The sequence below is a fragment of the Pristiophorus japonicus genome, chromosome 20, assembly GCF_044704955.1.
Source record: "Pristiophorus japonicus isolate sPriJap1 chromosome 20, sPriJap1.hap1, whole genome shotgun sequence".
In the NCBI taxonomy this organism is placed as follows: Eukaryota; Metazoa; Chordata; class Chondrichthyes; family Pristiophoridae; genus Pristiophorus; species Pristiophorus japonicus.
Genome location: NC_091996.1, coordinates 83,137,520 through 83,209,608, shown reverse-complemented (window position 1 = coordinate 83,209,608; position 72,089 = coordinate 83,137,520). Strand labels below are relative to the sequence as shown.

Sequence of the window (72,089 nt, the reverse complement as noted above, 5' to 3'; positions counted from 1 at the left end):
GGGTATGTCTTTGACCCATGGAAAGTGAAAGTGGATAGTTAAATGTACAGCTCGAGCTCCGGCTCACGTTCTATTTCTGTTCCATCCAGTGGGCGGGATAGAATGACCGGGTGGGCCGGATATGGCCCCTGGACCGTCTTCTGGCCACCACTGTGCTAATTCCACCTTTCCCTTCATTGGGAGAGGGAGGTGTGATTCGCCCTCTCACAGGCTGCAGATATGTCATGCCGGATGAAGAGGGATAATGCCCCGAAGTCATAATCATAGAGGGTATTATTTGTGTCTTTGATTCCCGGCTTTGGCAGTGGTAGAAAGATGATTGGATATATTGAAATATGGGATTTCTGGACAGAATGGCTGCAACACTTTTAATTCAACACATTTGAAGCGGACATGGAGTTTGCCAGGACATGCTGCTACAGAGGAGGGGGTTAATGATGGCTGTCTGACAATAAAGGGTCAGTACCTGAACAGACGGAATAGTTACTATGTCAAATCTCCAGTGGGTGACGGGGAATTTTAGATTCTCAGCAGTTCTGTCTGAATGGGGTCAAGGAGAAAAATGTGTGTTCCTTGGACAAGATAAACTTGGAGAGGACGTCAAACGAGATAGGAGAGAAATTGCAGTAGGACGTGGATTTAAAGTTATAACAGGAACGAGTCATCGGCAAATATGCTTTAATGGGGACAGGAGAAGATGGGAGAACTTCAGAGGAAACTAAATTGGCGGCGGCAATGGTACTGAGCAAGCAGTCCTTGAGCTTCTGGTTCTTGTTGTGATCAGGGATGGTCGAGGGGGTAGAGGAGAGAGGTTTGCCGAGAAGGTTGACAGTGCACAATGTACGCTGGTGGCGCGGTTGCAACGCAAACCTAATGCTATGGAAATGGACGATTTTGGCAAAGTCGAATAAGGCCAAAAAGGAATCATGTGTTCCAGTCAGATCTATTGATGTGCGGCTAAACCTGTTTCCCACCAGACATTCCCCAGTAGACTTCAGGGAGTGCAGATTGGGGCCATACCAGGGTGAACGACCCAGATAGGAGAGCGAGCAAGCTTTACTCGGGACAAAGGCGACAGAGATGGAGGTGAGGGAATGGTTGTACTTTCCAATCAAGTTCAATGCAATATGATACAAGGGTAAGGAACGGATCGGTTTGCGTGTTCCAGCAGGGATTCATACAGTCATACGTTGAAAATATGTGGATCAACTTACTTGACATCCCCAGTTGCAGTGAAAAAGTCCGAAAATTCTCCAGCCGTTTGTGTTTGGTTTTGAAAGGCGTAACTCAATTAAACGGGCAAGGCAGCAGGACAGAGTGAGGTCGAAAGAGAGAGACAATTCGTAAGAGAGAATGAAAGATAGACCGGTTGAGAAAGATGGATAGAGACAAGAAAACAAAGAGAAAGATACAGAGAGAAATAAATAGAGCGAGAGACAGAGAGACTGAGATAGAAAAACTAAGGCAGTATGTTAAATCTAGAGACAGAACACGGAAAAAAGACAAAAAGGGGTAGAACAAATTCTCTGAGTTTAAAAGACTATTTTTCCGATGGAAGTCGATAAATAGCAGATATTAAACGTGCAGCCGACAACATTACAGAGAACAGAAGCAAAATACTGGGTATGCTGCAAAGCTGAAATAAAGACAGAAAATGATGCAAACACTCAGCAGGCTTAAGCTTCTGTGGAGAGAAAAATAGAGATAATGTTTCAGAGCGATGACCGTTCATCGGAACATGAGTAAGATAGAGATTTAAAAGGTTAATAGCAAGTGCAGATACAAGTAGAAGGCGGTGGGGAGATGGGATAGCATGAATCTGTGTATTATTAAATAACAAAGTCATGTCCGAATCAGACAGAGAGAGAGATTGTTGCAGAGCAGCTGCAAGGTAAAATGGGGTGGCAATGGGACGATAAAGATTAAATGACACTGTTACCAGGAGAGGGGGCGAATCCAAGCAGGCACCATGGAATCTTTAGTCGAACGTCTTGAAGAAAGACTTGTAATTATATCGCGCCTTTAAAGACCACCGGATGTCCCAAAGTGCTTTACAGCCAATGAAGTACTTTTTGAACTGTAGTACTGCTGTAATGTAGACAACCACTCGCTCACCCAAGTGCATAAAGCACGTGCTAAAGTTTGAAATTAATGTGATCCGGGTGTCAGTAACGGGTCTGCTTCCGCATAGAATCCTGGAATCCGAGAATGATATGGCACACCACGAGGCCACTGGGACCACCGTGCGATTGCCAGAGATACCCAATTTATCCCACTCACACCTGCTCTTTCTATTCTTTAATTTATTCATTCACGGGATGTGTACGTCACCAGAAAGGTCAGCATTTATTGCCCATCCCAAATTGCCCTCGAGAAGGTGTTGGTGAGCCACCTTCCTGAATACAACTGAATGTCTTGTTGGGCCATTTCAGAGGGCAGCTAAGAGTCAACCACATTACCGTGGGTCTGGCGTCAAATATAGGCCAGACCAGGTAAGGACGGCAGATTTCCTTCCAGTAGTAAACCAAGTGGATTTAATGACAATCCGGTAGTTATACGGTGCACCATTATTAATACTAGCTTTAAATTCCAGATTTATTTAATTAACTAAATTTATATTCGCTATGACTCATGACACCGGATCATTAGCCCAGGTTACGGATTACTGGTGCAGTAACATAACGACAATGCCACATGTTTCCCACAGCCCTACGAATGTTTCCTTTACAAGTATATATCTGCTTCCCTTTTGTAAGTTACCATTGAAACTGCTTCTGCCGAGCTTTCAGTTGTAAGGGAAATAAATTCCACACACAAGTCCGAGAACAGTGAGGGAAACATCACAGTTTATTCGTACAGAGCGCTCTGGGAGAAGTGGGGAAACTCCGCAGCTTCGCCACACCTTCTCTCTGAGCGAAGTTTCCAAGTTACAATTATACCTTAGGGGGCGATCCCGCCCCCTTACACCATTGTCCAATTAGCTAACATTTTTGTAACGTCTTACCCTATATGGTAATGCTATGACAATCTATCTTTACATTGTGGTAAGTCAAAGGTTAACTAGCATGCGCACACACAAGTGGGGTTATTTTCCTCGCATCAGCAGAAAAACAAGGAACTATCTTTCTGTTATTAGTACAAGCGATATACATCTGTTTGCCTTTTCAACCACCCATTGTTTTACTTCCCCTATCTCCATGACTCAGGGTCAACGGACGTTGGGGTCGAAATGTGTCTTTTGTTTTAAGCAGGTAATTTGTTGCTTGAACGTTTACATGTTACAGTACCAAAAACAAGAGTATTATAAACTAAGAGATAATTCTTCCACAACAGTCCCTCCTGTTGAGCTTTTCCCATCTCATGCGGATAAGAACAATCCAATCTTACATCCAAACTGCCTCATCGTCTTGTGCCAGGGTCCTTGGGCGAGCCTGGAGCTGGTGGTACTGCTGCAAATGGAGGTGCAGCTTCTGATATGTTGCGGGTGGAAGTCGGGTTGTTGTATCGTTGATGTAAGTCCCAGCAGCTATGGGTATTGTGGTACATACCTTGGACATACATATCTTAATCATCATTACCGCAAGGTACAAGGCCAGGCATATAGCCACAATGAAAATCAGCCCCTGTACAATACTTTGTCCCAACTTGGACATTCATCCCCCCAACCAGCCAACTGCACCATCTGGGGTGGTTAATTTCCTCACTTCTCTCCTTATATGATCGGCTAGGTTGGTTATATTCTCGGAATTATCGGGTATATAAGTGCAACATTCAGCCCCAATCAATGCGCATGTGCCTACGTTCTGCGCCAATACGTAATCTAGGGCCATTCGGTTCTGAATTACGGTGGTACGTATAGCTACCATTTCAGCTGTTATGCTCTCCATCGCCTCGGCAATGTCGTTAGCTATTCGTTCCAGAACCCTCTCGACGTTTCTTAGTTCATCCATGGTGCGCCCTATCCCTTATGGGAACATCACAACTCCAAAGAGTCTTTCTACCGGGGTAATTGCTCATCTTCGTCGACCTGGTGTACTCACCTCTGCCAGGGTACGTACCTGTCTGACAAAGGGGACCACATTTCCCAAATAACAGGACCCTGTCCATCGCCTGGGTAACCAGGGATATGCCCTATGCCCGCACACAAAATACGTGCCGTTATACGCTGCCATTTCATATATTGTGTCGGGGTCCCAAGACTGGGCCCACAAACCTCCACCTGTTTTATTCAGAAGGCGTGAGAGGATAGTGACCCATGCGCCTGTTGTGATATTGAGGTTGTGTGGGCAATCGCTGTACCCTATGACACGTCCCCTTCCACTGATGTCATTTTGGGTTAAACATATGGTCCCTGTTGATCTCCTGATCCCCGAGGTATTGGTCAGAATTAGGTATGGGGGTTCCCTTTTTTGGTCATAGGGTGGTTGGTACCATCCCTGGAATGTTTGACTAATGGGGTACCCAGCACTCTCCCACTCGGTAACGTCCCCGTAGTTGTCCGCACGGTAGCGGTATGATGGTCCTCCTCCCATTCGTGATCCCTCTCTTGACCCGCCTTTCATCCTTCGTTCTTGCATTGGCCACCCTCCTCCCGTGCCATTCTGGCTCAGAAGCCACTTGACAGTCTCAGTTAATGTCAGGGCAAAGGGGCGCAAAGGAATTCCCCCTTTGGAATATATAGGAATATGCGAGCACACCCAGCAACTAGAAAAGTTCCCATTTCGTGCGTAAACATAAGACATATACAGAAAGGCGTTTACATGGAATTCTCGTTTCTGTTTCGCTTCCCACATGCTGCACTTGACGTACACCAAGGCTATTATACAGACTGCGGCACACAGTTTCATCTTACCAATCTATATTAACAAATAGTCAAAGGCAATATGGCTGTATATATTACTTGTAGTGTCTATATTGACCTGTGGGCGAATCAAAGAATAGTAGATACTACAGGCATTAATTTTTAGGCTCGAAAGCCTTAAGCTGGGTCCAGTGTTTCCACTGCCCCCGTCCTCTCATGTCAACGCAGGCACACGTATCTCCGCGAATCATAACCTGTACGGTCCTATCCATTTTGGTGCAGGGATGACCTTTACCATTATGCGGGTCCCTTCCTGGGGCACATCTGGGAGGGCGGTGGATTCTAATTTCTCGTCCTGTCAGAGCTGCTTATACCTGACCTGCGTTCTCGTCTCCGTAAGACTGTTGCTCATTTCCAGGATGTACCTCCTGATCCGATCCCTTAACAGTCCCACATCAGTCCCCCCTATAACGATCCCTTCTGGAAGTTGCATTGCTCTACCCGTCAGTAGATCATAGGGGGACAGCCCAGTCATCCTGTTTGGGATCGCTCTTCACTTCATTTAGAATGAGGGGCAACACGTCAACCCAGGTCCTCCTGGTTTCTTGGATTGCCTTTGCAATCGCCACCTTGAGGGTTCGATTCATCCGTTCTACCATCCTCGAGGCCTGGGGATGGTATGGGATGTGGAATTTCTGTCTTATCCCCATCAGTTTACATACTGCCTTTATCACCCCTCCCGTGAAGTGGGTGCCCTGATCCAAATCCATTTGCACCGGCACCCCCCATTTGGGGATGATCTCCTCGGCCAGTATCCTGGCCACTGTAGTGGCCGTACAATTTCGTGTGGGGAACGCTTCCACCCACCGAGTGAATTGGTCAATTACCACAAAGCAGTATCTTTTCCCCCGTGAGTCCGGGAGTGGCCCGGTGAAATCTATCTGTATATTTTCCCATGGCCCCCTTGGTCTCGGTTGATGGGCCATCCGTATCCTAACCGGCTTGCCAGGGTTATGTTGCACACATGTTATGCAGCGCTGACAGTGTTTGGCTATATCCCACCCCATTCTGGACCACCACCAATCTTCTCGTGAGCCACTCCATCATGGGTCCCCTGCCTGTAGGGGCCACTCCATGGTGTAGTTGCAGTAATGTCTGCTTAATGCAGTTTGGGGCTGTGACTTTTCCATCCTTTCTCCACTGGTGCAGCTTCACTGCCCCCAGGAGGCCTTCTGCCGGGTTTTCTCCGATGTCCCTCATGTTCGGGCCCTGGGACTTTAACCGGCATTATGTCAACGAGGCCCGTGTCCTGCTTTGTTTTGGCCCATACCGGCTCTAGGGCCTCGAATATCACCCCGTCTACCCCCGACTCTTATCCCTAATCCCAGGCAAGTGGTTTAGCACTGCCCATTTTCGCAATGTTTCATAAGGGCGCGGTGTACTTGTTTTTACGTCCATCCGCTCGTGGCCAGATTATTTTGTTAAGCTCGGCGTCTATTAATAGTTTAAATTCCCTTATTAAGTCTGTTCCTCGAATAATTTTTTCATTATTTGTATCAGGCGAGTATTATTACATGGGCTAGTTAAGAAATCCAAATTAATAATGTCCAATATAAAACAGTTGTCAATGGAAAGTGTTAGCTTCTTTACAGGTTTGTAAGAAGGCCTGATGTCATGACGTGACTTCACGTAATCATCCGAATTTCGTTTTTTTTTTAAGTCCTTGAGCTTTCAAAACTTGCTTAGAAATTAGGAATCCGTTAAAACTGCAGAAATCATTAGTAACGTCGTCAGAATAGAAGCCTTCGCATTAGGACAGACAGCATTTTAGATTAAATTTCAATTTTTTCCTTAACTTCTAATTCAAGTACTTGCCAAAGATTTTTTAAATTGATTTAAAATGATACCACACATTTTTAATAGTTATTTTGTTTACTGAACTTCAATTTTCACACAAGCTGTATACATTCCAACATTTCCTGTAAGAATTTTAAAATCAGTAAGATTTTCTAATTCCTAATTTTTCTTTTTGTGCTGAGTTTGCATCGCTTAGACCTCTTCTCGTTATTTTCAAAACGCTCCTGCTTGTTTAGACTGTTCGGGACTTTTCTTGATAAACACGTCTATTCTGGAAATCTTTTCAAACTTCAATGAAACGTTCTCATAATTCAAAATAATTTTCAATGGATTGTGTCTTTTACCTCTGCCAAAAATCTTTTCAATTAAACCAATATCTTTTTTTTTCACAGCCAATATCAACTAGTATTTAGTAAGTTATGTCCTCTTTTTTAAAAATCTCCTTTCTTCAAATTAGGTTTTGGTATTTTACACAGAGGGCTGGTCTCTCGGTAACTTCGTTAATTTAGACAATCGAAGACACTTTTTCTTTCAATTTCGTTCAATTTGTTTTCTTTCAAGGCTGCATCTTTATCCTTTCTTTTCATAACTAGAACGAAGTCAAGCACGCAGGCTTTGAGGGCTGCTTTTGGTCCTCTCAAATGTCCCGGCTTTTCTTTCTGTTTCTGCATCTCCCACCACTCTCTCTGTTCTTTCACACTTTTTTTTTCCCGTTGGGGCCCATCCCTCCTTTCGGTCATGTATAGTCTGGTGAGGGACCCTAGGCGGGGCCCTCTCCGTTTCCTTACCACTCATTGTAGTCTCACGTCACGGTCTCACGATTGTCAGAGGTACGCCTGGTCTTACTCACTTCTACCAGGCGGACTTGCAATCTTTATCATCAGAGGTATCTGATTACACTTGTGATTCTCAGCACTCATCGTAGTCTCACGTCACTGTCTTACTCCTGTCAGCAGTCCATTCAGGACTTGCAGTCTCTATCATCAGAGGTGTTTCAACACACTTGCGATTCGTTAAAAATGGTGCCTCCACGAACCACTACGATCTTTTCCAGCTGCACCCGCAACTTACTACAACCACATTAATTGTTCTACACATGACCCCCAATGTCCCGACCTGTGTCAATCAAAGTCGCAAGGAGATTAGTCCCTACTTCACTCACTGTTCCACTTTGTCCTCTCTATGTTCCCTTCGACCTTAATCCTTGGCCTTTACGTGGGGCAATCGCCCTCTTAATTCCGGCTCAAGTTAGGTGACTGAGATAGTTTGTGACAATCGAAGTGGCGGGGAACACTCGTTTCTTTCACACATCACTCATACCAAGCTAGCTTAGACTCGAATCCGTGGCTCAACTGTGGTTTTTCTCACCGTTCACGGACGTTTTGTTCTTTGGTGAATTGGGGCTCAGGGGTCGCCCTGTTCCGGGGCCCAATTGACTGGATGGTCAAACCTTGACTACTCGTCCCTCTCCACTGGCTAGGGGACCCGAAGCGACCATATTCACCTTGCAAGGAGCGCCAAATTGTAAGGTTAATAAATTCCACACCGAGTACAAGAACAATGAGGGAAACGTCACAATGTATTCGTACAGAGCGCTCTGGGAGAAATGGGGAAACTCCACAGCTTCGCCACACCTTTTCTCCGAGCGAAGTTTCCAAGTTACAATTATACCTTTGGGTGCCCGACCCCTTACACCATTGTCCAATTATCTAACATTTTTGTAACGGATTACCCTATATGGTAATGCTATGACAATCTATGTTTACATTGTGGTAAGTCAAAGATTTACTAGCATATGCACACACAAGTGGGGTTATTTTCCTCGTATCAGCAGAAAAACAAGGAACTATCTTCCTGTTATTAGTACAAGCGTTTAATACATCTGTTTGCCTTTTCAACCACCCATTGTCTTACTTCCCCTATCTCAGTGACTCCGGGTCAACGAACGCTGGGGTCTAAATGTATCTTTTGTTTTAAGCAGGCAATTTGTTGCTTGAACGTTTACATGGTACAGTACCAAAAACAAGAGTATTATAAACTAAGAAAAATTCTTCCACAAAACAGTGAACCCACTCACCAAACAGGCACCGCTAAATAAAATTACACCTCCTGTCATATTGTTCATTTTCAATTTTTCTCTGGAGATTTCTATTGCACAGAGGCAGACAGATAAAAGAGAGAAACAGAAAACAGAGAGACAGTTTGCGACAGAAATGAGAGAAAGCCAGACAGAAAGAGAGCATGCAAGAGAGAGAGATACACAGAGAGACAGTGACAGAGCTTCTATTAATGTAAAAGTAAACTTAAGCTCAGTGGACGGGAAGTTTACACCTTCCTACGATATGATGAGAGCAAGGACATGGGGATATTAAGAAGTTTTGGAAAAATAATCCTTTGAAGTTTTGAGCTTAAAGCAGGTACGTACAGGGATCGCAATCATGACCAACGCCATTCCACGTGGCCACTGCAAGCCACGGTGAAGCTTCAGAGGATAGCGTCCTTCAGAAGGCGAATTCAGGACAACAGATCCATCAATTGATTGAGGGATGTCAACGCATTGATAAACCTCAAATGGACCTTCGGACATACAGTTGAACAGACATGTTGGAGCATGGACATACCGCGCTTATTATGGGCTGCTTGAATAATTGAATGTCGTTCTATCTTTCTTTCTATCTATCTTTTTTCTTTCCTTCACTATTTCTTTCTTTCCTTCATTATTCCTAGTTTTCTCTCCATTTGTCTTCCTTCCTTCCTTTCTTTCTGTCTGTCTTTGCTGCTTTCTTTCTTGCCCCTTACGCTTTCTCTTTCTTTTTTCATTCTTTCTGTTTTGCTCTCTATTTTTCTTTAGCCCTTTTTCTCTCACTTACCTTCCTCCATCTTCCTGCCTTCCTCCGTTCATTACTTCGTTCCTTCCTCTCATTCTATATGTCTTTCTTGCTTCTTTTATTTCACTCCTTCCTTCTTTTTTCCTTCATTCTTTCTTCCCTCTTTCTTTCTTTCTTTCTTTCTTTCTTTCGTTCTTCCAATCTCTCTTCCATTCTATATTTCTTTCTTTCTATCTTTCCTTGTATCAATCTTTGTTCTATCGTTCTCTCTATCTTTCTGTCATTCTTTAATTTATTTCTATCTTTCTCTCTTCCCTTCTTTCTATCTATCTATTGTATTTTCTATCATTCTTTCTTTCCTTCTTTCTTTCTTCCTTTGACTCTACTCTACTTTCTATTTCTTTCTTTCTTCAATCTTTCTTTCATTCATTATTTTTCCTTTCTTCCATTATTTACTTCTTTCTCTCTTCCATCCTACCATCCTTCCTTCCTTTTCTTCGTTCCTTCGTTCAATATTTTCTTTTTTCTTCCTATCGTTCTATCTTTTGTTCTTTCTTCCTATCTTCCATTCTTTCTTTCTTCGTTAATTATTTCCTTTCTTTTCTTACCTTATTTATTGCACACTTTACTTCTTTCATTCTTTCTATCCTTCTTTCTTTCTACCAATCTCTTTCTTTCTTTCTATCGTTCTTTTCCATATTTCTTCCTTTCTGTCTGTCTTTGTTTCTGTCCCGTCTTTCTTTCTTACTCTCTATTTCTTTTTTATTCATTTCCAATTTTCTCTTTTTTCTGTTTCCCGATATTCCATGTTCCACTTATTGCTGTAAAAAATGCTGTAGATATTAGAACATTTTCTTTCTTTCTTCCTTTCATTCTTTCTTCCTTTCTTGTTCCTTGTTTCCTTTCATTCTTTATTTCTTACATCCATTATTTCTTTAATCTTTCATTCTTTCCTTCTTTCTTTCATTCTCTTACTTTCTTACTTTATTTCTACCTTCCTTTCTTTCTTTCATAATTTTGTCGTTCTTTTCTTTCTTTCATAATTTTTTATCCCATTTTTTATTTTTATCTCCCTTTTTCTCTTGATTCATTACTTTAATGTTTTTTTCGAGATTGATTTCCTTTGTTTCTTCTTTGTTTCTTTCCTTCTTTCTTTCACTCTTTTTCTTTCCTTCATTCTTCCTCGCTTTCTCTCCATGTCTTCCTACCTTCCGTTCTTTCTGTCTTTGCTGCTTTCTTTCTTTCTTTATTGTACTTTACTTTTTCCTTTATTTCTCATTCTTTCTGTTTTTATCTCTCTTTTTGATTTTTCCTTTTCCGCTAACTTATCTTCCTCCAACATCCTGCCTTCCTTCGTTCCTTACTTCCTCCCTTCCTCTTTGTCTATATATCTTCCTTTCATCCTTTCTTTCCATCGTTCGTTCTTTCTTTCCTCTCTGTCTTTCCTTCTTTTACTGATTTACAGCTTTCTTCATTTTGTGTGTTTCATGATGTCCCATGTTCCACTTATTGTTGCGAAATAAGCAATGGCATGATTTCCTTTAATCATTGTCTGTCTCTTTCATCCTTACTTCCTTCAATGCGTTGTTTATAACTTTCTTTTTCTTTCTTTTCTTTCTCTGCCTCATTTTTTTCTTCCTTTCCATTATTAGCTCTATATTCTTCTACTCTCGTTAGTCTATTTCATAATGGCCCATGCTGCCCTAATGTGATCTCGAAGTCATTGATGCCAGTTCAATGATTGGTGCGTCCTTAATGTTCATTGTTAGGTACATTTCAGGCAATTGCATTAAAATCCCATTGTTCTTTCATGCTACTTCAGACAACATGTTACATTGCTATTCCCTGAATTTGCTGTAAATGCTGAGTCAGAATGTCAGATCAGCACTTGCGTTATGACCTTTTCGGAATACAGCTGGTTATTTGGTTGTACAAATCAATCCTAATAGATGCATCACAAATGCATTGGTGAACTAATCTGGTTCAGCTTTCTCAATTTCCAACACTCTAAGTTCGTATCACTGTTTCTGAATAGTTACGTTAGAATTTGATGTTTGTGTTGCTGATTAATATTGTTCAGCTTATTTAAAGTTTTTACTTCGAACAATGAATAGGAATTAACAAATTAATCCCGTGCCTAGTTGATACGGTTCCTCCTGTGTCCAGATAGGAATCCGTGCATCTCTGGTCCCGTTCTTCATATTTCTCATTCGGATGCAAACTGATTGAAAGGGGAGTGTTTTGATAGGGAAATCACTCTATCATGGATTGTATCTTCTGAAACCTGCTGAACTCGCATCATCTGAGGAAAAGAGCAAGATTTGTGCTATTTTACTAGCATTCAGCTCATTTGTGATATACCAGGATGATGTATTATATTGTCATTCATATTATTCCAGCAACTGCAGTAAATGACTATTGTTACAAGCGTTACATCTATTGCGATTCCCAATTAAATGAACTTCATTAACTGTAATTCTTTTCCTTTGTAATTTTAGTGACCCTGAATATCCATTTAGCGAGCATGGAGCTTAGCGTGACTGTACCTCGGCTCATCCAACAATTGACCATTGTTATTCCAGGAGCAGAAAATCCGACTGTGTCTCACGACTCATATCCAGTATTTAATATTAATGACCAGGAGCAGAAAAGTGGAAAATATACATTAGAAGCATTGGATGGGAAGGGTGGATTTGTGTCATTGCACAGAAGTGCTCAATACCTTGAACAAATGACATCGTCAATGTATTACCACAGAGAGTTAGGGTTAGGTGTCGCTATCTCATTATTCAATTCCAAGGACATCATCAACTCAGACATTCCTCTTACTCCTATGTCTTTTTTTTCACAGATCCCGACCACAGGACATTAAAATCAAATATAACACTCCAACATCTAACTGCACGCGCACTGCAATTCAAATTTGTAAACTTCCCAACTGTTCCTTCTCCGCTCTAGAAATAGTGGATGCATTGGTGATCATTTTCCATCAGTCTATCGACTCTGGATCAGTTCCCATGGATAGGAGGGTAGCTAATGTAACACCACTTTTTTAAAAAAGGAGGGAGAGAGCAAACGGGTGATGATAGACTGGTTAGCCTGACATCAGTAGTGGGGAAAATGTTGGAATCAATTATTAAGGATGAAGTAGCAGCGCATTTGGAAAGCAGTGACAGGATCGGTCCAAGTCAACATGGATTTATGAAAGGGAAATCATGCTTGACGAATCTTCTGGAATTTTTTGAGGATGTAACTAGCAGAGTGGACAAGGGAGAACCAGCGGATGTGGTATATTTGGACTTACAAAAGACTTTTGACAAGGTCCCACACAAGAGATTGGCGTGCAAAATCAAAGCACGTGGTATTGGGGGTAATGTACTGACGTGGATAGTGAACTGGTCGGCAGACAGGGAGCAGAGAGTCGGGATAAACGGGTCCTTTTCAGAATGGCAGGCAGTGACTAGTGGAGTGCTGCATGGCTCAGTGCTGGGACCCCAGCTCATTACAGTACACATTAATGATTTAGATGAAGGAATTGAGTATAATATCTCCAAGTTTGCAGATGACACTAAACTGGGTGGCGGTGTAAGCCGTGAGGAGGATGCGAAGAGGCTACAGGGTGACTTGGACAGATAAGATGAGTGGGCAAAAGCATGGCAGATGCAGTATAATGTGGATAAATGTGAGGTTATCCACTTTGGGGGCATAAACACGAAGGCAGAATATTATCTGAGTGGCGGCAGATTAGGAAAAGGGGAGGTGCAACGAGACCTGATGTCATGGTTCATCAATCATTGAAAGTTGGCATGCAGGTATAGCAGGTGGAGAAGAAGGCAAATGGTATGTTGGCCTTTATAGCTAGGGGACCCGTGTGTTCAGTTTTGTTCTCCTAATCTGAGGAAGGATGTTCTTGCTATTGAGGGAGTGCAGCGAAGGTTCACCAGACTGATTCCAGGGATGGCTGGACTGACATATAAGGAGAGACTGGATCAACTGGGCCTTTATACACTGGAGTTTAGAAGGGTGAGAGGGGATCTCATAGAAACGTATAAGATTCTAACAGGACTGGACAGGTTCGATGCTGGAAGAATGTTCCCGATGTTGGGAAAGTCCAGAACCAGGGGCCACAGTCTTAGGATAAGGGGTAGGCCATTTAGGACTGAAATGATGAGAACCCTCTTCACTCAGAGAGTTGTTAACCTGTGGAATTCCCTGCCGCAGAGAGTTGTTGGGGCCAGTTCATTGGATATATTTAAGAGGGAGTTAGATAAGGCCCTTACGGCTAAAGGGATCAAGGGGCATGGAGAGAAAGCAGGAAAGGGGTACTGAGGGAATGATCAGCCATAATCTTATTGAATGGTGGTGCAAGCTTGAAGGGCCGAATGGCCTACTCCTGCACCTATTTTTCAATGTTTCTATGTTTCTATAACTCAGTTTCAAGTGAGGATCTCATTTCCTGATTGGTTACTTTTGTAACTATTCTAAACTCCAGTTTCTGCTTTTAACCTTATTTCATTTAGGAACATACGGTGCAGACTGTTGATCCCTTCCAGCCTGTTCCAACATTCAAATAGATAATGGATGATCTATATCGTAAATGCATCTATCTGTCTTGTTTCAATGACTCTTCATACCCTTGTTCATCATAAATCTAGCAGTATGAATTTGAAATGTCAATTTGAGCCGCAGCCTCAAAAGCATTTTGGTGGAGTGAAGTCCAGGTTTCTACTAATCTTCTTGTAGAGAAGTGATTCCTGACATCACACTTGTTTAGTTCTAAGTTCAAGGTTATTCCCATTTCTTCTGGATTCCACCATAAAACATAATAGATTACTGATACATATGCGATCAAATCATTTAATCATCTTAACAACCTCTATAGATCTCCATTAATATGATATGCTCCAGGGAATACAAGCTTAGTCTGTGCAAATAGATCTCGTTAATTCGCTTATTTGACGATTCATTGCTGGTCTACCTGAGTACAACCCCTATCTGCCGGACACTCTATCTCAGGTAAAATAATAAGATTCCATCGCTGGATGCAAATTTTTGGAGCGTTTCAGGTTTTGTGAAGAATGTTAATGTCCCTGTTATATTAACAAATCTGCAATTTCATTGAAATTGCACAAAACTACTGCCTGGTGAATGATATCTGTATTATTTTCTTGCTCGTAGTTAACGCGCTGATGATTGTGATCCTGTCTCGGGAAAAGAGCAGTCTCTACAAATGCGTCACTCGCTACCTGGTGGTTATGGCAACGGTGGATCTACTGGTCGTTATCGTCGATTTGATACTGAGACAGATTCCTATAGTTTATCGGGAACAATTTTTGTTTTTGAAGGACCTCAGAATCTGTAATATCCAGACCATCCTGCTTTGTGTTGCCACAGATTGTTCTGTCTGGTTCAAAGTCACGTTCACCTTTGAGTGATTTGTGGCCATTTGTTTCCTAAAGCTGAAATCAAAATATTGCACCAAGGAAACGCCAGCTGTGGTTCTAGGAACAGTTACTGTGCTGAGCTGTATGTTAGTGGGATAATCGGATTCTGTCTCCACGAGGAATGCATGGTCGCTCCTACCAATACTGTGATGGTCAGATGCAAGAGGTTCATTGGTGAGGTGGGGGTCAAGTCATTTTTCCCCCTCACGTTGGTTCCCTCTCCAGCTGCCGCAGGCCCATTCTGGGAGCCATATTCTCCAGGATTCGGTCAGCTCTGTCCATCCTCGTGCTATTGCGCGATTCTAAGCTAGGTTAGTGTTCTAAATGAGAATTACGAAAGTTGAACTTCCTAATACGTTTTACCAAGTTAATACTTTAAACTAGATAATGTAATTAGATTGGAAATGACCCTGTGATATAACCTACTCCGTTATTTCACTGAAAACGCAACAAACTAATGTCTGTGCCTCCTATCTGTTGTATAATTTCCCTATTTTTCTCCTCATCGAGTTAACGCAGTGACGATTGCGATCCTGCCTTTGGGGAAAGTGCGATCTCTCCACATGTGTCACTTATTAGCTGGTGCCCATGGCAGCGGCGGATCTCCTGGTCATTATCTTCGATCTGATACTGAGGCAGATTCCTGTTGTTTACCGGGAATAATTTTATTTTGTGCGTTACCTTATAGTGTGTAATATCCATGCGATCCTGCTGTTTTGGAAGTGGGTAATGGCAGTTGCTGTATTATCTCCACCTTATGAGAGTCGGGGGATGATCCCTCTGGAGAAATGGACACTCCTTGAAAGGTGACCCATTTTTTTAGTAATTGAGCCTCACGGGGATTCACCTTTAGTCCCGCCTGAGCCAACAATGTCAAAAGTTCGTGCAAAAGGGACAGATGCTCCTCCATGCTGTCAGTTGCCAGCAGTAGGTCATCTCAATACTGCAGCAAGCAGGTCAGACGGGAAAAGTATTTTAAAATTGCAGCAATTATTTTGTGGAATATCGTGGGGGCATTGTGGAACCCCTGAGGCAGGCATGTCCAGGTGTAGCTCTGGTCCTCATATGTGAACGCGAAATTGTACTGGTCTTCCTCCTTTAACAGGGATACTCCAGAATCCATTGGCGATGTCAAGGGTCAGAAATATTTGGAACCAATAAGAATTTGAGCTAATATGGTAGGAGTTTCTCTTACTACCGGTGAACAGGCTGGTGTTACAGAATTAACTTTCTATAATCAATATTCAGTCGCCATCTGCTGTCAGGTATTTTAACTGGCCATGCGGGTGAATTGGTCGTGAAAGTGCCTGTACTAAGAACTGCCTGCTCGACTCGGGATTTTAAGGTGTGTCGGATGTAATGGTGACTCTCCTTTGGGATGGGGTACTGTTTACTAAATAAGTGGCAGCGGTCCCTCAATAGATTCCTCGCCTGCCATTTTTCCACAGTCATGCTTGCACGTGGCAAACACCTCTAGGTGTTCCTAAGTTGGTTTTGGCACAGCTTCATTTTTGCTCCCGGAGGATCATAATCAGATGGCTTTTTAATAGCAAAAACCGAGTGAGCATCTGAAATATCTATCCCTCTCGCATTATCTCTTAATCCCATCCAAACACAGTCCCGATTGTAATCTATCACCATGCCATACTGATCCAACACATCAGACTCTACAATTCCCTTTCTGTCGGGTGTGGTCATCAGCATAGGTGCTGGGACCTTACAGGTGAGGCCTCCCAACTGAAATTCAGTGGCCTTCCCTGTATACGTAGTATTGTATCACCATTAAACCCTTTAAGGGTCATACAACACTTGCCCACCGCTAAATAGCATTCAGGGAATGAGGTGTCGATGATGGTAACGGTTGAGCCAGTACCGAAAAGTAAAATCTGCTGCTGGCCTCCTTGTAAGACAGCAAAGACTACTGGTCTCCCGCTACTATCACGTTGGAACCCCATTTCGACCAATCTTTGGGGGCCGGACCCCATCATAGGGTGAATACTTGAAGGGTTCTCTTTAGCGAGTGCGCATCAGCGTTTTGTGCACCAGTAAATGATTTTGCACCCCCCTCCCCCCCGCCCCTGTAGCAGTTTGGGTTTGTCTGAGGGTTATCAACTGATCCAATCGTTGCTCCATCCTAGAGGGCTTGGATTCGGTATCTATGCGTTGCACCGGGGTCCAGTTACTGTCTGGGTCTGCTGCAGTCTTTTGCTATGTGGCCTACCTTCTTACAATTACAGATCCACCCTTAAAGATGTAACACCTAGATCCCTGCACCGTTGACACTGGTTTATTGGCGGTGGGTGGTGACTTCACCTTTGACTGATCTTTTACCACCTCCCAGGCTATTTGAGCGCCGGTCTCTTTATCTGTCCGCTGATTAGTGGATCTCATGATTATGCCCAGGTGAGAGTGGATTTGGGTCAGGAACATTGATTAAAATTATTGCTGATTCTTTCCTGCTGTAGCATTTGCGGGTGCCTGGTTCTGGGAACGTTTATAGTTATCATACATGTGATTACTGAAGGCTCTGGGGGTCTCTTCTGAGCGCTGTTTCGTCTGATTAAGCAGCGCCACTAAGTTTAAATTTTGAATCGCTAAATGGTTTAGGATCTCAGTCATGAGTACATCGGCTGCTGTGCCAGGCTGCAGGACTGAGCTTGGCAGATTATCTTTTAGGGAAGTGAATCAGGCCAAGAGAAGGACTCGTGTTAAGTCTCTCTCTTCCAACTCGGGCTGAATTCTCCTGAAATTTGCCCACCTCTTGTTCACCCCCAATGGGTCATCCCCATCATTAATGGGCCCCAACTCATGACTACCCGCCGTGGAGCCAGCACCAGATATGGGCAGTGAGTCGTATGGTTACTGGTAATGTACCCATGCACATTACGTGGAATATAAGATGTTACTACTTCTACAGTTGGGCCTAATGTCTCAAAGGTATCCCATCCTTCACCATTCTCCTGGGGATTATACTAATTGCCTTTCTCTTCCCAATTTGTCTCCCCTTGTCCCCTTCTGTTGTTTCTGTTATCTCTCCCCGTGTTACTGCAGATACCAGGGTCTGCTCCTCCCCTAACTTACATTTTAGCCTTGCTATTTCTAATTGGCAGTGGGAGTGGTCTGCCTCCCTATGTGGCTTCTTAATGACTTCCCATATTGACCCTCTAGCATGTTCTACCTCTTGCTGGAGCCCCAATCTTTCCAATTTATATTTTTTGTATCTCTAATTTGTTTTCATTCGCTTCAGTGACGGCTGCTGTGGCATTTAAATTTGAAAGCCTGTGTGCTGTAGCAATGAAGTTCCTGTTCGCCCCCTCCTTCTAATAGCCTAATACACTGGTTTACTCAATCAATTTCTTGTCTCAAATGCTGTATTTCTTCCTCCTTTAATTGCCTAATAAGTTGAAGGATTTCTTCTTTTTGCTCTTTTATATTTTGAATCTCTTTTTCGTTTAGTGGAACCTCTTTTACTTGCAATTCTTTTAAAGCTGGTATCGTTTTGTGCTTTGGAATTTTCCTTTCTTAAATTATGATGCACTTTTCATCTTGCCTCATTAATTTCTCATCTCTCCGAGTACTGTAATGTGTGCAGAATGCCAAAAGACCATTGACCAGTTTTGGCCTTCGTTCTCCTTGATTTATTTTCACCTGGATAAATGCCATGAACTCATCAAAGCACGCATGTTGGCCCTTACACATGTTTTCTCCCTGTGCCTTTACCCTTTGTATGTCCTTCATAGATACCGTATCATATACTTTTTCCTCATAGACAGCCTGTATGTATATCTTTTGATGGTTTTCTGTACATGACCGATCCCTTCATCCTGTTACATTCTTTTGAATGTAACTACTGATGGGTCCCCACTTAAATAGTACCAACTATTGAGAAGACTGCTCCATAAGACTCAACTTCTCCTGATCCATTTAAAAGTTTATAGGTTACACTTCGCAATACAGGTTAGAATCGCAACGCACGAGATTTCCAATTGTTCAAAAGAATGATCAAAAGCTGTCTCGCCAGATCCCGGACGAGCCTCCAATTTTGTAAGATTTCTAAATTTATGCCATTAAATTGACAGCAAAACTGATTATTTTAAAACAATGTGGAATAGCTTATTAAACATATACACATGCATATCAACAGAAAAATAACAGCCCTCAGCGATCCTATGGGTCCACTTAGTTACAACAGATACAAGGATGTTACGATAAAAAACGTATAAAAACGAATACTTTACTTTCCTCTCGCAAAGCACACAGCCTGCTCCTTTGTCTGAAGAGGAAGGTTCCTGCTTTGCCATGTGCTAAAGAGATGAGAGAGAGCCATCTTTGGCTTGAGTTTTTATATCTCTTCAGGCCATAGTTTCTCAGAAAGCCTCAGGATTGGATCTTGGTTCCAGGGCCGTTCGTGATTAGGTTAATGGCTTTCCAATGAACATCTTTTCTAGTTTGGTGAGTTTCATAGCCATGCTTACATGAACTTGGGCTCTGCCCAACCAGGAGGAATGAACTTGGGGAGGTGTCTATTTTGTCTCTTCAAATTTGTCTTTCTGTATAAACCACACTTTTAACATTTATGTATATAAAATACAGAATCAATATTATCATTACTAAACACTTTTATTCTTACAAACTTTAAGCGAAGAGGCAGGGCCATGAAGCGCATCAGCCTTATGTGGAGCATCAGCGTAGCATTTGCCTCACTGTCCCAGTATCACCCCAGGAACCACCTCCAAAGTGGAGTGCACGAGATTGCGCTGCACTTTCTTTGAAGGCTGGCAAGCCCAGTTCAGTGGCGGGGCGGGACTTCTGCGCCAGGGGAAGAAAGTCCCGGACTTAGCCGGTCACTACCCCTGAAGGGCAATTTCCCACCCGAAAATTCGCTGCTCATTAGCGCAGCGACACAAACATTGCACAGCCCACCCTCCAGTAGCCGTAGGCCAGCTGCACTCTCCTGTTATGGAGAATCTGACTCCTGAGCCGCAGTTACAGCTATTGGTCTCAACATTAACAGGACTTCAGATAACATGGTGTTCCCATTGCACCGTCATAATAACCCCCAGGCCTGTGTGTGTGTGTGTGAGTGGGACAGGGACAAATCAGTCGCTCATCTGGGAGATGAAAAGGCTGAATCATTAGGAAATGAGGCATCTCTTTGTAAAATCAATGGAACAAGTGCTGTGTGGATTCATTGGGTGGTTCCGGTGAATGAAGCTATCTTTGTACAGTCATTTATGGTTCTGGAATATAAGCTGGATAAATGACATTTATTTCAGTTTATTCATTCTGTTGTTGGTGCTTTTCAAGCTCTTGACCCTGGTCAAAGGGCAAAGGCACATGTCTCGCACTTCACCTCCCTTTCTCTGTTCTTCCTTGATACCCCCTCCCCAGCCTGAATGCTCTCAGCTTTTAAGGCAATTATTTTTCTACTGCTCCTCGTGAAATGGATCTGTTATAATGAAATGTTCCTGATCCAATCCCGTCTGAGTCCTGTTACTGAGAGGAATATCTCCCTCATGTGCGTGGGGCACTGTTCAGCCTTGTGACGAGAGTTTGTGGGACTCAAACTCGAGGCCAACGATTGTAAAGTCTCAGTCACTCTCTGTCTCCTTTCTTCTATCTTTCTCTCTCACATTGCTTGAAAGCTCCCGTGGACTTGAAGCAGCCTTTTATGAAAAGTCCTCCATATTACCAAATGGTATCCATACCGCTGGGTTAAGGTCAGGTGAGTGCAGCTTTTTTCGAGCATCTTTTTGGGCGTGCGAACATTTGTGGGGTATATGGGCGAAATGCAGAAAGTATCACTTGGTGGCATTCTGGGCAGTATTTGGGCGTTAGTTTCCATTATGAACATTCTAGGTGGTGCATGACTTATGATGTCATAATTAAATAAAAATCTGGGTGGGCGTTTCAGCTAATTCTTGGCGTTAACTGTGTGCCGAAAGTTATACTGGCGATAAATTGGTGATAATTAGGCGTTAGTTTGCATTTTTAATCAAATATGGGCATTAAATTCAATAGTGGTTAAATGAGTGGTAAGTGGATGGTAGCTCGGCGATCCCAATGGAAAGTCTCGTCCCTATTGTTTCTCACTATCTTTCTGTTTATCTCTCTGTATCGCTACCTCTCTCCATATTTTCCTATCTCGATTACAATCTCTGTTGTGTATTTCCTTCAATTCTTTATTTCCCTTGCGTTCTGTCACAGTCACACTTCGGACCTGTGTGTGTGTGACAGGGACAGGGTAATTCATCAGCACATCCGGGAGGAGGAAAGGTGGACTCTTCAGCGAACTGGGCCCAGCGAGTGTGAGAATACAAAGGGAACATTTCCAATTCGGAAATGTAGGAAGTGTGTGACAATGCCAGACTTGTTTTAGATACTGAATCTGTGTTTTGTTTTAGCTATTGTATCTGTTGTCTTTTTCACATATTTTCTGATTTTTCTTTGAGGATCTTGTTACTCTTGCTCCATCTCTATCCCTCCCATCCTCTCTCTGTCAATCCCTGTTAATCTCTACATCTCACTCTATGTTACTCCCTCCATCACTATCTCTGCCTGTCTCCGTTACTTGCTCTCCATAGCTATATTTTCATACGTGTAATTCAGGCCCTTCCCCATTTCACCCTTCACTCTTTGTTACTATCACACTATTTCTCTCTTTCTCTCTCAGTTACTCTCTCTACTTATTATATCTCCATCTCTAACCCACTCTCTGCGGCTCTCTCTCTATCTCTATATTTACCTCTTTCTGTTAATCATCCATCTATATAGCTCTCTGCCTTTCTATTTCTTCCTCATAGCTCTCTTACTATCGCCAATTGCTTTTCGTGCTTCTCTCTATTACTCTCCATTTCAACTCACTTTCATTGTTATTCTCCATCTCTATCTCTCACTTTTATGTACTTCTCAATTCCTATCTCTATTCTTTTTGATTTCTATGTTGCTCACATTCTAGCACTCCAACTCTGTTACTCGCTCCCTATCTCTATCTCTCCATCTCTCAGTCTCTTTGCTTTTCTCCAACTATACCTCAGTTTCCGTCTGCCTCTATCTCTCTGGCCCTTTATTACTGCCTGATGGTTGCTCTCTGTGTGGGGAAGACGGGAAGAGGCCGATCTGCATATGGCTCTGTATGGGGGAGAGGGGGAGTTGTGTGGGCGGAGAGGAGGAGTTGTGTGGGGAGAGGGGGCGGTGTGTGGGGGAGAGGGGGCGTTGTGTGGGTGAGATGGAGAGCAGTGTGGGGAGAGGGGGAGTTTCGGATCTGTGTATGGGATAGGGGCATGTACAATGGGTGGTCGAGGTCAAGGAGAAGCGGCCGAGATCCTGTGGCCAGAGAGCTGGGTCCTGGTGGGGGAGAGGGGCAAATACGAGTGGAGGAAATGAGACAAGGAGTGGTAGGGGTGGAGATGGGAGAGGGTACAAGAAGGGGAGAATGGAGCTTGTGTGAGGGAAGGGAGTTGGGCGATTCCATGTGGGGAACGTTGTGTCTATTTTCCTCTTGCTTGTCCCAATGTTTCTCTTTGTCCTTTTCTCCCTAACAATTCCTCCCACCCATTCTTTTACATCTGTACTTCTCTCTCTCTCACTCTCTCTCCGAGTCTCTCTTTGTCTCTATATCCCTGTATCTCTCTGTCACACGCACACTCCCTTTCCCTATTTGTGTCTTTCTGTCTGCCTCTTCTCTCTCTTTCTCTGCCACAATCTCTCTCTCTATCCTTATCACTCTTTCAATGTCCCTTTCTCTATTTCCATGCCTCTGACATGTGACTCCCTCTTCACTTGTCTCTTCCTCTTTCATAGTCAGATCTCTCTAACTCTCCGTCTCTTTTGTGTTCTCTCTCCTTGCCCCAGACTTTTTTCTGTCTATCGCTTCCCCAGTTTATTTTGCTATCTCTCTCCATCTCTCAATGAGTCTCACTCACTCTCTCTCTCTCAATCTCTCTATGTCCCCATCTCTCTTGCTCTTCCTTTCTTGTTCTCTCTTTCTTTCTGTCACTTTCTCTCTATGCATGTCCCTCACTCCCTCTTATTTCCTCAATGGTCATATTTATCTTTCTCGCTCTGGCCCTCTCTCTCTCTCTATTCCTTTCTCTCTCTCTGTCCTCTGCTGCAACCTGTCTTGGTCTGCACCTCACTCTTAATATCCATGTTTTTCTCTCTGTCTATTCCTGTCCCTCAGTCTCTCAATCCCTCTCTTTCTGTACCTGTGTGTTCTTGCTTTTATTTTCGTCCTTGTCAATGGCAACTGTGGATTGGCATAAATGTATTCCCCATTCCCATTGTGTTGCTTAAATTGATGTTTCTCCAGTTGATTTATTCATAATTTCCATTTTTGTAATAGTATCCCCTCTTAGAACATAAGAACATAAGAATTTGGAACAGGGTAGGCCATCTAGTTCCTCGAGCCTGCTCCGCCATTCAATAAGATCATGGCTGATCTGGTCGTGGACTCAGCTCCACTTACCCGCCCTCTCTCTGTAACCCTTAATTCCCTTATTGGTTAAAAATCTATCTATCTTTGACTTGAAAAGATTCAATGAGCTAGCCTCAACTGCTTCCTTGGGCAGAGAATTCCACAGATTCACAACCCTCTGGGAGAAGAAATTATTTCTCAACTCGGTTTTAAATTGGCTCCCCCGTATTTTGAGGCTGTGCCCCCTAGTTCTAGTCTCTCCCAGCAATGGAAACAACCTCTCTGCCTCTATCTTGTCTATCCCTTTCATGATTTTAAATGTTTCTATAAGATCACCCTTCATCCTTCTGAACTCCAAGGAGTAAAGACCCAGTCTACTCAATCTATCATCATAAGGTAATCCCCTCATTTCTGGAATCAGCCTAGTGAATCGTCTCTGTACCACTTCCAAAGCTAGTATATCCGTCCTTAAGTAAGGTGATCAAAACTGCAAGCAGTACTCCAGGTGCGGCCTTACCAATACCTTATACAGTTGCAGCAAGACCTCCCTGCTTTTGTACTCTCGCAATGAAGGCCAACATTCCATTTGCCTCCCTGATTACCTGCTGCACCTGCATACTAACCTTTTGGGATTCATGCACAAGGACTCTAAAAGAGTTTCATGCACAAGGACCCCCAGGTCCCTCTGCACCACAGCATGTTGTAATTTCTCCCCATTCAAATAATATTCCCTTTCACTGTTTTTTTTCCTGAGGTGGATGACCTCACACTTTCCGACATTGTATTCCATCTGCCAAACCTTAGCCCATTCGCTTAACCTATCCAAATCTCCTTGTAGCCTCTCTGAGTCCTCTACACAACCCGCTTTCCCACTAATCTTAGCGTCATCTGCAAATTTTGTTGCACTACACTCTGTCCCCTCTTCTAGGTCATCTATGTATATTGTAAACAGTTGTGGTCCCAGCACTGATCCCTGTGGCACACCACTAACCACTGATTTCCAACCGGAAAAGGACCCATTTATCCTGACTCTCTGCTTTCTGTTCGCCAGCTAATTCTCTATCCATGCTAATACATTTCCTCTGACTCCGCGTACCTTTATCTTCTGCAGTAACCTTTTGTGTGGCACCTTATCGAATGCCTTTTGGAAAACTAAATACACACATCCATCGGTACACCTCTAGCCACCATGCTCGTTATATCCTTAAAGAATTCCAGTAAGTTAGTTAAACATGATTTCCCTTTCATGAATCCATGCTGCGTCTGCTTGATTGCACTATTCCTATCTAGATGTCCCGCTATTTCTTCCTTAATGATAGTTTCAAGCATTTTCCCCACTACAGATGTTAAACTAACCGGCCTATAGTTACCTGCTTTTTGCCTGCCCCCTTTTTTAAACAGAGGCGTTACATTAGCTGCTTTCCAATCCGCTGGTACCTCCCCAGAGTCCAGAGAATTTTGGTAGATTATAACGAATGCATCTGCTATAACTTCCGCCATCTCTTTTAATACCCTGGGATGCATTTCATCAGGACCAGGGGACTTGTCTACCTTCAGTCCCATTAGCCTGTCCAGCACTACCCCCCTAGTGATAGTGATTGTCTCATTGTCTTCCCTTCCCACATTCCTGTGGTCTGCAAATTTTGGCATGGTTTTTGTGTCTTCCACTGTGAAGACGGAAGCAAAATAATTGTTTAAGGTCTCAGCCATTTCCACATTTCCCTTTATTAAATCCCCCTTTTCATCTTCTCAGGGACCAACATTTACTTGAGTCACTCTTTTCCGTGTTATATATCTGTCAAAGCTTTTACTATCTGTTTTTATGTTTTGCGCAAGTTTACCTTCGTAATCTATCTTCCCTTTCTTTATTGCTTTTTTAGTCATTCTTTTCTGTTGCATAAAATTTTCCCAATCCTCTAGTTTCCCACTAACCTTGGCCACCTGATACGCATTGGTCTTTGATTTGATACTTTCCTTTATTTCCTTGGTTATCCACGGCTGCTTATCTCTTCTGTTGCTGCCCTTCTTTTTCACTGGAATATATTTTTGTTGCTCACTATGAAAGAGCTCCTTAAAAGTCCTCCACTGTTCCCCAATTGTGCCACCGTTTAGTCCTTGTTTCCAGTCGACTTTAGCCAACTCTGCCCTCATCCCACTGTAGTCCCCTTTGTTTAAGCATAGTACGCTCATTTCTGACACAACTTCCTCATACTCAATCTGTATTCCAAATTCAACCATATTGTGATCACTCATTCCGAGAGGATCTTTTACGAGGAGATCGTTTATTTTTCCTGTCTCATTACACAGGACCAGATCTAAGATGGCTTGCTCCCTTGTAGGTTCTGCTACATACTGTTCTAAGAAACAATCCCGTATGCATTCTTTGAATTCTTCCTCCAGGCTACCCCGTGCGATTTGATTTGACCAATCGATATGTAGTTTAAAATCCCCCATGACTACTGCCGTTCCTTTTTCACATGCCTCCATTATTTCCTTGATTATTGCCCGCCCCACCTTGAAGTTATTATTTGGGGGCCTATAAACTACGCCAACCAGTGACTTTTTCCCCTTACTATCTCTAATCTCCACCCACAATGATTTAATATTTTGTTCATTGGAGTCAATATCATCGCTAACAACTGCTCTGATATCATCTTTTATTAACAGAGCTACCCCACCTCCTTTCCCTTCTTGCCTATCTTTTTGAATCGTCAGATACCCCTGTATGTTTAATTCCCAGTCTTCGCCATCTTGCAACCATGTTTCTGTAATGGCCACCAAATCATACCCATTTGTAATGATTTGTGCCATCACCTCATTTACTTTATTTCGAATGCTGCGTGCATTTAGGTAGAGTGTTTTCATCCGAGTTTTTAAACCATGATTTTTAGTTTTGACCCCTCCTGCAGCCCTTTTATATTCAGTGGCCCTTTTTGTTTCTTGCATTTGGTTTCTCTGCCCTCCACTTTTACTCATCTCTTTTCTGTCTTTTGTTTTTGTCTCCTTTTTGTTTCCCTCTGTCTCCCTGTATTGGTTCCCATCCCCCTGACATATTAGTTTAACTCCTCACCAACAGCACCAGCAAACAGTTCCCCTCAGACATTGGTTCCGGTCCTGCCCAAGTGCAGACCGTCCAGTTTGTACTGGTCCTACTTCCCCCAGAATCTGTTCCAATGCCCCACGAATTTGAATCCCTCCCTGCTGCACCACTGCTCAAGCCACGTATTCATCTGTGCTATCCTGTGATTCCTACTCTGACTAGCACGTGGAACTGGTAGCAATCCCGAGATTACTACTTTTGAGGTCCTACTTTTTAATTTAGCTCCTAGCTCCTTAAATTCGTCTCGTAGGACCTCATCCCTTTTTTCACCTATGTCGTTGGTACCAATGTGCACCACGACAACTGGCTGTTCTCCCTCCCTTTTTAGAATGTCCTGCACTCGCTCGGAGACATCCTTGACCCTTGCACCAGGGAGGCAACATACCATCCTGGAGTCTCGATTGCGGCCGCAGAAATGCCTATCTATTCCCCTTATGATTGAATCCCCTATCACTATCGCTCTCCCACTCTTTTTTATGCCCTCCTGTACAACAGAGCCAGCCACGGTGCCATGAACTTGGCTGCTGCTGCTCTCCCCTGATGAGTCATCTCCCTCAACAGCACTCAAAGCAGTGTTTCTGTTTTGCAGGGGGATGACCAGATGGGACCCCTGCACTACTTGCTTTGTACTACAATTCCTGCTGGTCTTCCATTCCCTAGCTGGCTGTGGATCCTTCTCATGCGGTAAGACCAACTCACTACACGTGCCACTTATCTCATTCTCAGCATCGTGGATGCTCCAGAGTGAATCCACCCTCAGCTCCAATTCTGTAATGCGGTCCGTCAGGAGATGGAGGTGGATACACTTCTCACACACGTAGTCGTCAGGGACACCGGAAGTATCCCTGAGTTCCCACATGGTACAGGAGGAGCATATCACGTGACTGAGCTCTCCTGCCTTGCCTTAACCCTTAGATACACTTAAATTGGTAAAAACAACGTTACAGTTTACTTACTGATATGAAAAGAAAAAGAAAAGCTACTCACCAATAACCAGCCAATCACTTACCCCATTGGCTGTGACGTCACCTTTGATTCCTTTCTACTTCTTTTTTGCTTTCTCTCCCGCTGTAGCTGCACAAGTACACCTTTTATAGGCCGCTCCGACGCTGCTCCCGCCTCTCACCAACTGCCGCTCTTCTGTAAAACCAGGTGCAAAGTATGTGTTTATTGATTCTGCCATTGCTCTGTTGTTTATTCGAGGAGTGTATGTGTCTGTCCTCAATGGGTCCATATCTCCCTTCGCCACTCTGTTACTCTTAATACAGATTTAAAATCTCGTACTATTTGCCTTAATATTCATCGGAGGATTACATTTTGTGTTTCCTTTTTGCAGCTCTTCATATTTTATTTGTGTTCCGTTGTTGCTCTCTGTATTTCTGCCAGGCCGCTGGAGTAGCGCTTTTATGTCCTTTTAGGATGATAGGAACAAGAGTAGACCATTCAGCACCGCGAGCATTTTGAATCTTTAACTTAAACTATGTCTCATCTGTATGCTATCCCCATCTACCCGCCGTGGTTCAACATCCCTGAAACAGTCTTACAGAAGAACGGATATCAATCTGAATTTTGATATTTCTAATTGCGCTGGCATTAACCTTCTAGGGTTGAGAGCTCCACATCGCCACTACCCTCTCGTTAGATTAAATTTTCCTACCTCAGCGATCAAAAATAAAAATGCATACCCAAATCATCATTTGTATTTTATTTTTGTGTAATTGAGTTTTACAAGAGGAAACAAACAGCTATAGAATCAATTCTGAACAATTCAAATTTGAGGCAGATTTTAAGTTCATTGGGGAAATATTTTGGCCCATCGAACAAAATTGCAAAGCCCTTGACCATAAAGTGTAGTTTCAGAATGTCCATCAATCTAGTGCTGGGCAGGCACATTTCCAACTGATCACTCTTCTCAAGCTCAGTTAACAGTTTGACCCCTGCAGATGCAAACCTGAAAATAGCATGTATTGATTTGTCGAATTTGTAAAGTGAGAGAGACTGGGATGAAATACAATATGTTCACAAAATAATACGGCATGTTTAAACTTTTAAAATATCGTGTTTTCGATGAGCTCGAGCCAGGGAAACATTTGGTGATGGCTAATCAGTAAATTCATGTTAAAAAGTGGCAGATTTCTTTGGGAGGTGACAATGCCTCTGATGCTTCTCATGAAAGGAGAGATTGTGCTCACACATCCAACAATCCAGAGGGACTAATAACGATTCATCAGCGCCCATTCATAAGGACCTTCATCAATTTTGATGCACCACCTGTCTACCTGATAAGAAACATGTATAAGCCTTAGAATATTTGGATTGCCCTATGCCATTGCAAACCATTGGTCAGATCACCGAGCGCTGAGCGCGCCGTGAAATAAATCAGGAGCATTTCGCCTGTTGCCCGTGAAGAACACTGGACTTTCTGTGCAATGCGCCTGTTTGTTTCTCCACAAAACAAATATGTTTAAGCTGCATCAGCTGCAGGTTGTCGCATGTGAAATTGTGCGACCAGTGCAATATCTCCAATTGGTCAGATATTGTCTCGGTCGTTAGTATACAGTGTTATTTTGCTCAAACATCGTTCCATCTCCCATCAACACTAACTCCAATTTTCGCATGTTTAACCTTGTGTTCCTCTCTAAAATCCTCAATCAATTTGTCGACGGCCATCTGTGTAGCAATCACTCCCACAACTCTCCATGCATATCACTTCGGCCTGGTTCCCGCCGTGAGTGCAGCACCCAGGCCTATGGTGTCAACATGATCAACATGATGGTCTGTAACCATGACCTCTTGTCCTTATTGCCCACTCTGTGAGATTCTACCTGAAGGCTCACTCAACCATTCTCCAATACCCTTGGTCTATGAACAAATGCAATCACCACATCTTCGACTTGAGATTCTCCACATTCTGCACGGGCACCATCAAGACTCCTGATTGTTCCACATTGGCATTTTTCCTTGTTCAGCATCATGCATTGAAATGGGACCAGTTTCAAGATGGAGGCTCAACACAGCCAGATCCACAGTGGTTCACTGTTTACAGTGAGCAAGATAGAGAGACAGCAGCAGGGTGAGATAGATTGAGATATGACTGACCACATTATAAAAGAACATAAGAACATGGAACATAGCAGCAGGAGAAGGCACTTGTCCATTTGGGCCTGCTCCACTATTCAACAAGACCATGGCTGATCTTCTACCTTCCCGCACTATCCCCATATCATTTAATTATCTTCATTCCAAAAAAAGTATCGACCTCTGTCATCAATATATTCAATGGCTGAGTATCTACAGCTCTCTGGGGTAGAGAATTCCAAAGATTCACAACTCTTTCAGTGAAGTAATTTCTCCTCATTTCAGACCAAAATGGCCGACCCTTTAGTTTGAGATTGTGACCCCATGTTCTAGATTCTCCAGCTAGGGGTAATATCTTCTCAGCATTAACCATGTCAAGCATATTAAGAATTGTATATGTTTCAATTAGATCGCAACGGATTCTCTTAAACTCGAGGAAACATAGGACTAATCCACTCCATCTCTCCAGACAAGGCCATCGCCTCTCCACAGAAACCTGCCAAGTGAACTTTTGTTGCACTAAGGCAAGTATATATTTCCTGAGGTAATGAGACCAGAACTGTACACAGCACTCCAGGTGTGGCCTCACCATTGCCCTGTATGATTGTAATAAGACTTCTTTACCTGTTATACTGGAATTCATTTGTAACAAATGCTAGCATACCATTTAATTTCCTAATGGCTTGTTGTACCTGCATGTTAACTATCTGTCGTTCATGAACCTCTGAATACAAACATTTTCTAGTGTGTCACTATTCAAAAATATTCTGCTTTTTTGTTTTTGCTACCAAAGTAACTTCATATTTCCACACATCTTATTCCATCTGCCATGATCCTGCCCACTCAGTCAATCGCTCTGCAGCCTCTTTGCATCATCCTCACAGCTTACTTTCCCACGTAACATTGTATCATCAGCAAACTTACATAAGTTCCACTCAGTCCCTTCAGATTAAGGTGTAAACGAGTAAATTGAGTTACACAGTGATACAACAGCAGATGGATGTAGATTAAGGTGCAGATAAGTAAAGTGAGTGACACAAAGTGACAGCAGCAGTCGGAGATTCAAAGTAAAATTACTGAGTACAGTGATGCAGAGAGAGACACCAGCAGAGGGAAATAATAAGTGGAGTTACTGATTACAGTGATGCACAGAAACCAGCAGAGAGAGATGGAGTGTAGAGTTAACGTGTACAGTGATGCAGCAAAACCAGCAGAGGGAGATAGAGAGTAGTTACCGAGTGCAGTGATGCAGAGAGTGAAACCAGCAGAGGGAGATAGGGAGTAGAGTTACTGAGAACAGTGATGCAGAGAGTGACACCAGCAGAGGGAGATAGGGAGTAGAGTTACCGCATACAGTGATGCAGAGAAACCAGCAGAGGGAGATAAATAAAGGTGTGATGGAGAACATTCTGTGTTATTTTATATTTTGGCAATGATGGAACGTATTCTAGGGCCCAATATTTAATGGTGGCTTATCGAATATCGTATATGTGTAAAGATAAAATGATCTGCACTGATGTAAGTGAAAAAAATCGGGAAAAGTGTAAAACGGGATCCAGTGTCACTGTCGCCCGGTTTGAAAAGCGGCCAAGATTAACTTCATCAGCACTGCTTTAGATTTTAAAAGTGGTGTTGCAGATCTGCTGCCCTTATAGAACCTGTCCAATTATGATTCTCATTGATTAAAAACAAAATAGAACTTCTGCCATTTTGATAATGAGTACTGGATCCACAACACCAGTGTTATGTGTAACCAATAAGTTATTATCTATCCCGAAGGATGGTAATAGACTATAAATGAATTTTCATGATGCCCGTGTTCTCCTATTGCTCAGTCTCTTTGGTAAATGTCCGTGGTCATTGTGATATGAAGTAGAAATGCAATGTTGTGGAAGTCAGTCCTGCCACTTGCATAATTCAACTGATTAATGAATTAGTGTAAAGGGATATTTGAGCGCATTGAGCATCTCCTCCCTGAACTTACTCTGGGTCACTGTGTAAATGGCCGTGTTTGTGCAGGAACTCAGGAGCTGAAGCATAGTTCCAGCATGTTCAAAATTTTGAAAAGGGCGAAACAACGACCTGCGACTAAATGCGCTTGTAATTCGATAATAGAAGAAATACACAATCGTTGTCATCCAGAGCAGGATAAAACTGCCAGATAGAGAAAATAGTAAAACAATGGACCTTCTGCGGTGCCTCATCTCGGGGTCCTGGTCTTTCTTACCATTGCTGCCACCCCGGAGGCTCCTTCGGGCGCGACTGGCGACTAAAATGATTCTGACGGTGAGAGCGTTCAACAGTAAAATCACACAGAAGGGAAGCAATGGGGTTAACAGCTGTTCAAACCAAGAAAAAGCTCTCCATGTGGGTGCAATATAAAACTGTACTTTTGCACGGCAACCCCGCGGTATGTTATTAGCTGTAATATAAGGAATATACATGAAAGGCCAGGGAATGTTCTTTTAACAGAACAGTGCGCTCAAGGTCATTATAACCACAGCTGCGGTTCTCTCGGTGCACTATTTGTTTTTCAGCTTCTGACAACAAATGGCTACAAACCGATCAAATGTAAAAGCGACCGTTAACCAAACAGAACTGTCGATGGCAGTCGGAGCCAGGAAGTGAATGAATCTGCATACAGGAGTGTAGTACAGGAAAGTGTTCCACCAATACAGGTCAGCGATCCAATGTAATATCACGTCAGAGACAATCACCATCAGATCCGCTGTCGCCATGGCCACCAGGTAGCGAGTGATGCATTTGGAGAGGCCGCACTTTCCCCGGGAAAGGATCACAATCGCCACCAAGTTCACTGTGTGTACAGGAACAAAAAACAATCACATCATTAAACGGAGTCAAGAGTGCAGCATCAGCTGGCCTCATGTACATGCGATAGTGAATATTGCTCCTCGGCCTGTGCTCTCCTCTCCTTTGGATTGTGACACGATATCAGAGGTCAAAGATGCTTCGTCCATCACAAGATTCTTTATCTGTGAGATTTCACGTTGAGTTTCCACAGGCACTTCGAATCTAGGGTGCTCCATAAAATAAGCCAACACTGAGGATATGATAAACCAGGAGAAATCACAGCACCAAGAACAAATGGTCGAAGGGGGAGAATAATAGGCACAAGGAGAGAAGAGAACAAATGATAAAATGAAACACGACAGAAGAAAACACCAAGAAGTAAAGGGACAGCAGAGAAGACAACAACAATGATAAAAAGAGCAGGATTGTAGAGAGCACCAAATATGGAAGGAACAGGAGAGACCACACCAAGGTTTACAGCAGCAGGATGAAAGATAACATTAAGGATAAAAGGAGCAGCAGGGACAATGACACCAAGAATAAGTGGAGGAGGAGAGAAGAGAACATCAAGGTTAAAAGAGAGTAGGCAGAGCCGACAAGTTTAACTTGTATGTCGTGAGTAGAAAGCAGCAAACTGTGGTTAAAATTAAACAGTAAAAAAGTTGGCTCCCTTTACCATTTTGTTTCACCAATCAGCCAAGTTTTGACATTCCTAACTGAGTGAATGACAAAGGCTTGAAGAACTACCTACTATATTTACCAGGCACAGTGTGTAAATCGCAACACAATATGTTAAACGGTGCGGCAGACACATTACCTTCTAAAAGTCACTTACCAGGTACTCCAATTGCCGCGAGAATGGGATAATATACGACCTGGACCCAATAAAGCGATGAAGAATGCATCTTCTCTGTGAAGAGGTTACCTACTGGTGTTGGAGGCGATCACTCCAACTGCAGTAATGAAAAATCAACAGAAAATATTGGTTCATTTATAGAGTAGCGACTCTCTAATGATGGTTCTAGATTGCACAACTAGAGTTATTAGTTAGAGTTTGCTGAACAAACAAGGCACCATCTGGCTTTCCAATTCCAAAGTCATAAGACAATGAGCCATTTCCTAAAAAAACAGATGGTGGTTACCATTGAGAACAAGAGCTAAAAGATCTAAATAGAACATAAGATATTATTGTAATTTGCATCATAAGAAAGTAAGCAAACTTCCCAACTTAGCCGATTAATGTGACTTGTTTTTTTGATTGAAATCTGGTAATCAGTCTTCCATTCTCTCTCCTTCCCACTCATACCTCCACTCTCACACTCGCCTTTTCACAGTCTCTCCCATTTTATTCTCACGCCCTCTCCACTATCTCATTGTCACGAATACAGTATTGCAATCTCACTCAATTCCAATATATCACATTTCTTCGTCTCTCTCTTGCTCTCCCATTACTTCCTCTCTTCCCTTGTCTCTCTGTGACTTCCTCTCCCTCACAATCTCTTTCCATTTCATTCCATCTGTCCTGCTAACTCAGGAGTGAGCAGTTATTGGGGATGGAGGGCCACTGAACATGTTTTGCTGAGCTGCTGTGCGCCGCACATCAATGTTCCCCTAAGGCATGTGGCTGCCCTGCCATGCAACAATCGCATGGTCCCACACAGCCTGCTCTCCAGCTGCTGCTGCTGCAAAGGATGCTGCGCGTTTGCGGGTGCACACTGCCCGGCCCCGGAGCAAATTTAAAGGGACCCCATGTGGAAGAATTTAGAAGGAACATTACTTACACAGAAACATTGCATGAACATAAATTCAGATAGTAGTCAGCTGCTATCTTACATATAGTGAATATTAAATATTGAATATTGTGTACAATTTTGGTCTCCTAATCTGAGGAAGGACATTCTTGCTAATGAGGGACTGCAGCGAAGCTTCCCAGACTGATTCCCGGGATTGCAGGACTGACAAATGAAGAAAGGCTCGATCGACTCGGCTTATATTCACTGGAATTTAGAAGATTGAGAGGGGATCTCATAGAAACATATAAAATTCTGACGGGATTGGACAGGTTAGATGCAGGAAGAATGTTCCCGATGTTGGGGATGTCCAGAACCAGTGGTCACAGTCTCATGGTAAGGGGCAAGCCATTTAGGACCAAGATGAGGAGAAACTTCTTCACTCAGAGAATTGTGAACCTGTGTAATGCTCTACCACATAAAGTTATTGAGGCCAGTTCGTTAGATATATTCAAAAGGGAGTTAGATGTGGCCCTTATTGCTGAAGGGATCAAGGGGTATGGAGTGAAAGCAGGAGTGGAGTACTGAAGTTGCATGATCAGCCATGATCATCTTGAATGGTGGTGCAGTCTCGAAGGGCCGAATGGCCTACTCCTGCACCTATTTTCTTTGCTTCTATGTTTCTATGTATTGGATACTGCTTAGAAATGAATCAAAGATAAATTTTGAAAAAAAGGTGTGAAATATAACGGTAGACACTTTAGATCCTGTGACAGCATCATTGACCCACCTCAGTCCTCCTTGTGCCCCTTTGCAAAGATTACTACTGCAGGCCGAATTGGTGGCAGATGAAAACTCCCCTGTCGTTGTACCCTGGACACAGGGAGAGGAAAGATGCATTGCCGGTCACTTTCTTCGGGAAAAGACTTGTGGAGATGAGCAGCCATGATTCTGCACTAAAATGGACATGGCATATTCCAGTACGCAATGCATTCTGGGTACGGACGTGTGCCATTGGGGCCCAGAATCAAGGAACGGATCCTTTTGAGAGAGGGCCAGGGAAAATCACTTCAGCGGGTTATTAATTTGAATGAAGTATTGCTGGCTGCAGTTCGGGTCTGTCTTTGACCCATGGGAAGTGAAAGTGGATAGTTAAATGTACAACTCGTGCTCCGGCTCGCGTTCTATTTCTGTTCCATCCAGTGGGCGGGATAGAATGACCTGGTGGGCTGGATATGGCCCCTGGACCGTATTTTGTCCACCACTGTGCTAATTCCACCTTTCCCTTCATTGGGAGAGTGATTCGCCCTCTCATAGGCTGCAGATAAGTCACGCCGGATGAAGAGGGATAATGCCGCATAATCATAATCATAGAGGGTATTATTTGTGTCTTTGTTTCACGGCTATGGCAGCGGTAGAAAGATGATTGGATATATTGAAACATGGGATTTCTGGACAGAATGGCAACAACACTTTTAATTCAACACATTTCAAGAAGACATGGAGTTTGCCAGGACATGCTGCTCCAGAGGAGGGGGTTAATGATGACTGACTGACAATAAAGGGTCAGTACCTGAACAGACGGAAATAGTTACTATGTCAAGTAGCCAGTGAGTCACGGGGGATTCTGGATTCTCAGCAGTTCAATCTGAATTGGGTTAAGAAGAAAAAGGTGTGTTCCTTGGACAAGATAAACTTGGAGAGGACGTTAAACGAGATAGGAGATTAATTGCCGATGGACGTGAAGTTAAAGTTACAACAGGAGCGGATCATCGGCAAATATGCTTTAAAGGGGACAGCAGAAGATGGGAGAACTTCAACGGAAAATAAATTGGCGGCAGCAATGGTACTGAGCAAGCAGTCCATGAGCTTCTAGTTGTTGTTGTGATCAGTGATGGTCGAGGGGGTAGAGGAGAGAGGTTTGCCGAGAAGTTTGGCAGTGCACAATGTACGCTGGTGGCGCGGTTGCAATGCTGACCTAATGCTGAGGAAATGGACGATTTTGGCAAAGTCGAATGAGGCCGAAAACGAACCATGTGTTCCAGTCAGATCTATTGATGTGCGGCTAAACCTGTTGCCCACCAGACATTCGCCAGTAGACTTCAGGGAGTGCAGATTGGGGCCTTACCAGGGTGAACGACCCGGATAGGAGAGCGAGCAAGCTTTACTCGGGACAAAGGCGACACGGATGGAGGTGAGGGAATGACTGTACTTTCCAATCAAGTTCAATGCAGTATGATACAAGGGTAAGGAACGGACCGGTTTGCGTGTTCCAGCAGGGATTCATAGAGTCATACGTTGAAAATATGTGGATCAACTTACTTGACATCCCCAGTTGCAGTGAAAAAGTCCGAAAATTCTCCAGCCGGTTGTGTTAGGTTTTGAAAGTCGTAACTCCATTAAACGGGCAAGGCAGCAGGACAGAGTGAGGTCAAAAGAGAGAGACAATTCGTAAGAGAGAATGAAAGATAGACCGGTTGAGAAAGATGGACAGAGACAAGAAAACAAAGATAAAGATACAGAGATAAATAAATAGAGCGAGAGACAGAAAGATTGGGATAGGAAAACTAAGGCAGCATGTTAAATCTAGAGACAGAACACGGACAAAAGAAAAAAGGGGTAGAACAAATTCTCTGAGTTTAAAAGACTATTTTTCCGATGGAAGTCGATAAATTGCAAATATTAAACGTGCAGCCGACAGCTTTACAGCGAACAGAAGCAAAATACTGGGTATGCTGTAAAGCTGAAATAAAGACAGAAAATGCTGCAAACACTCAGCAGGCGGAAGCTTCTGTGGAGAGAAAAATAGAGATAATGTTTCAGAGCGATGACCGTTCATCGGAACAGGAGTAAGATAGAGATTTAACAGGTTATAAGGAAGTGCAGGTACAAGTAGAAGGCGGTGGGGAGATGGAATAGCATGAATCTGTGTATCATTAAATAACAAAGTCATGTCCGAATCAGATAGAGAGAGAGATTGTGGCAGAGCAGCTGCAAGGTAAAATGGGGTGGCAATGGGACGATAAAGATTAAATGACACTGTTACCAGGAGAGGGGGCGAACCCAAGCAGGCACCATGGGATCTTTAGTCGAACATCTTGAAGAAAGACTTGTAATGATATCGCGCCTTTCAAGACCTCCGGACGTCCCAAAGCGCTTTACAGCCAATGAAGTACTTTTTGAACTGTACTACTGCTGTAATGTCGACAACCACTCGCTCACCCTAGTGCATAAAGCACGTGCTAAAGTTTGAAATTAATGTGATCCGGGTGTAAGTAACGGGTCTGCTTCCGCATAGAACCCTGGAATCCGAGAATGATACGGCACACAACGAGGCCACTGGGACCACCGTGCGATTGCCAGAGATACCCAATTTATCCCACTCACACCTGCTCTTTCTATTCTTTAATTTATTCATTCACGGGATGTGTACGTCACCAGAAAGTTCCGCATTTATTGCCCATCCCAAATTGCCCTCGAGAAGGTGTTGGTGAGCCACCTTCCTGAATACAACTGAATGTCTCGTTGGGCCATTTCAGAGGGCAGCTAAGAGTCAACCACATTATGTGGGTCTGGTGTCAAATATAGGCCAGACCAGGTAAGGACGGCAGATTTCCTTCCAGTAGTAAACCAAGTGGATTTAATGACAATCCGGTAGTTATACGGTGCACCATTATTAATACTAGCTTTAAATTCCAGATTTATTTAATTAACTGAATTTATATTCACTATGACTTATGACACCGGATCATTAGCCCAGGTTACAGATTACTGGTGCAGTAACATAACGACAATGCCACATGTTTCCCACAGCCCTGCGAATGTTTCCTTTACAAGTATATATCCGCTTCCCTTTTGTAAGTTACCATTGAAACTGCTTCTGCCGAGCTTTCAGTTGTAAGGGAAATAAATTCCACATCGAGTCCGAGAACAGTGAGGGAAACATCACAGTTTATTCGTACAGAGCGCTCTGGGAGAAGTGGGGAAACTCCGCAGCTTCGCCACACATTCTCTCTGAGCGAAGTTCCAAGTTACAATTATACCTTTTGGGGGCGGTCCCGCCCCCTTACACCATTGTCCAATTAGCTAACATTTTTGTAACGTCTTACCCTATATGGTAATGCTATGACAATCTATCTTTACATTGTGGTAAGTCAAAGGTTAACTAGCATGCGCACACACAAGTGGGGTTATTTTCCTCGCATCAGCAGAAAAACAAGGAACTATCTTTCTGTTATACATCTGTTTGCCTTTTCAACCACCCATTGTTTTACTTCCCCTATCTCCATGACTCAGGGTCAATGGACGTTGGGGTCTAAATGTGTCTTTTGTTTTAAGCAGGCAATTTGTTGCTTGAACGTTTACATGGGACAGTACCAAAAACAAGAGTATTATAAACTAAGAGATAATTCTTCCACAACAGTCCCTCCTGTTGATCTTTTCCCATCTCATGCGGATAAGAACAATCCAATCTTACATCCGAACTGCCTCATTGTCTTGTGCCAGGGTCCTTGGGCGAGCCTGGAGCTGGTGGTAATCTGCAAATGGAGGTGCAGCTTCTGATATGTTGTGGGTGGAAGTCGGGTTGTTGTTTCGTTGATGTAAGTCCCAGCAGCTATGGGTATTGTGGTACATAACTTGGACATACATATCTTAATCATCATTACCGCAAGGTACAAGGCCAGGCATATACCCACAATCAAAATCAGCCCCTGTACAATACTTTGTCCCAACTTAGACATCCATCCCCCCAACACAGCCAACTGCAACATCTGGGGTGTTTAATTTCCTCAGTTCTCTCCTTATATGATCGGCTAGGTTGGTTAAATTCTCCGAATTATCGGATATATAAGTGCAACATTCAGCCCCAATCAATGCGCATGTGCCTACGTTCTGCGCCAAAACGTAATCTCGGGCCATTCGGTTCTGAATTACGGTGGTACGTATGGCTACCATTTCAGCTGTTATGCTCTCCATCGCCTCGGCTATTCGTTCCAGAACCCCCTCTACATTTCTTAGTTCATCCATGGTGCGCCCTATCCCTTATGGGAACATCACAACTCCAAAGAGTCTTTCTACCGGGGTAATCACTCGTCTTCGTTGACCTGGTGTACGCACCTCTGCCAGGGTACGTACCTGTCTGACAAAGGGGACCACATATCCCAAATAACAGGACCCTGTCCATTGCCTGGGTAACCAGGGATATGCCCTATGCCCGCACACAAAATACGTTCCGTTATACGCTGCCATTTCATATATTGTGTCGGGTTCCCAAGACTGGGCCCACAAACCTCCACCTGTTTTATTCAGAAGGCGTGAGAGGATAGTGACCCGTGCGCCTGTTGTGATAGTGAGGTTGTGTGGGCAATCGCTGTACCCTATGACACGTCCCCTTCTGCTGGTGTCATTTTGGGATAAACATAAGTTCCCGGTTCGTCTTCCGATCCCCGAGGTATTGGTCAGGACTAGGTATGGGTGTTCCCTTTTTTGGTCATAGGGTGGTTGGTACCTTCCCTGGAACGTTTGACTAATGGGGTACCCAGCACTCTCCCACTCGGTGACGTCCCCATTGTTGTCCGCACAGTAGCGGTATGATGGTCCTCCTCCCATTCGTGATCCCTCTCTTGACCCACCTTTCATCCTTCGTTCTTGCATTGGCCCCCCTCCCCCGTGCCATTCTGGCTCAGAAGCCACTTGACAGTCTCAGTTAGTGTCAGGGCAATGGGGCACAAAGCAATTCCCCCTTTGGAATGTATAGGAATATGCGAGCACACCCAGCAACTAGAAAAGTTCCCATTTCGTGCGTCAACATAAGACATATACAGAAAGGTATTTACATGGAATTCTCGTTTCCGTCTCGCTTCCCACATGCTGCACTTGACGGACTCCAAAGCTATTATACAAACTGCGGCACACAGTTTCATCTTGCCAATCTATATTAACAAATAGTCAAAGGCAAAATGGCTATATATATTACTTTTAGTGTCTATATTGACCTGTGGGCGAATCAAAGAATAGTGGATACTACAGGCATTAGTTTTTAGGCTCAAAAGCCTTAAGCTGGGTCCAGTGTTTCCACTGCCCCAGTCCTCTCATATCAACACAGGCACACGTATCTCCGCGAATCATAACCTGTACGGTCCTATCCATTTTGGTGCAAAGCCAGGCTTCCCAGGGATGACCTTTACCATTATGCGGGTCCCTTCCTGGGGCACATCTGGGAGGGCGGTGGATTCTAATTTCTCGTCCTGTCAGAGCTGCTTATCCCTGACCTGCGTTCTCATCTCCTTAAGACCGTTGCTCATTTCTAGGACGTACCGCCTGATCCTATCCCCTTAACAGTCCCAGATCAGACCCCCTTTAATGATCCCTTCTGGGAGTTGCATTGCTCTACCCGTCAGCAGATCATAGGGGGACAGCCCAGTCATCCTGTTTGGGATCGCTCTTCACTTCATTTAGAATGAGGTGCAACATGTCAACCCAGGTCCTCCTGGTTTCTCAGATTGCCTTTGCAATCGGCACCATGAGGGTTCGATTCATCCGTTCTACCATCCCCGAGCCCTGGGGATGGTATGTGATGTGGAATTTCTGCCTTATCCCCATCAGTTTACATACTGCCTTTATCACCCCTCCCGTGAAGTGGGTGCCCTGATCCGAATCCATTTGCACCGGCACCCCCCATCTGGGGATGATCTCCTCGGCCAGTATCCTGGCCACTGTAGTGGCCGTACAATTTCGTGTGGGGAACGCTTCCACCCACCGAGTGAATTGGTCAATTACCACCAAGCAATATCTTTTCCCCCGTGAGTCCGGGAGTGGCCCGGTAAAATCTATCTGTATATTTTCCCATGGCTTCCTTGGTCTTGGTTGATGGGCCAACCGTATCCTAACCGGCTTGCCAGGGTTATGTTGCACACATGTTATACAGCGCTGACAGTGTTTGGCTATATCCCGGCCAATTCTGGACCACCACCAATCTTCTCGTGAGCCACTCCATCATGGGTCCCCTGCCTGTAGGGGCCACTCCATGGTGTAGTTGCAGTAATGTCTGCTTAATGCAGTTTGGGGCTGTGACTTTTCCATCCTTTCTCCACTGGTGCAGCTTCACTGCCCCCAGGAGGCCTTCTGCCGGGTTTTCTCCTATGTCCCTCATGTTCGGGCCCTGGGACTTTAACCGGCATTATGTCAACGAGGCCCGTGTCCTGCTTTGTTTTGGCCCATACCGGCTCTAGGGCCTCGAATATCACCCTGTCTACCCCCGACTCTTATCCCTAATCCCAGGCCAGTGGTTTAGCACTGCCCATTTTCGCAATGTTTCATAAGGGCGCGGAGTACTTGCTTTTATGTCCATCCGCTCGTGGCCAGATTATTTTGTTAAGCTCAGCGTCTATTAATAGTTTAAATTCCCTTATTAAGTATGTTCCTCGAATAATTTTTTCATTATTTGTATCAGGCGAGTATTATTACATGGGCTAGTTAAGAAATCCAAATGAATAATGTCCAATATAAAACAGTTGTCAATGGAAAGTGTTAGCTTCTTTACAGGTTTGTAAGAAGGCCTGATGTCATTATGTGACTTCACGTAATCATCCGAATTTCGTTTTTTTTTTAAGTCCTTGAGCTTTCAAAACTTGCTTAGAAATTAGGAATCCGTTAAAACAGCAGAAATCATTAGTAAAGTCATCAGAATAAAAGCCTTCGCATCAGGACAGACAGCATTTTAGATTAAATTTCAATTTTTTCCTTAACTTCTAATTCAAGTGCTTGCCAAAGATTTTTTTAATTGATTTAAAACGATACCACACATTTTTAATAGTTATTTTGTTTACTGAACTTCAATTTTCACACAAGCTGTATACATTCCAACATTTCCTGTAAGAATTTTAAAATCAGTAAGATTTTCTAATTCCCAATTTTTCTTTTTGTGCTGAGTTTGCATCGCTTAGACCTCTTCTCGTTATTTTCAAAACCCTCCTGCTTGTTTAGACTGTTCGGGACTTTTCTTGATAAACACGTCTATTCTGGAAATCTTTTCAAACTTCAATGAAACGTTCTCATAATTCAAAATCATTTTCAATGGATTGTGTCTTTTACCTCTGCCAAAAATCTTTTCAATTAAACCAATATCTTTTTTTTTCACAGCCAATATCAACTAGTATTTAGTAAGTTATGTCCTCTTTTTTAAAAATCTCCTTTCTTCAAATTAGGTTTTGGTATTTTACACAGAGGGCTGGTCTCTCGGTAACTTCGTTAATTTAGACAATCGAAGACACTTTTTCTTTCAATTTCGTTCAATTTGTTTTCTTTCAAGGCTGCATCTTTATCCTTTCTTTTCATAACTAGAACGGAGTCAAGCACGCAGGCTTTGAGGGCTGCTTTTGGTCCTCTCAAATGTCCCGGTTTTTCTTTCTGTTTCTGCATCTCCCACCACTCTCTCTGTTCTTTCACACTTTTTTTTTCCCGTTGGGGCCCATCCCTCCTTTCGGTCATGTATAGTCTGGTGAGGGACCCTAGGCGGGGCCCTCTCCGTTTCCTTACCACTCATTGTAGTCTCACGTCACGGTCTCACGATTGTCAGAGGTACGCCTGGTCTTACTCACTTCTGCCAGGCGGACTTGCAATCTTTATCATCAGAGGTATCTGATTACACTTGTGATTCTCAGCACTCATCGTAGTCTCACGTCACTGTCTTACTACTGTCAGCAGTCCATTCAGGACTTGCAGTCTCTATCATCAGAGGTGTTTCAACACACTTGCGATTCGTTAAAAATGGCGCCTCCACGAACCACTACGATCTTTTCCAGCTGCACCCGCAACTTACTACAACCACATTAATTGTTCTACACATGACCCCCAATGTCCCGACCTGTGTCAATCAAAGTCGCAAGGAGATCAGTCCCTACTTCACTCACTGTTCCACTTTTCCGTCGCCACTTTGTCCTCTCTATGTTCCCTTCGACCTTAATCCTTGGCCTTTACGTGGGGCATTCGCCCTCTTAATTCCGGCTCAAGTTAGGTGACTGAAATAGTTTGTGACAATCGAAGTGGCGGGGAACACTCGTTTCTTTCACACATCACTCATACCAAGCTAGCTTAGACTCGAACCCGTGGCTCAACTGTGGTTTTTCTCACCGTTCACGGACGTTTTGTTCTTTGGTGAATTGGGGCTCAGGGGTCGCCCTGTTCCGGGGCCCAATTGACTGGATGGTCAAACCTTGACTATTCATCCCTCTCCACTGGCTAGGGGACCCGAAGCGACCATATTCACCTTGCAAGGAGCGCCAAATTGTAAGGTTAATAAATTCCACACCGAGTCCAAGAACAGTGAGGGAAACGTCACAGTTTATTCGTACAGAGCGCTCTGGGAGAAATGGGGAAACTCCACAGCTTCGCCACACCTTTTCTCCGAGCGAAGTTTCCAAGTTACAATTATACCTTTGGGTGCCCGACCCCTTACACCATTGTCCAATTATCTAACATTTTTGTAACGGCTTACCCTATATGGTAATGCTATGACAATCTATCTTTACATTGTGGTAAGTCAAAGATTAACTAGCATATGCACACACAAGTGGGGTTATTTTCCTCGTATCAGCAGAAAAACAAGGAACTATCTTCCTGTTATTAGTACAAGCGTTTAATACATCTGTTTGCCTTTTCAACCACCCATTGTCTTACTTCCCCTATCTCAGTGACTCCGGGTCAACGAACGCTGGGGTCTAAATGTATCTTTTGTTTTAAGCAGGCAATTTGTTGCTTGAACGTTTACATGGTACAGTACCAAAAACAAGAGTATTATAAACTAAGAAAAATTCTTCCACAAAACAGTGAACCCACTCACCAAACAGACACCGCTAAATAAAATTACACCTGTCATATTGTTCATTTTCAATTTTTCTCTGGAGATTTCTATTGCACAGAGGCAGACAGATAAAAGAGAGAAACAGAAAACAGAGAGACAGTTTGCGACAGAAATGAGAGAAAGCCAGACAGAGAGAGAGTGCAAGAGAGAGAGATACACAGAGAGACAGTGACAGAGCTTCTATTAATGTAAAAGTAAACTTAAGCTCAGTGAACGGGAAGTTTACACCTTCCCACGATATGATGAGAGCAAGGACATGGGGATATTAAGAAGTTTTGGAAAAATAATCCTTTGAAGTTTTGAGCTTAAAGCAGGTACGTACAGGGATCTCAATCGTGACCAACGCCATTCCACGTGGCCACTGCAAGCCACGGTGAAGCTTCAGAGGATAGCGTCCTTCAGAAGGCTAATTCAGGACAACAGATCCATCAATTGATTGAGGGATGTCAACGCATTGATAAACCTCAAATGGACCTTCGGACATACAGTTGAACAGACATGTTGGAGCATGGACATACCGCGCTTATTATGGGCTGCTTGAATAATTGAATGTAGTTCTATCTTTCTTTCTATCTATCTTTTTTCTTTCCTTCACTATTTCTTTCTTTCCTTCATTATTCCTAGTTTTCTCTCCATTTGTCTTCCTTCCTTCCTTTCTTTCTGTCTGTCTTTGCTGCTTTCTTTCTTGCCCCTTACGCTTTCTCTTTCTTTTTTCATTCTTTCTGTTTTGCTCTCTATTTTTCTTTAGCCCTTTTTCTCTCACTTACCTTCCTCCATCTTCCTGCCTTCCTCCATTCATTACTTCATTCCTTCCTCTCATTCTAGATGTCTTTCTTGCTTCTTTTATTTCACTCCTTCCTTCTTTTTTCCTTCATTCTTTCTTCCCTCTTTCTTTCTTTCTTTCTTTCTTTCTTTCGTTCTTCCAATCTCTCTTCCATTCTATATTTCTTTCTTTCTATCTTTCCTTGTATCAATCTTTGTTCTATCGTTCTCTCTATCTTTCTGTCATTCTTTAATTTATTTCTATCTTTCTCTCTTCCCTTCTTTCTATCTATCTATTGTATTTTCTATCATTCTTTCTTTCCTTCTTTCTTTCTTCCTTTGACTCTACTCTACTTTCTATTTCTTTCTTTCTTCAATCTTTCTTTCATTCATTATTTTTCCTTTCTTTCATTATTTACTTCTTTCTCTCTTCCATCCTACCATCCTTCCTTCCTTTTCTTTGTTCCTTCGTTCAATATTTTCTTTTTTCTTCCTATCGTTCTATCTTTTGTTCTTTCTTCCTATCTTCCATTCTTTCTTTCTTCGTTAATTATTTCCTTTCTTTTCTTACCTTATTTATTGCACACTTTACTTCTTTCATTCTTTCTATCCTTCTTTATTTCTACCAATCTCTTTCTTTCTTTCTATCGTTCTTTTCCATATTTCTTCCTTTCTGTCTGTCTTTGTTTCTGTCCCGTCTTTCTTTCTTACTCTCTATTTCTTTTTTATTCATTTCCAATTTTCTCTTTTTTCTGTTTCCCGATATTCCATGTTCCACTTATTGCTGTAAAAAATGGTGTAGATATTAGAACATTTTCTTTCTTTCTTCCTTTCATTCTTTCTTCCTTTCTTGTTCCTTGTTTCCTTTCATTCTTTATTTCTTACATCCATTATTTCTTTAATCTTTCATTCTTTCCTTCTTTCTTTCATTCTCTTACTTTCTTACTTTATTTCTACCTTCCTTTCTTTCTTTCATAATTTTGTCGTTCTTTTCTTTCTTTCTTAATTTTTTATCCCATTTTTTATTTTTATCTCCCTTTTTCTCTTGATTCATTACTTTAATGTTTTTTTTTAGATTGATTTCCTTTGTTTCTTCTTTGTTTCTTTCCTTCTTTCTTTCACTCTTTTTCTTTCCTTCATTCTTCCTCGCTTTCTCTCCATTTGTCTTCCTACCTTCCGTTCTTTCTGTCTTTGCTGCTTTCTTTCTTTCTTTATTGTACTTTACTTTTTCCTTTATTTCTCATTCTTTCTGTTTTTATCTCTCTTTTTGATTTTTCCTTTTCCGCTAATTTATCTTCCTCCAACATCCTGCCTTCCTTCGTTCATTACTTCCTCCCTTCCTCTCTGTCTATATATCTTCCTTTCATCCTTTCTTTCCATCGTTCGTTCTTTCTTTCCTCTCTGTCTTTCCTTCTTTTACTGATTTACAGCTTTCTTCATTTTGTGTGTTTCATGATGTCCCATGTTCCACTTATTGTTGCGAAATAAGCAATGGCATGATTTCCTTTAATCATTGTCTGTCTCTTTCATCCTTACTTCCTTCAATGCGTTGTTAATAACTTTCTTTTTCTTTCTTTTCTTTCTCTGCCTCATTTTTTTCTTCCTTTCCATTATTAGCTCTATATTCTTCTACTCTCGTTAGTCTATTTCATAATGGCCCATGCTGCCCTAATGTGATCTCGAAGTCATTGATGCCAGTTCAATGATTGGTGCGTCCTTAATGTTCATTGTTAGGTACATTTCAGGCAATTGCATTAAAATCCCATTGTTCTTTCATGCTACTTCAGACAACATGTTACATTACTATTCCCTGAATTTGCTGTAAATGCTGAGTCAGAATGTCAGATCAGCACTTGCGTTATGACCTTTTCGGAATACAGCTGGTTATTTGGTTGTACAAATCAATCCTAATAGATGCATCACAAAGGCATTGGTGAACTAATCTGGTTCAGCTTTCTCAATTTCCAACACTCTAAGTTAGTATCACTGTTTCTGAATAGTTACGTTAGAATTTGATGTTTGAGTTGCTGATTAATATTGTTCAGCTTATTTAAAGTTTTTACTTCGAATAATGAATCGGAATTAAGAAATTAATCCCGTGCCTAGTTGGTACGGTTCCTCCTGTGTCCAGATAGGAATCCGTGCATCTCTGGTCCCGTTCTTCATATTTCTCATTCGGATGCAAACTGATTGAAAGGGGAGTGTTTTGATAGGGAAATCACTCGATCATGGATTGTATCTTCTGAAACCTGCTGAACTCGCATCATCTGAGGAAAAGAGCAAGATTTGTGCTATTTTACTAGCATTCAGCTCATTTGTGATATACCAGGATGATGTATTATATTGTCATTCATATTATTCCAGCAACTGCAGTAAATGACTATTGTTACAAGCGTTACATCTATTGCGATTCCCAATTAAATGAACTTCATTAACTGTAATTCTTTTCCTTTGTAATTTTAGTGACCCTGAATATCCATTTAGCGAGCATGGAGCTTAGCGTGACTGTACCTCGGCTCATCCAACAATTGACCATTGTTATTCCAGGAGCAGAAAATCCGACTGTGTCTCACGACTCATATCCAGTATTTAATATTAATGACCAGGAGCAGAAAAGTGGAAAATATACATTAGAAGCATTGGATGGGAAGGGTGGATTTGTGTCATTGCACAGAAGTGCTCAATACCTTGAACAAATGACATCGTCAATGTATTACCACAGAGAGTTAGGGTTAGGTGTCGCTATCTCACTATTCAATTCCAAGGACATCATCAACTCAGACATTCCTCTTACTCCTATGTCTTTTTTTTCGCAGATCCCGACCACAGGACATTAAAATCAAATATAACACTCCAACATCGAACTGCATGCGCACTACAATTCAAATTTGTAAACTTCCCAACTGTTCCTTCTCCGCTCTAGAAATAGTGGATGCATTGGTGATCATTTTCCATCAGTCTATCGACTCTGGATCAGTTCCCATGGATAGGAGGGTAGCTAATGTAACACCACTTTTTTAAAAAAGGAGGGAGAGAGAAAACGGGTGATGATAGACTGGTTAGCCTGACATCAGTAGTGGGGAAAATGTTGGAATCAATTATTAAGGATGAAGTAGCAGCGCATTTGGAAAGCAGTGACAGGATCGGTCCAAGTCAACATGGATTTATGAAAGGGAAATCATGCTTGACGAATCTTCTGGAATTTTTTGAGGATGTAACTAGCAGAGTGGACAAGGGAGAACCAGCGGATGTGGTATATTTGGACTTACAAAAGACTTTTGACAAGGTCCCACACAAGAGATTGGCGTGCAAAATCAAAGCACGTGGTATTGGGGGTAATGTACTGACGTGGATAGTGAACTGGTCGGCAGACAGGGAGCAGAGAGTCGGGATAAACGGGTCCTTTTCAGAATGGCAGGCAGTGACTAGTGGAGTGCTGCATGGCTCAGTGCTGGGACCCCAGCTCATTACAGTACACATTAATGATTTAGATGAAGGAATTGAGTATAATATCTCCAAGTTTGCAGATGACACTAAACTGGCTGGCGGTGTGAGCCATGAGGAGGATGCGAAGAGGCTACAGGGTGACTTGGACAGATAAGGTGAGTGGGCAAAAGCATGGCAGATGCAGTATAATGTGGATAAATGTGAGGTTATCCACTTTGGGGGCATAAACACGAAGGCAGAATATTATCTGAGTGGCGGCAGATTAGGAAAAGGGGAGGTGCAACGAGACCTGATGTCATGGTTCATCAATCATTGAAAGTTGGCATGCAGGTATAGCAGGTGGAGAAGAAGGCAAATGGTATGTTGGCCTTTATAGCTAGGGGACCCGTGTGTTCAGTTTTGTTCTCCTAATCTGAGGAAGGATGTTCTTGCTATTGAGGGAGTGCAGCGAAGGTTCACCAGACTGATTCCAGGGATGGCTGGATTGACATATAAGGAGAGACTGGATCAACTGGGCCTTTATACACTGGAGTTTAGAAGGGTGAGAGGGGATCTCATAGAAACATATAAGATTCTAACAGGACTGGACAGGTTAGATGCTGGAAGAATGTTCCCGATGTTGGGAAAGTCCAGAACCAGGGGCCACAGTCTTAGGATAAGGGGTAGGCCATTTAGGACTGAAATGATGAGAACCCTCTTCACTCAGAGTTGTTAACCTGTGGAATTCCCTGCCGCAGAGAGTTGTTGGGGCCAGTTCATTGGATATATTTAAGAGGGAGTTAGATAAGGCCCTTATGGCTAAAGGGATCAAGGGGCATGGAGAGAAAGCAGGAAAGGGGTACTGAGGGAATGATCAGCCATAATCTTATTGAATGGTGGTGCAAGCTCGAAGGGCCGAATGGCCTACTCCTGCACCTATTTTTCAATGTTTCTATGTTTCTATAACTCAGTTTCAAGTGAGGATCTCACTTCCTGATTGGTTACTTTTGTAACTATTCTAAACTCCAGTTTCTGCTTTTAACCTTACTTCATTTAGGAACATACGGTGCAGATTGTTGATCCCTTCCAGCCTGTTCCAACATTCAAATAGATAATGGCTGATCTATATCGTAAATGCATCTATCTGTCTTGTTTCAATGACTCTTCATACCCTTGTTCATCATAAATCTAGCAGTATGAATTTGAAATGTCAATTTGAGCCCCAGCCTCAAAAGCATTTTGGTGGAGTGAAGTCCAGGTTTCTACTAATCTTCTTGTAGAGAAGTGATTCCTGACATCACACTTGTTTAGTTCTAAGTTCAAGGTTATTCCCATTTCTTCTGGATTCCACCATAAAACATAATAGATTACTGATACATATGCGATCAAATAATTTAATCATCTTAACAACCTCTATAGATCTCCATTAATATGATATGCTCCAGGGAATACAAGCTTAGTCTGTGCAATTAGATCTCGTTAATTCGCTTATTTGACGATTCATTGCTGGTCTACCTGAGTACAACCCCTTTCTGCCAGACACTCTATCTCAGGTAAAATAATAAGATTCCATCGCTGGATGCAAATTTTTGGAGCGTTTCAGGTTTTGTGAAGAATGTTAATGTCCCTGTTATATTAACAAATCTGCAATTTCATTGAAATTGCACAAAACTACTGCCTGGTGAATGATATCTGTATTATTTTCTTGCTCGTAGTTAACGCGCTGATGATTGTGATCCTGTCTCGGGAAAAGAGCAGTCTCTACAAATGCGTCACTCGCTACCTGGTGGTTATGGCAACGGTGGATCTACTGGTCGTTATCATCGATTTGATACTGAGACAGATTCCTATAGTTTATCGGGAACAATTTTTGTTTTTGAAGGACCTCAGAATCTGTAATATCCAGACCATCCTGCTTTGTGTTGCCACAGATTGTTCTGTCTGGTTCAAAGTCACGTTCACCTTTGAGTGATTTGTGGCCATTTGTTTCCTAAAGCTGAAATCGAAATATTGCACCAAGGAAACGCCAGCTGTGGTTCTAGGAACAGTTACTGTGCTGAGCTGTATGTTAGTGGGATAATCGGATTCTGTCTCCACGAGGAATGCATGGTCGCTCCTACCAATACTGTGATGGTCAGATGCAAGAGGTTCATTGATGAGGTGGGGGTCAAGTCGTTTTTCCCCCTCACGTTGGTTCCCTCTCCAGCTGCCGCAGGCCCACTCTGGGAGCCATATTCTCCAGGATTCGGTCAGCTCTGTCCATCCTCGTGCTATTGCGCGATTCTAAGCTAGGTTAGTGTTCTAAATGAGAATTACGAAAGTTGAACTTCCTAATACGTTTTACCAAGTTAATACTTTAAACTAGATAATGTAATTAGATTGGAAATGACCCTGTGATATAACCTACTCCGTTATTTCACTGAAAACGCAACAAACTAATGTCTGTGCCTCCTATCTGTTGTATAATTTCCCTATTTTTCTCCTCATCGAGTTAACGCAGTGACGATTGCGATCCTGCCTTTGGGGAAAGTGCGATCTCTCCACATGTGTCACTTATTAGCTGGTGCCCATGGCAGCGGCGGATCTCCTGGTCATTATCTTCGATCTGATACTGAGGCAGATTCCTGTTGTTTACCGGGAAGAATTTTATTTTGTGCGTTACCTTATAGTGTGTAATATCCATGCCATCCTGCTGTTTTGGAAGTGGGTAATGGCAGTTGCTGTATTATCTCCACCTTATGAGAGTCGGGGGATGATCCCTCTGGAGAAATGGACACTCCTTGAAAGGTGACCCATTTTTTTAGTAATTGAGCCTCACGGGGATCACCTTTAGTCCCGCCTGAGCCAACAATGTCAAAAGTTCGTGCAAAAGGGACAGATGCTCCTCCATGCTGTCAGTTGCCAGCAGTAGGTCATCGAAGTACTGCAGCAAGCAGGTCGGACGGGAAAAGTATTTTAAAATTGCAGCAATTTTTTTGTGGAATATCGTGGGGGCATTGTGGAACCCCTGAGGCAGGCATGTCCAGGTGTAGCTCTGGTCCTCATATGTGAACGCGAAATTGTACTGGTCTTCCCCCTTTAACAGGGATACTCCAGAATCCATTGGCGATGTCAAGGGTCAGAAATATTTGGAACCAATAAGAATTTGAGCTAATATGGTAGGAGTTTCTCTTACTACCGGTGAACAGGCTGGTGTTACAGAATTAACTTTCTATAATCAATATTCAGTCGCCATCTGCTGTCAGGCATTTTAACTGGCCATGCGGGTGAATTGGTCGTGAAAGTGCTGTACTAAGAACTGCCTGCTCGACTCGGGATTTTAAGCTGTGTCGGATGTAATGGTGACTCTCCTTTGGGATGGGGTACTGTTTACTAAATGAGTGGCAGCGGTCCCTCAATAGATTCCTCGCCTGCCATTTTTCCACAGTCATGCTTGCACGTGGCAAACACCTCTAGGTGTTCCTAAGTTGGTTTTGGTACAGCTTCATTTTTGCTCCCGGAGGATCATAATCAGATGGCTTTTTAATAGCAAAAACCGAGTGAGCATCTCAAATATCTATCCCTCTCGCATTATCTCTTAATCCCATCCAAACACAGTCCCGATTGTAATCTATCACCATGCCATACTGATCCAACACATCAGACTCTACAATTCCCTTTCTGTCGGGTGTGGTCATCAGCATAGGTGCTGGGACCTTACAGGTGAGGCCTCCCAACTGAAATTCAGTGGCCTTCCCTGTATACATCGTGTTGTATCACCATTAAACCCTTTAAGGGTCATACAACACTTGCCCACCGCTAAATAGCATTCAGGGAATGAGGTGTCGATGATGGTAACGGTTGAGCCAGTACCGAAAAGTAAAATCTGCTGCTGGCCTCCTTGTAAGACAGCAAAGACTACTGGTCTCCCGCTACTATCACGTTGGAACCCCATTTCGACCAATCTTTGGGGGCCGGACCCCATCATAGGGTGGATACTTGAAGGGTTCTCTTTAGCGAGTGCGCATCAGCGTTTTGTGCACCAGTAAATGATTTTGCACCCCCCTCCCCTCCGCCCCTGTAGCAGTTTGGGTTTGTCTGAGGGTTATCAACTGATCCAATCGTTGCTCCATCCTAGAGGGCTTGGATTCGGTATCTATGCGTTGCACCGGGGTCCAGTTCCTGTCTGGGTCTGCTGCAGTCTTTTGCTATGTGGCCTACCTTCTTACAATTACAGATCTACCCTTAAAGATGTAACACCTAGATCCCTGCACCGTTGACACTGGTTTATTGGCGGTGGGTGGTGACTTCACCTTTGACTGATCTTTTACCACCTCCCAGGCTATTTGAGCGCCGGTCTCTTTATCTGTCCGCTGATTGGTGGATCTCATGATTATGCCCAGGTGAGAGTGGATTTGGGTCAGGAACATTGATTAAAATTATTGCTGATTCTTTCCTGCTGTAGCATTTGCGGGTGCCTGGTTCTGGGAACGTTTATAGTTATCATACATGTGATTACTGAAGGCTCTAGGGGTCTCTTCTGAGCGCTGTTTCGTCTGATTAAGCAGAGCCACTAAGTTTAAATTTTGAATCGCTAAATGGTTTAGGATCTCAGTCATGAGTACATCGGCTGCTGTGCCAGGCTGCAGGACTGAGCTTGGCAGATTATCTTTTAGGGAAGTGAATCAGGCCAAGAGAAGGACTCGTGTTAAGTCTCTCTCTTCCAACTCGGGCTGAATTCTCCTGAAATTTGCCCACCTCTTGTTCACCCCAATGGGTCATCCCCATCATTAATGGGCCCCAACTCATGACTACCCGCCGTGGAGCCAGCACCAGATATGGGCAGTGAGTCGTATGGTTACTGGTAATGTACCCATGCACATTACGTGGAATATAAGATGTTACTACTTCTACAGTTGGGCCTAATGTCTCAAAGGTATCCCATCCTTCACCATTCTCCTGGGGATTATACTAATTGCCTTTCTCTTCCCAATTTGTCTCCCCTTGTCCCCTTCTGTTGTTTCTGTTATCTCTCCCCGTGTTACTGCAGATACCAGGGTCTGCTCCTCCCCTAACTTACATTTTAGCCTTGCTATTTCTAATTGGCAGTGGGAGTGGTCTGCCTCCCTATGTGGCTTCTTAATGACTTCCCATATTGACCCTCTAGCATGTTCTACCTCTTGCTGGAGCCCCAATTTTTCCAATTTATATTTTTTGTATCTCTAATTTGTTTTCATTCGCTTCAGCGATGGCTGCTGTGGCATTTAAATTTGAAAGCCTGTGTGCTGTAGCAATGAAGTTACCTGTTCGCCCCCTCCTTCTAATAGCCTAATACACTGGTTTACTCAATCAATTTCTTGTCTCAAATGCTTTATTTCTTCCTCCTTTAATTGCCTAATAAGTTGAAGGATTTCTTCTTTTTGCTCTTTTATATTTTGAATCTCTTTTTCGTTTAGTGGAACCTCTTTTACTTGCAATTCTTTTAAAGCTGGTATCTTTTTGTGCTTTGGAATTTTCCTTTCTTAAATTATGATGCACTTTTGCATCTTGCCTCATTAATTTCTCATCTCTCCGAGTACTGTAATGTGTGCAGAATGCCAAAAGACCATTGACCAGTTTTGGCCTTCGTTCTCCTTGATTTATTTTCACCTGGATAAATGCCATGAACTCCCCAAAGCACGCATGTTGGCCCTTACACATGTTTGTTCCCTGTGCCTTTACCCTTTGTATGTCCTTCATAGATACCGTATCATATACTTTTTCCTCATAGACAGCCTGTATGTATATCTTTTGATGGTTTTCTGTACATGACCGATCCCTTCATCCTGTTACATTCTTTTGAATGTAACTACTGATGGGTCCCCACTTAAATAGTACCAACTATTGAGAAGACAGCTCCATAAGACTCAACTTCTCCTGATCCATTTAAAAGTTTATAGGTTACACTTCGCAATACAGGTTAGAATCGCAACGCACGAAATTTCCAATTGTTCAAAAGAATGATCAAAAGCTGTCTCGTCAGATCCCGGACGAGCCTCCAATTTTGTAAGATTTCTAAATTTCTGCCATTAAATTGACAGCAAAACTGATTATTTTAAAACAATGTGGAATAGCTTATTAAACATATACACATGCATATATCAACAGAAAAATAACAGCCCTCAGCGATCCTATGGGTCCACTTAGTTACAACAGATACAAGGATGTTACGATAAAAAACGTATAAAAACGAATACTTTACTTCCCTCTCGCAAAGCACACAGCCTGCTCCTTTGTCTGTAGAGGAAGGTTCCTGCTTTGCCATGTGCTAAAGAGATGAGAGAGAGCCATCTTTGGCTTGAGTTTTTGTATCTCTTAAGGCCATAGTTTCTCAGAAAGCCTCAGGATTGGATCTTGGTTCCAGGGCCATTCAGGATTGGCATCTCCTCATACATGTGTCTGTCTGGAGGGCCGGTGCCATTCCGTGATTAGGTTAATGGCTTTCCAATGAACATCTTTTCTAGTTTGGTGAGTTTCATAGCCATGCTTACATGAACTTGGGCTCTGCCCAGCCAGGAGGAATGAACTTGGAGAGGTGTCCATTTTGTCTCTTCAAATTTGTCTTTCTGTATAAACCACACTTTTAACATTTATGTATATAAAATACAGAATCAATATTATCATTACTAAACACTTTTATTCTTACAAACTTTAAGCGAAGAGGCAGGGCCATGAAGCGCATCAGCCTTATGTGGAGCATCAGCGTAGCATTTGCCTCACTGTCCCAGTATCACCCCAGGAACTGCCTCCAAAGTGGAGTACACGAGATTGCGCTGCACTTTCTTTGAAGGCTGGCAAGCCCAGTTCAGTGGCGGGGCGGGACTTCTGCGCCAGGGGAAGAAAGTCCCGGACTTAGCTGGTCACTACCCCTGAAGGGCAATTTCCCACCCGAATATTCGCTGCTCATTAGCGCAGCGACACAAACATTGCACAGCCCACCCTCCAGTAGCCGCAGGCCAGCTGCCCTCTCCTGTTTATGGAGAATCTGACTGCTGAGCCGCAGTTACAGCTATTGGTCTCAACATTAACAGGACTTCAGATAACATGGTGTTCCCATTGCACCGTCATAATAACCCCCAGGCCTGTGTGTGTGTGTGTGAGTGGGACAGGGACAAATCAGTCGCTCATCTGGGAGATGAAAAGGCTGAATCATTAGGAAATGAGGCATCTCTTTGTAAAATCAATGGAACAAGTGCTGTGTGGATTCATTGGGTGGTTCTGGTGAATGAAGCTATCTTTGTACAGTCATTTATGGTTCTGGAATATAAGCTGGATAGATGACATTTATTTCAGTTTATTCATTCTGTTGTTGGTGCTTTTCAAGCTCTTGATCCTGGTCAAAGGGCAAAGGCACATGTCTCGCACTTCATCTCCCTTTCTCTGTTCTTCCTTGATACCCCATCCCCAGCCTGAATGCTCTCAGCTTTTAAGGCAATTATTTTTCTACTGCTCCTCGTGAAATGGATCTGTTATAATGAAATGTTCCTGATCCAATCCCGTCTGAGTCCTGTTACTGAGAGGAATATCTCCCTCCTTTGCGTGGGGCACTGTTCAGCCTTGTGACGAGAGTCTGTGGGAGTCAAACCCTAGCCCAACGATTGCAAAGTCTCAGTCACTCTCTGTCTCCCTTCTTCTATCTTTCTCTCTCACATTGCTTGAAAGCTCCCGTGGACTGGAAGCAACCTTTTATGAAAAGTCCTCCATATTACAAAATGGTGTCCATACCGCTGGGTTAAGGTCAGGTGAGTGCAGCTTTTTTCGAGCATCTTTTTGGGCTTGCGAACATTTGTGGGGTATATGGGCGAAATGCAGAAAGTATCGCTTGGTGGCATTCTGGGCGGTATTTGGGCGTTAGTTTCCATTATGAACATTCTGGGTGGTGCACGACTTATGATGTGATAATTAAATAAAAATCTGGGTGGGTGTTTCAGCTAATTCTTGGCGTTAACTGTGTGCCGAAAGTTATGCTGGCGATAAATTGGTGATAATTAGGCGTTAGTTTGCATTTTGAATCAAATATGGGCATTAAACTCAATAGTGGTTAAATGAGTTGTAAGTGGATGGTAGCTCGGCGATCCCAATGGAAAGTCTAGTCCCTATTGTTTCTCAATATCTTTCTGTTTATCTCTCTGTATCTCTACCTCTCTCCATATTTTCCTATCTCGATTGCAATCTCTGTAGTGTATTTCCTTCAATTCTTTATTTCCCTTGCGTTCTGTCACAGTAACACTTCGGACCTGTGTGTGCGTGACAGGGACAGGGCAATTCATCAGCACATCCGGGAGGAGGAAAGGTGGACTCTTCAGGGAATTGGGCCCAGCGAGTGCGAGAATACGAAGGGAACATTTCCAATTCGGAAATGTAGGAAGTGTGTGACAATGCCAGACTTGTTTTAGACACTGAATCTGTGTTTTGTTTTAGCTATTGTATCTGTTGTCTTTTTCACATACTTTCTGATTTTTCTTTGAGGATCTTGTTACTCTTGCTCCATCTCTATCCCTCCCATCCTCTTTCTGTCAATCCCTGCTAATCTCTACATCTCACTCTATGTTACTCCCTCCATCGCTATATCTGCCTGTCTCCGTTACTTGCTCTCCATCGCTATATTTCCATACGTGTAATTCAGGCCCTTCCCCATTTCACCCTTCACTCTTTGTTACTATCACACTATTTCTCTCTTTCTCTCTCAGTTACTCTCTCTACTTATTATATCTCCATCTCTAACCCGCTCTCTGTGGCTCTCTCTCTATCTCTATATTTACCTCTTTCTGTTAATCATCCATCTATATAGCTCTCTGCCTTTCTATTTCTTCCTCATAGCTCTCTTACTATCGCCCATTGCTTTTCGTCCTTCTCTCTATTACTCTCCATTTCAACTCACTTTCATTGTTATTCTCTATCTCTATCTCTCACTTTTATGTACTTCTCAATTCCTATCTCTATTCTTTTTTATTTCTATGTTGCTCACATTCTAGCACTCGATCTCTGTTACTCGCTCCCTATCTCTATCTCTCCATCTATCAGTCTCTTTGCTTATCTCCAACTATACCTCAGTTTCCCTCTGCCTCTACCTCTCTGGCCCTTTATTACTGCCTGATGGTTTCTCTCTGTGTGGGGAAGACGGGAAGAGGCCGATCTGCATATGGCTCTGTATGGGGGAAGAGGGGGAGTTGTGTAGGCGGAGAGGAGGAGTTGTGTGGGGAGAGGGGGCCGTGTGTGGGGGAGAGGGGGCGTTGTGTGGGTGAGATGGAGAGCAGTGTGGGGAGAGGGGGAGTTTCGGATCTGTGTATGGGATAGGGGCATGTACAATGGGTGGTCGAGGTCAAGGAGAAGCGGCCGAGATCCTGTGGCCAGAGAGCTGGATCCTGGTGGGGGAGAGGGGCAAGTACGAGTGGAGGAAATGAGACAAGGAATGGTAGGGGTGGAGATGGGAGAGGGTACAAGAAGGGGAGAATGGAGCTTGTGTGAGGGAAGGGAGTTGGGCGGGTCCATGTGGGGAACGTTGTGTCTATTTTCCTCTTGCTTGTCCCAATGTTTCTCTTTGTCCTTTTCTCCCTAACCATTCCTCCCACCCATTCTTTTACATCTGTACTTCTCTCTCTCACTTTCTCTCCGAGTCTCTGTTTCTCTCTATATCCCTGTATCTCTCTGTCACACACACACTCCCTTTCCCTATTTGTGTCTTTCTGTCTGCCTCTTCTCTCTCTTTCTCTGCCACAATCTCTCTCTCTATCCTTATCACTCTTTCAATGTCCCTTTCTCTATTTCCATGCCTCTGACATGTGACTCCCTCTTCACTTGTCTCTTCCTCTTTCATAGTCAGATCTCTCTAACTCTCCGTCTCTTTTGTGTTCTCTCTCCTTGCCCCAGACTTTTTTCTGTCTATCGCTTCCCCAGTTTATTTTGCGATCTCTCTCCATCTCTCAATGTGTCTCTCTCACTCTCTCTCTCTCAATCTCTCTATGTCCCCATCTCTCTTGCTCTTCCTTTCTTGTTCTCTCTTTCTTTCTGTCACTTTTTCTCTATGCGTGTCCCTCACTCCCTCTTATTTCCTCAATGGTCATATTTATCTTTCTCGCTCTGGCCCTCTCTCTCTCTCTATTCCTTTCTCTCTCTCTGTCCTCTGCCGCAACCTCTCTTGGTCTACACCTCGCTCTTAATATCTATGTTTTTCTCTCTGTCTATTCCTGTCCCTCAGTCTCTCAATCCCTCTCTTTCTGTACCTGTGTGTTCTTGCTTTTATTTTCGTCCTTGTCAATGGCAACTGTGGATGGGCATAAATGTATTCCCCATTCCCATTGTGTTGCTTAAATTGATGTTCCTCCAGTTGATTTATTTATAATTTCCATTTTTGTAATAGTATTCCCTCTTAGAACATAAGAACATAAGAATTTGGAACAGGAGTAGGCCATCTAGTTCCTCGAGCCAGATCAGCCATTCAATAAGATCATGGCTGATCTGGTCGTGGACTCAGCTCCACTTACCCGCCCTCTCCCTGTAACCCTTAATTCCCTTATTGGTTAAAAATCTATCTATCTTTGACTTGAAAAGATTCAATGAGCTAGCCTCAACTGCTTCCTTGGGCAGAGAATTCCACAGATTCACAACCCTCTGGGAGAAGAAATTCTTTCTCAACTCGGTTTTAAATTGGCTCCTCCGTATTTTGAGGCTGTGCCCCCGAGTTCTAGTCTCCCCCACCAATGGAAACAACCTCTCTGCCTCTATCTTGTCTATCCCTTTCATGATTTTAAATGTTTCTATAAGATCACCCCTCATCCTTCTGAACTCCAAGGAGTAAAGACCCAGTCTACTCAATCTATCATCATAAGGTAACCCCCTCATTTCTGGAATCAGCCTATTGAATCGTCTCTGTACCCCTTCCAAAGCTAGTATATCCTTCCTTAAGTAAGGTGACCAAAACTGCACGCAGTACTCCAGGTGCAGCCTTACCAATACCTTATACAGTTGCAGCAAGACCTCCCTGCTTTTGTACTCCATCCCTCTTGCAATCAAGGACAACATTCCATTTGCCTCCCTGATTACCTGCTTCACCTGCACACTAACCTTTTGGGATTCATGCACAAGGACCCCCAGGTCCCTCTGCACCACAGCATGTTGTAATTTCTCCCCATTCAAATAATATTCCCTTTTACTGTTTTTTTTCCGAAGGTGGGTGACCTCACACTTTCCGACATTTATTTCATCTGCCAAACCTTCGCCCATTCACTTAACCTATCCAAATCTCCTTGTAGCCTCTCTGAGTCCTCTGCACAACCCGCTTTCCCACTAATCTTAGTGTCATCTGCAAATTTTGTTGCACTACACTCTGTCCCCTCTTCTACGTCATCTATGTATATTGTAAACAGTTGTGGTCCCAGCACTGATCCCTGTGGCACACCACTAACCACTGATTTCCAACCGGAAAAGTACCCATTTATCCCGACTCTCTGCTTTCTGTTCGCCAGCTAATTCTCTATCCATGCTAATACATTTCCTCTGACTCCGCGTACCTTTATCTTCTGCAGTAACCTTTTGTGTGGCACCTTATCGAATGCCTTGGAAATCTAAATACACCACATCCATCGGTACACCTCTATCCACCATGCTCGTTATATCCTTAAAGAATTCCAGTAAGTTAGTTAAACATGATTTCCCCTTCATGAATCCATGCAGCATCTGCTTGATTGCACTATTCCTATCTAGATGTCCCGCTATTTCTTCCTTAATGATAGTTTCAAGCATTTTCCCCACTACAGATGTTAAACTAACCGGCCTATCGTTACCTGCTTTTTGCCTGCCCCCTTTTTTAAACAGGGGCGTTACATTAGCTGCTTTCCAATCCGCTGGTACCTCCCCAGGGTCCAGAGAATTTTGGTAGATTATAACGAATGCATCTGCTATAACTTCCGCCATCTCTTTTAATACCCTGCGATGCATTTCATCAGGACCAGGGGACTTGTCTACCTTCAGTCCCATTAGCCTGTCCAGCACTACCCCCCCAGTGATAGTGATTGTCTCATTGTCTTCCCTTCCCACATTCCTGTGGTCTGCAAATTTTGGCATGGTTTTTGTGTCTTCCACTGTGAAGACAGAAGGAAAATAATTGTTTAAGGTCTCAGCCATTTACACATTTCCCATTATTAAATCCCCCTTTTCATCTTCTAATGGACCAACATTTACTTTAGTCACTCTTTTCCGTGTTATATATCTGTAAAAGCTTTTACTATCTGTTTTTATGTTTTGCGCAAGTTTACCTTCGTAATCTATCTTCCCTTTCTTTATTGCTTTTTTAGTCATTCTTTGCTGTTGCGTAAAATTTTCCCAATCCCCTAGTTTCCCACTAACCTTGGCCACCTTATACGCATTGGTCTTTGATTTGATACTTTCCTTTATTTCCTTGGTTATCCACGGCTGGTTATCCCTTCTCTTGCTGCCTTTCTTTTTCACTGGAATATATTTTTGTTGCACACTATGAAAGAGCTTCTTAAAAGTCCTCCGCTGTTCCTCAATTGTGCCACCGTTTAGTCCTTGTTTCCAGTCTACTTTAGCCAACTCTGCCCTCATCCCACTGTAGTCCCCTTTGTTTAAGCATAGTACGCTCGTTTCTTACACAACTTCCTCATGGTCAATCTGTATTCCAAATTCAACCATATTGTGATCACACATTCCGAGAGGATCTTTTACGAGGAAATCGTTTATTTTTGCTGTCTCATTACACAGGACCACATCTAAGATGGTTTGCTCCCTTGTCGGTTCTGTTGCATACTGTTCTAAGAAACAATCCCGTATGCATTCGATGAATTCCTCCTCCAGGCTACCCCGTGCGATTTGATTTGACCAATCGATATGTCGGTTAAAATCCCCCATGACTACTGCCGTTCCTTTTTCACATGCCTCCATTATTTCCTTGATTATTGCCCGCCCCACCTTGAAGTTATTATTTGGGGGCCTATAAACTATGCCAACCAGTGACTTTTTCCCCTTACTATCTCTAATCTCCACCCACAATGATTTAATATTTTGTTCATTGGAGCCAATATCATCGCTAACAACTGCTCTGATATCATCTTTTATTAACAGAGCTACCCCACCTCCTTTCCCTTCTTGCCTATCTTTTTGAATCGTCAGATACCCCTGTATGTTTAATTCCCAGCCTTGGCCATCTTGCAACCATGTTTCTGTAATGGCCACCAAATCATACCCATTTGTAATGATTTGTGCCATCACCTCATTTACTTTGTTTCAAATGCTGCGTGCATTTAGGTAGAGTGTTTTCATCCGAGTTTTTAAACCATGATTTTTAGTTTTGACCCCTCCTGCAGCCCTTTTATATTCAGTGGCCCTTTTTGTTTCTTGCCTTTGGTTTCTCTGCCCTCCACTTTTACTCATCTCTTTTCTGTCTTTTGTTTTAGTCTCCTTTTTGTTTCCCTCTGTCTCCCTGTATTGGTTCCCATCCCCCTGCCATATTAGTTTAACTCCTCACCAACAGCACCAACAAACACTCCCCCTCGGACATTGGTTACGGTCCTGCCCAAGTGCAGACCGTCCAGTTTGTACTGGTCCCACTTCCCCCAGAATCTGTTCCAATGCCCCACGAATTTGAATCCCTCCCTGCTGCACCACTGCTCAAGCCATGTATTCATCTGTGCTATCCTACGATTCCTACTCTGACGAGCACGTGGCACTGGTAGCAATCCCGAGATTACTACTTTTGAGGTCTTACTTTTTAATTTAGCTCCTAGCTCCTTAAATTCGTCTCGTAGGACCTCATCACTTTTTTCACCTATGTCGTTGGTACCAATGTGCACCACGACAACTGGCTGTTCTCCCTCCCTTTTTAGAATGTCCTGCACTCGCTCGGAGACATCCTTAACCCCTGCACCAGCGAGGCAACATACCATCCTGGCATCTTGATTGCGGCCGCAGAAACGCCTATCTATTCCCCTTATGATTGAATCCCCCATCACTATCGCTCTCCCACTCTTTTTTATGCCCTCCTGTACAACAGAGCCAGCCACGGTGCCATGAACTTGGCTGCTGCTGCTCTCCCCTGATGAGTCATCTCCCTCAACAGCACTCAAAGCAGTGTTTCTGTTTTGCAGGGGGATGACCAGATGGGACCCCTGCACTACATGATTTGTACTACTCTTCCTGCTGGTCTTCCATTCCCTAGCTGGCTGTGGATCCTTCTCATGCGGTAAGACCAACTCACTACACGTGCCACTTATCTCATTCTCAGCATCGTGGATGCTCCAGAGTGACTCCACCCTCAGCTCCAATTCCGTAACGCGGTCCGTCAGGAGATGGAGGCGGATACACTTCTCACACATGTAGTCGTCAGGGCCACTGGAAGTATCCCTGAGTTCCCACATGGCACAGGAGGAGCATATCACGTGACTGAGCTCTCCTGCCATGCCTTAACCCTTAGATACACTTAAATTGGTAATTACAATGTTACAGTTTACTTACTGATATAAAAATAAAAAGAAAAGCTACTCACCAATCACCAGCCAATCACTTACCCCATTGGCTGTGACATCACCTTTTGATTCCGTTCTACTTCTTTTTTGCTTTCTCTCCCGCTGTAGCTGCACAAGTACACCTTTTATAGGCCGCTCCGACGCTGCTCCCGCCTCTCACCAACTGCCGCTCTTCTGTAAAACCAGGTGCTAAGTATGTGTTTATTGATTCTGCCATTGGTCTGTTGATTATTCGAGGAGTGTATGTGTCTGTCCTCAATGGGTCCATATCTCCCTTCGCCACTCTGTTACTCTTAATACAGATTTAAAATCTCGTACTATTTGCCTTAATATTCATCGGAGGATTACTTTTTGTGTTTCCTTTTTGCAGCTCTTCATATTCTGTTTGAGTTCCGTTGTTGCTCTCTGTATTTCTGGCAGGCCGCTGGAGTAGCACTTTTATGTCCTTTTAGGATGATAGGAACAAGAGTAGGCCATTCAGCACCGCGAGCATTTTGAATCTTTAACTTCAACTCTGTCTCATCTGTATGCTAACCCCATCTACCCGCTGTGGTTCCACATCCCTTAAACACTCTTACAGAAGAACGGATATCAATCTGAATTTTGATATTTCTAATTGGGCTGGCATTAACCTTCTAGGGTTGAGAGCTCCACATTGCCACTACCCTCTCGTTAGATTACATTTTCCTACCTCAGCGATCAAAAATAAAAATGCATACCCAAATCATCATTTGTATTTTATTTTTGTGTAATTGAGTTTTACAAGAGGAAACAAACAGCTATAGAACCAATTCTGAACAATTCAAATTTGAGGCAGATTCTAAGTTCATTGGGGAAATATTTTGGCCCATCAAACAAAATTGCGAAGCTCTTGACCATAAACTGTCGTTACAGAATGTCCATCAATCTCGCGCTGGACAGGAACATTTCCAACTGATCACTCTTCTCAAGCTCAGTTAACAGTTTGACCCTTGCAGATGCAAACCTGAAAATAGCATGTATTGATTTGTCGAATTTGCAAAGTGAGAGAGACTGGGGTGAAATACAATATATTCACAAAATAATACGGTAACAATTATAGCATGTTTAAACTTTTAAAATATCGTGTTTTCTATGAGCTCTAGCCAGGGAAACATTTGGTGATGGCTAATCAGTAAATTCATGTTCAAAAGTGGCAGATTTCTTTGTGAGGTGGCAATGCCTCTGATGCTTCTCATGAAAGGAGAGATTGTGCTCACACATCCAACAATCCAGAGGGACTAATATGGATTTCCCAACGCCCGTTCATAAGGACCTTCATCAATTTTGATGCACCACCTGTCTACCTGAGAAGAAACGTGTATAAGCCTTAGAATATGTGGATTGCCCTATGCCATTGCAAACCATTGGTCAGATCACCGAGCGCTGAGCGCGCCGTGAAATAAATCAGGAGCATTTCGTCTGTTGCCCGTGAAGAACACTGGACTTTCTGTGCAATGCGCCTGTTTGTTTCTCCACAAAACAAATATGTTTAAGGTGCATCAGCTGCAGGTTGTCGCATGTGAAATTGTGCGACCAGTGCAATATCTCCAATTGGTCAGATATTGTCTCGGTCGTTAGTATACAGTGTTATTTTGCTCAAACATCGTTCCATCTCCCATCAACACTAACTCCAATTTTCGCATGTTTAACCTTGTGTTCCTCTCTAAAATCCTCAATCAATTTGTCGACGGCCATCTGTGTAGCAATCACTCCCACAACTCTCCATGCATATCACTTCGGCCTGGTTCCCACCGTGAGCGCAGCACCCAGGCCTATGGTGTCAACATGATCAACATGATGGTCTGTAACCATGACCTCTTGTCCTTATTGACCACTCTGTGAGATTCTACTGAAGGCTCACTCAACCATTCTCCAATACCCTTGGTCTATGAACAAATGCAATCACCACATCTTCGACTTGAGATTCTCCCCATTCTGCACGGGCACCATCAGGACTCCTGATTGTTCCCCATTGACATTTTCCCTTGTTCAGCATCACGCATTGACATGGGTCTAATGTCAAGATGAAGGCTCAACACAGCCAGATCCACAGTGGTTCACTGTTTACAGTGAGCAAGATAGAGAGACAGCAGCAGGGTGAGATAGATTGAGATATGACTGACCACATTATAAAAGAACATAAGAACATGGAACATAGCAGCAGGAGAAGGCACTTGTCCATTTGGGCCTGCTCCACTATTCAACAAGACCATGGCTGATCTTCTACCTTCCCGCACTATCCCCATATCATTTAATTATCTTCATTTCAAAAAAAGTATCGACCTCTGTCATCAATATATTCAACGGCTGATTATCTGCAGCTCTCTGGGGTAGAGAATTCCAAAGATTCTTTGAGTGAAGTAATTTCTCCTCATTTCAGACCAAAATGGCCGACCCTTTAGTTTGAAATTTTGACCCCATGTTCTAGATTCCCCAGCTAGGGTTAATATCTTCTCACCATGTCAAGCAGATTAAGAATTGTATATGTTTCAATTAGATCACAACGGATTCTCTTAAACTCGAGGAAACATAGGACTAATCCACTCCATCTCTCCAGACAGGGCCATCGCCTCACCACAAAAACCTGCCAAGTGAACTTTTGTTGCACTAAGGCAAGTATATATTTCCTTAGGTAATGAGACCAGATCTGTACACAGCACTCCAGGTGTGGCCTCACCATTGCCCTGTATGATTGTAATAAGACTTCTTTACCTGTTATACTGGAATTCATTTGTAACAAATGCTAACATACCATTTAATTTCCGAATGGCTTGTTGTACCTGCATGTTAACTATCTGTCGTTCATGAACCTCTGAATACAAACATTTTCTAGTGTGTCACTATTCAAAAATATTCTGCTTTTTTGTTTTTGCTGCCAAAGTAACTTCATATTTCCACACATCTTATTCCATCTACCATGATCCTGCCCACTCAGTCAATCGCTCTGCAGCCTCTTTGCGTCCTCCTCACAGCTTACTTTCCCACGTAACATTGCATCATCAGCAGCTTACATAAGTTCCACTCAGTCCCTTCAGATTAAGGTGTAACCGAGTACATTGAGTTACACAGTGATACAACAGCAGATGGATGTAGATTAAGGTGCAGTTAAGTAAAGTGAGTGACACAAAGTGACACCAGCAGTCAGAGATTCAAAGTAAAGTTGCTGAGTACAGTGATGCAGAGAAACTAGCAGAGGGAGATGGAGAATCGAGTTACTAAGTACAGTGATGCAGTGAGAGACACCAGCAGAGGGAGATAGAGAGCAGAGTTACCGAGTACAGTGATGCAGAGAGAGAAACCAGCAGAGGGAAATAATGAGTGGAGTTACTGATTACAGTGATGCACAGAAACCAGCAGAGGGAGATAGAGAGTAGAGTTACCATCTACAGTGATGCAGCGAAACCAGCAGAGGGCGATAGAGAGTAGTTACCGAGTACAGTGATGCAGAGAGTGAAACCAGCAGAGGGAGATAGGGAGTAGAGTTGCTGAGTACAGTGATGCAGAGAGTGACACCAGCAGAGGGAGATAGGGAGTAGAGTTACCGCGTACAGTGATGCAGAGAAACCAGCAGAGGGAGATAAATAAAGGTGTGATGGAGAACATTCTGTGTTATTTTTTATTTTGGCAATGATGGAACGCATTCTAGGGCCCAATATTTAATGGTGGCTTATCGAATATCTTATATGTGTAAAGATAAAATGATCCGCACTGATGTAAGTGAAAAAAATCGGGAAAAGTGTAAAACGGGATCCAGTGTCACTGTCGCCCAGTTTGAAAAGCGGCCAAGATTAACTTCACCAGCACTGATTTAGATTTTAAAACTGGTGTTGCAAATCTGCTGCCGTTATCGAACCTGTCCAATTATGATTCTCATTGATTAAAAACAAAACAGAACTTCTGCCATTTTGATCATGAGTACTGGATCCACAACACCAGTGTTATGTGTAACCAATAAGTTATTATCTATCCCGAAGGATGATAATAGACGATAAATGAATTTTCATGATGCCCGTGTTCTCCTATTGCTCAGTCCCTTTGGTAAATGTCCGTGGTCATTGTGATATGAAGTAGAAATGCGATGTTGGGGAAGTCAGTCCTGCCACTTGCATAATTCTACTGATTTATGAATTAGTGTAAAGGGATATTTGATCGCATTGAGCATCTCCTCTCTGAACTTACTCTGGGTCACTGTGTAAATGGCCGTGTTTGTGCAGGAACTCAGGAGCTGAAGCATTGTTCCAGCGTGCCCAAAATTTTGAAAAGGGCTAAACAACGACCTGTGACTAAACGCGCTTGTAATTCGATAAAAGAAGAAATACACAACCGTCGTCATCCAGAGCAGGATAAAACTGCTGGATAGAGAAAATAGTAAAACAATGGACCTTCTGCGGTTCCTCATCTCGGGGTCCTTGTCTTTCTTACCATTGCTACCACCCCGGAGGCTCCTTCGGGCGCGACTGGCAACTAAAATGAATCTAACGGTGAGAGCGTTCAACAGTAAAATCACACAGAAGGGAAGCAATGGGGTTAACAGCTGTTCAAACCAAGAAAAAGCTCTCCATGTGGGTACAATATAAAACTGTACTTTTGCACGGCAACCCCGCGGTATGTTATTAGCTGTAATATAAGGAATATACACGAAAGGCCAGGGAATGTTCTTTAAACAGAACAGCGCACTCAAGGTCACTATAACCACAGCCGCGGTTCTCTCGGTGCAATATTTGGTTTTCAGCTTCTGACAACAAATGGCTACAAACCGATCAAAGGTAAAAGCGACCGTTAACCAAACAAAACTGTCTATGGCAGTCCGAGCCAGGAAGTGAATGAATCTGCACAAGGGAGTGTAGTACAGGAAAGTGTTCCACCAATACAGGTCAGCGATCCAATGTAATATCACGTCAGAGACAATCACCATCAGATCCGCTGTCGCCATGGCCACCAGGTAGCGAGTGATGCATTTGGAGAGGCTGCACTTTCCCCGGGAAAGGATCACAATCGCCACCAAGTTCACTGTGTGTACAGGAACAAAAAACAATCACATCATTAAATGGAGTTCAGAGTGCAGCATCAGCTGGCCTCATGTACATGCGATATTGAATAATTCTCCTCGGCTTGTGCTCCCCTCTCCTTTGGATTGTGACACGATATCAGAGGTCAAAGATGCTTCGTCCGTCACAAGATTCTTTATCTGTGAGATTTCACATTGAGTTTCCACAGGCACTTCGAATCTAGGGTGCTCCATAAAATAAGCCAACGCTGAGGATATGATGAACCAGGAGAAATCGCAGCACCAAGAACAAATGGTAGGAGGGGGAGAATAATAGGCACAAGGAGAGAAGAGAACAAATGATAAAATGAAACACGACAGAAGAAAACACCAAGAAGTAAAGGGACAGGAGAGAAGACAACAACAATGATAAAAAGAGCAGGATTGTAGAGAGCACCAAATATGGAAGGAACAGGAGAGACCACACCAAGGTTTACAGGAGCAGGATGAAAGATAACATCAAGGATAAAAGGAGCAGCAGGGACAATGACACCAAGAATAACTGGAGGAGTAGAGAAGAGAACATCAAGGTTAAAAGAGAGCAGGCAGAGCCGCCAAGTTTAACTTGTATGTAGTGAGTAGAAAGCAGCAAACTGTGGTTAAAATTAAACAGTAAAAAAGTTGGCTCCCGTTACCATTTTGTTTTACCAATCAGCCAAGTTTTGACATTCCTAACTGAGTGAATGACAAAGGCTTGAAGAACTACCTACTATATTTACCAGGCACAGTGTGTAAATCGCAACACAATATATTAAACGGCGCGGCAGACACATTACCTTCTAAAAGTCACTTACCAGGTACTCCAATTGCCGCGAGAATGGGGTAATATACGACCTGGACCCAATAAAGCGATGAAGAATGCATATTCTCTGTGAAGAGGATACCTACTGGTGTTGGAGGCGATCACTCCAACTGCAGTAATGAAAAATCAACGGAAAATATTGGTTCATTTATAAATATGGACTCCCGAATGATGCTTCTAGATTGCACAACTAGAGTTATTAGTTACAGTTTGCTGAACAAACAAGGCACCATCTGGCTTTCATATTTCAAAGTCATAAGACAATGAGCCATTTCTTAAAAAACAGATGGTGGTTACCGTTGGGAACAGGAGCTAAAAGATCTAAATAGAACATAAAATATTATTGTAATTTGCATCATAAGAAAGTAAGCAAACTTCCAAACTTGGCCGATTAATGTGACTTGTTTTTTTAATTGAAATCTGGTAATCAGTCTTCCATTGTATCTCCTTACCACTCAAACCTCCTCTCTCAAAGTTCCCTTTTCACAGTCTCTCCCATTTTACTCTCACGTCCTCTCCACTATCTCATTGTCACTAATACAGTTTTGCAATCGCACTCAATTCCGATATTTCACATTTCTCTGTAGCTCTCTTGCTCTCCCATTACTCCTCTCTTCGCCTGTCTCTCTGTGTCTTCCTCTCCCTCACAATCTCTTTCCATTTCATTCCATCTGCTAACTCAGGGGTGAGCAGTTATTTGGGCTGGAGGGCCACTGAACATGTTTTGGTGAACTGCTGTGGGCCACTCATCAATGTTCCCCTAAGGCATGTGGATGCCTTGCCCTGCAACAATCGTATGGCCCCACGCAGCCCACTCTCCAGCTGCTGCTGCTGCAAGGGATGCTGCGCGTTTGCGGCTGCATAGTGCCCGGCCCCACAGCAAAGTAAAGCTGAAATAAAGACAGAAAATGCTGCAAACACTCACCAGGCTTAAGCTTCTGTGGAGAGAAAAATAGAGATAATGTTTCAGAGCGATGACCATACATCGGAACAGGAGTAAGATAGAGATTTAACAGGTTATAAGCAAGTGCAGATACAAGTAGAAGGCGGTGGGGAGATGGGATAGCATGAATCTGTGTATCATTAAATAACAAAGTCATGTCCGAATCAGACAGAGAGAGAGATTGTGGCAGAGCAGCTGCAAGGTAAAAGGGGGTGGCAATGGGACAATAAAGATTGAATGACACTGTTACCAGGAGAGGGGGCGAACCCAAGCAGACACCACGGGATCTTAAGTCGAACGTCTTGAAGAAAGATTTGCAATTATATCGCGCCTTTAACGACCACCGGATGTCCCAAAGCACTTTACAGGCAATGAAGCACTTTTTGAAGTGTAGTTATTGCTGTAATGTAGACAACCACTCGGCCACCCTAGTACATAAAGCACGTGCTAAAGTTTGAAATTAATGTGATCCGGGTGTAAGTAACGGGTCTGCTTCCGCATAGAATCCTGGAATCCGAGAATGATACGGCACACAACGAGGCCACTGGGACCACCGTGCGATTGCCAGAGATACCCAATTTATCCCACTCACACCTGCTCTTTCTATTCTTTAATTTATTCATTCACGGGATGTGTACATCACCAGAAAGGTCAGCATTTATTGCCCATCCCAAATTGCCCTCGAGAAGGTGTTGGTGAGCCACCTTCCTGAATACAACTGAATGTCTCGTTGGGCCATTTCAGAGGGCAGCTAAGAGTCAACCACATTACTGTGGGTCTGGCGTCAAATATAGGCCAGACCAGGTAAGGACGGCAGATTTCCTTCCAGTAGTAAACCAAGTGGATTTAATGACAATCCGGTAGTTATACGGTGCACCATTATTAATACTAGCTTTAAATTCCAGATTTATTTAATGAACTGAATTTAATTCCCTTTGACTCATGACACCGGATCATTAGTCCAGGCTTCGGATTACTGGTCCAGTAACATAACGACAATGCCACATGTTTCCCACAGCCCTGCGAATGTTTCCTTTACAAGTATATATCCGCTTCCCTTTTGTAAGTTACTATTGAAACTGCTTCTGCCGAGCTTTCAGTTGTAATGGAAATAAATTCCACACCGAGTCCGAGAACAGTGAGGGAAACGTAACAGTTTATTCGTACAGAGTGCTCTGGGAGAAGTGGGGAAACTCCGCAGCTTCGCCACACCTTCTCTCCGAGCGAAGTTTCCAAGATACAATTATAACTTTGGAGGTGGTCCCGCCCCCTTACACCATTGTCCAATTATCTAACATTTTTGTAATGTCTTACCTTATATGGTAACGCTATGACAATTTATCTTTACATTGTGGTAAGTCAAAGGTTAACTAGCATACGCACACACAAGTGGGGTTACTTTCCTCGCATCAGCAGAAAAACAAGGAGCGCTCTTCCTGTTATTAGTACAAGCGATATACATCTGTTTGCCTTTTCAACCGCCCATTGTTTTACTTCCCCTATCTCCATGACTCAGGGTCAATGGACATTGGGGTCTAAATGCGTCTTTTGTTTTAAGCAGGCAATTTGTTGCTTGAACGTTTACATGGTACAGTACCAAAAACAAGAGTATTATAAACTAAGAGATAATTCTTCCACAACAGTCCCTCCTGTTGATCTTTTCCCATCTCATGCGGATAAGAACAATCCAATCTTACATCCGAACTGCCTCATCATCTTGTGCCAGGGTCCTTGGGCGAGCCTGGAGCTGGTGGTACTGCTGCAAATGGAGGTGCAGCTTCTGATATGTTACGGGTGGAAGTCGGGTTGTTGTATCGTTGATGTAAGTCCCAGCAGCTGTGGGTATTGTGGTACATAACTTGGACATACATATCTTAATCATCATTACCGCAAGGTACAAGGCCAGGCATATACCCACAATCAAAATCAGCCCCTGCACAATACTTTGTCCCAACTTAGACATCCATCCCCCCAACCAGCCAACTGCACCATCCGGGGTGGTTAATTTCCTCACTTCTCTCCTTATATGATCAGCTAGTTTGGTTATATTCTCCGAATTATCGGGTATATAAGTGCAACATTCAGCCCCAATCAATGCGCATGTGCCTCCGTTCTGGGCCAATACGTAATCTAGCACCATTCGGTTCTGAAGTACAGTGGTACATATGGCTACCATTTCAGCTGTTATGCTCTCCATCACCTCGGCAATGTTGTTAGCTATTTGTTCCAAAACCCTCTCTACATTTCTTAGTTCATCCATGGTGCGCCCTATCCCTTATAGGAACATCACAACTCCAAAGAGTCTTTCAACCGGGGCAATCGCTCATCTTCATCGACCAGGGTACGTACCTGTCTGACAAAGGGGACCACATATCCTAAATAACAGGACCCTGTTCATCGCCTGGGTAACTAGGGACATGCCCTACGTCTGCACACAAAATACGTGCCATTATACGCTGCCATTTCATATATTGTGTCGGGGTCCCAAGACTGTGTACACAATCCTCCACCTGTTTTTTTCAGAAGGCATGAGAGGATAGTGACCCGTGCGCCTGTTGTGATATTGAGGTTGTGTGGGCAATCGCTGTACCCTATGACACGTCCCCTTCCGCTGGTGTCATTTTGGGTTAAACATGTGGTCCCGGTTGGTTTCCCGATCCCCG

General features: G+C 43.2%; 2 protein-coding genes and 1 pseudogene across 2 annotated transcripts in view; all 3 read right to left on the bottom strand.

Moving 5' to 3' along the window:
* LOC139232803 (probable G-protein coupled receptor 139) overlaps positions 1 to 3,950 on the bottom strand; it is a 7,704-nt gene extending 3,754 nt beyond the window's left edge. Inside the window, exon 1 of the mRNA XM_070863296.1 lies at positions 3,854 to 3,950. Within this exon, the coding sequence (XP_070719397.1) occupies positions 3,854 to 3,950 (97 nt within the window). The remainder of the gene's footprint in view (positions 1 to 3,853) is intronic.
* Positions 3,951 to 31,449: 27,499 nt separating this feature from the next.
* Positions 31,450 to 39,093, bottom strand: LOC139232802 (probable G-protein coupled receptor 139; annotated as a pseudogene).
* Positions 39,094 to 66,724: 27,631 nt separating this feature from the next.
* Positions 66,725 to 72,089, bottom strand: part of LOC139232801 (probable G-protein coupled receptor 139) — a 6,195-nt gene continuing 830 nt past the window's right edge. Inside the window, exons 2-4 of the mRNA XM_070863295.1 lie at positions 69,409 to 69,421; positions 68,516 to 68,593; positions 66,725 to 67,644 (exon numbers count right to left, since the gene is read on the bottom strand). Of these exons, the coding sequence (XP_070719396.1) occupies positions 66,725 to 67,644; positions 68,516 to 68,593; positions 69,409 to 69,421 (1,011 nt within the window). The remainder of the gene's footprint in view (positions 67,645 to 68,515; positions 68,594 to 69,408; positions 69,422 to 72,089) is intronic.